The sequence below is a fragment of the Trachypithecus francoisi genome, unplaced genomic scaffold (assembly GCF_009764315.1).
Source record: "Trachypithecus francoisi isolate TF-2019V2 unplaced genomic scaffold, Tfra_2.0 Lachesis_group12, whole genome shotgun sequence".
Taxonomy (NCBI): Eukaryota; Metazoa; Chordata; class Mammalia; order Primates; family Cercopithecidae; genus Trachypithecus; species Trachypithecus francoisi.
In genome coordinates this window covers 1,819,014-1,889,593 of record NW_022681457.1, presented here as the reverse complement: position 1 = coordinate 1,889,593, position 70,580 = coordinate 1,819,014, and the positions used below count along the sequence as shown (strand labels likewise).

The window sequence follows — 70,580 nt, the reverse complement described above, 5'->3', positions numbered from 1 at the left end:
CAGAACTACGCAGTCAGCCCTCTGAATCCTAGTAAGTCATTGTTTGAAGCCACTAAACTCTAGAAGGTTGTGAACAGCAATATTTGGCTGAAGCAGACACCCCTCCCTTAAGCCCCCAGCCCAGAGAGGAACCCTGCTAACCTTTTGGTGCAGGTCCTGCCGAGTTTGTCTTTTCCTGGCCTCATACATATAATAATAATTTTAAAAATCCACAAAATAGACATCTTGGCTTATTTTTACATTTCAGGAAAGCTGTTTAGGATGATTTTATTAATAGTTCAGCTGCAGCAGGAAGAGGAAATATAGCAAAATTTGCCTCTTCACCACCAAGAGTCATGCTGAGCTCTTCATAGTTATGAAAATCAAAGACCCAAATTTACAGACTTTGCACATTTGTGCTGAGTTACTTTAGTACTTTGTCTACAAGTCTCCACAGGCCCAGTGGGGAGGAACAGTTATTTCTTAAGCACCTTCCAACATTTTTTGAGCTAGAAAAAAAGTATCGGTTTCAAAATACAGAAGAAACTGGCAAAATCACAGTTAACTAATGCGTCATTAAATATTTCATAGTAAATCAAGTCAAGTAATTGTTAAATATTTCTATCATGTCTTTTTTTTTTTTTGAGACAGGGTCTCACTCAAACACCCAGGCTGTAGTGCAGTGGTGCGATCACAGCTCACTGCAGCCTCAACCTCCTGGGCCCACGTGATCCTCCCACCTCAATATCCCAAGTAGCTGTGACCAAAGGCATGCACCACCACACCTGGCTAGTTTTTTTCATTTTTATAGAGATGGGTCTCCGTATGTTGCCCAGGCTGGTTTCAAACTCTTGGCCTCAGGCAATCCTCCCACCTTAGCCTGGGGATTACAGGCATGAGCCACCATGCCCAGCCTGCATGTTTTTACATTTGAGAACAGTTTGTAGATTAGCTTCGTCTTTGTTTTCTTTTTTAGAGGTGGGGTCTTGCTGTGTAGCCCAGGCTGGACTCCAGGGCTCAAGGCAGTCTCCAGAAGGCAGGAATTCTAGGAATTCCTAGGAATTCTCCAGAAGGCAGAATGAGTACAAAGAAAACACAGGCAAGTTTCTGTTAAAGAGTTATCTGTGGCCACAGTTCCTCTGGAAGTTTAACATAGAGCTACCATATACTATGCTATCACCATCCCCAAATTCATATGTTGAAGTCTTAACCCCCAGTACCTCTGAATGTGACTGTATTTGGAGATGGGGGTCTTTAAAGAGGTAATTAAGGTAAAATGAGGCCAGGTGCGGTGGTGGCTCACACCTGTAATCCCAGCACTTTGGGAGGCGGAGGCAGGCAGATCACCTGAGGTCAGGAGTTCGAGACCAGCCTGGCCAACATGGTGAAACCCCATCTCTACTAAAAATACAAAATTTGCCTGGTGTGGCAGTGCATGCCTGTGATCCCAGCTTCTTGGGAGGCTGAGGCAGGAGAACTGCTTGAACTTGGGAGGCAGAGGTTGCAGTGAGCCAAGATCATGCCATTGTACCCCAGCCTGGGCAACAAGAGCAAAACTTTGGCTAAAAAAAAAAAAAAAAAAAGGTAAAATGAGGTCCCATGGGTGGGCTCTTAATCCAGTCTGACTGGTGTCTTTTTGGCTCAAGCCTGTAATCCCAGCACTTTGGGAGGCTGAGATGGGCGGATCACGAGGTCAGGAGGTCGAGACCATCCTGGCGAACACGGTGAAACCCCGTCTCTACTAAAAAATACAAAAAAATTAGCCGGGCGAGGTGGCGGGCGCCTGTAATCCCAGCCACTTGGGAGGCTGAGGCAGGAGAATAGCGTGAACCCGGGAGGCAGAGCTTGCAGTGAGCTGAGATCCGGCCACTGCACTCCAGCCTGGGCGACAGAGCGAGACTCTGTCTCAAAAAAAAAAAAAAGGCCGGGCGCGGTGGCTCAAGCCTGTAATCCCAGCACTTTGGGAGGCCGAGACGGGCGGATCACGAGGTCAGGAGATCGAGACCATCCTGGCTAATACGGTGAAACCCCGTCTCTACTAAAAATACAAAAACTAGCCGGGCGAGGTGGCGGGCGCCTGTAGTCCCAGCTACTCGGGAGGCTGAGGCAGGAGAATGGCGGAAACCCAGGAGGCGGAGCTTGCAGTGAGCTGAGATCTGGCCACTGCACTCCAGTCCGGGCGACAGAGCGAGACTCCGCCTCAAAAAAAAAAAAAAAAAAAAAAAAAAAAAAAAAAAAAAGAAAAGAAAAGAAAAGGAGGCTGGGTGCAGTGACTCAAGCCTGTAATCCCAGCACTTTGGGAGTCCGAGACGGGCGGATCACGAGGTCAGGAGATCGAGACCATCCTGGCTAACACGGTGAAACCCCGTCTCTACTAAAAAAATACAAAAAATCTAGCCAGGCGAGGTGGCGGGTGCCTGTAGTCCCAGCTACTCGGGAGGCTGAGGCAGGAGAATGGCATAAACCCGGGAGGTGGAGCTTGCAGTGAGCCGAGATCTGGCCGCTGCACTCCAGCCTGAGCGACAGAGCGAGACTCCGTCTCAAAAAACAAAGGAGACCAGGACACAGCCCCAAGCAGAGGGAAGACCACGTGAGGACACAGGGAGAAGACGGCCGTCTGCACAGCCAAGGAGAGAGGCCTCAGGAGACACCAACCTAGCCAACACCTTGATTTTGGACTTCTGGCCTCCAGAATTGTGAAAAAGTTAATTTCTGTGGTTGAAGCCTCCCATTCTGTGATAGTTTGTTACAGTAGTCCTCAGCACGTAGAATACGATGCCATTTGTGTGGCAGACGGTCTCATAGTACACATGCGTGTTCATGTGCGACTATCCCTGTGGGGTGCAGAGATGGCTGGGGGAGTTCCCCACTGCCCTGCTCAAAAGGTGGAGCCTGCCTCGCCCTCCCCAACCCTTTCCTTGACCTTGGCTTAATCACTGTGGTCTTTATAAACTTTTCCTGCCAGTTCCCTCTGAGACTTCATTTCCTCCCAGGACTGGGTCCTGCGCTCCCATCTCACTTTAAACTAAGTAAGAACATTTATAGAAAATGCAAGGCCCAGCCGGGCGCGGTGGCTCACACCTGTAATCCCAGCACTTTGGGAGGCCAAGGCGGGCGGATCACCAGGTCAAGAATTTGAGACCAGCCTGGCTAACATGGTGAAACCCCGTCTCTACTAAAGACACAAAAAAATTAGCTGGGCGTGGTGCCGTGCTCCTGTAATCCCAGCTACTTGGGAGGCTGAGGCAGGAGAATTGCTTGAACCTGGGCGGCAGAGGTTGCAGTGAGCTGAGATTGTGCCTTTCCACTCCAGCCTGGGTGACAGGGCGAGACTCCATCTCAAAATAAAAAAAAAAGAAAAGAAAAGAAAAAAGAAAAAATGCAAGGCGCCAGGAGAGAGAACTTCAAACTTTATTTTGGTGCCACGAGAAGTGTTTTTGAAAACTTGTCTCCTCGTCATATCAAATATTTTCATCATATAAATTGAAAAAAGTTTATTATTATTATTTTCAAGATGAAGTCTTGCTCTGTCACCCAGGCTAGAGTGCAGTGGTGCATTCTTGGCTCACTGCAACCTCCGGCTCCCAGGTTCAAACAATTCTCCTGCCTCAGCCTCCTGAGTAGCTGGGATTACAGGACCCACCACCACACCTGGGTTTCACTATGTTGTCCAGGCTGGTCTCAAACTACTGACCTAAAGTGATCCGTCTGCCTTGCCTCCCAAAGAGCTGGGATTATAGGCCAAGCCACTGCACCCGGCCATGGCTACTAAGTTCTTAGGACATAAATACTTAGGTTGTTTAGACCTCACCCGATGAGGAATTGAACAGTTAGGTATTTATTTGGGGGTGCTATGGAAAAATGATGGCTGGTGCGTTGAGCAAGTTTGGGCGATCTGCACCAGGGCACAGGGGTTGAGAGCCTGGTGTAACCGAAATGGACTCATTCTATGTACGTATTTCTCCAGTGATTTTTTCTTCTTCACTTACTATTACCTGGATATTTTTTCCAGCCTCCCCAAAGGGACCTAGATTGTTTTTTCTAATAGGTGCACAATTAGACTGTTACTTCCCTTTTCCTCTGTCTGCACCCTTCAGTTTTGTTTTGTTGTGTTTTTGTTTTTTTGAGACAGAGTCTTGCTCTGTCACCCAGGCTGCAGTGCAATGGCGGGATCTCAGCTCACGGTAACCTCCGCCTCCCAGGTTCAGGAGATTCTCCTGTCTCAGCTTCCCCAGTAGTTGGGACTACAGGTGTGTGCCACCATGCCCAGCTAATTTTTGTATTTTTAGTAGGGATGGGGTTTTGCCGTGTTGGCCAGGCTGGTCTCAAACTCCTGATCTTAGGCAATCCACCTGCCTTGGCCTCCCAAAGTGCTGGGATTACAGGCGTAAGCCAGTGGTACCTGACCCTCAGGGTCTTTTTGAAATAAGAATTTCCAAGACCTTGAAGTTCCCTGGGCTCCCCTGAACCTGGGATACAGACCTACAAAAGCCTGCCGTTTCCTCATCAGAAAATGGGTCTTGTTCGCCCCTCCCAGATCCTCGCCGTGTAGTTACTTTCCCTTCTTCTGGGGAAGGAGTTCCATTTCCTCCTGGCATTTAAAGTCTCTGTGTCCTGCCCTGGCTAAGGCCCCTTGCAGGGTAAATCTCACTTCTGCCACCCCCATGCCTCGTGACCCAGGACAGCTCCCTCCGTTTTCCTGAGCTTCAGTTTCCTAATCTGTATCACAGGGATAAAATAATAGAACCCGCATCCCTGGGCTGCTGTGACACTTTGAGAGGTTTAGCCCCTAGAGCTATGAAGAACCTGCCCTAAAGCGTGCAGGCTCCCCGGGCAGTGGCAGTGGGGAGGGCTGCCTGGCTAGAGGCCCCCCTTTGCACGAGCTGCCCCCCTCCATCCTCATCAAGGGGTCTAACACCCAGTCACCACTCTCTGTTTCGAGAAACTTCGCCAAAAACAGGACAAAGAGCTGTGAAGCCACAGAGGCTTGAGCTGGAAGTTTACCTGCCGCTTGGATGCTGTGCGCCTTGTGAAAATTAAACACTCTCCCTGATCCTTGCTTTCCTCCTCCTCTACCTTGGCTAGGTCTCATCTAGCGGTTGATTTAGAGATCAGGTGTGTGGAGCACTTAGCAGGGCCCTGACAAGCAGTAGGGCTGACGTTAGCAGTTATTCACGTTGTTGTTATTCCTTTCTCCTTAGGGTGGAGGGGGCACGGTTTAGGACATGTGGCAGATGCATTGAATTCTAGATTTTTTCTGCCCTCTAGTGGGCATGAGGAGCCACAGCTCCAGGAAGAGGAAAAATATCCACCCTTTAAACAGTTACGTGAATTCATTCATTTTTTTAGTTTGTTTTGTTTTGTGAGACGGAGTCTCGCTCTGTCACCACCCAGGCTGGAGTGCAGTGGCTTGATCTTGGCTCACTGCAACCTCCACCTCCTGGGTTCAAGCGATTCTCCTGCCTCAGCTTCCCGAGTAGTTGGGACGACAGGTGTGTGCCACCACGCTCGGCTCATTTCTGTATTTTTAGTAGAGACAGAGTTTCACCGTGTTGGCCAGGCTGGTCTCAAACTCCTGACCTCAGGTAATCCACCAGCCTATGCCTCACAGAGTGCTGGGATTATAGGCGTGAGCCACGGCGCACGGCCCATTCTTTTGTTTAATAAACCTTCTCGAGCTCCTTCTCCATGCTGGAGACCCAGCAGTGACCATGACAATACTGGACCTGCCCTCTTGGGACTCAAAGTCCAGGGGGGCACCCGACCCAGTCCAGGTGCTTTAGGCTGGATGAAACCAGGGAGAAGGGTTGGCCAGAGCTTGCTTTCCAGATCTGGAGCACGTGGTGAAGGGCTGGGCGTTGTCTTGAGGGGACTGGGGAGCCATGGCAGGTTCCAGGCAGGGGGAAGAGCAGGGGCAAATTTGTGCTGCCATGGGCGAAATGCGTGGGATGGGGGAAGACTGGGGATGGGAGACCTGGGGCTGAGAGGGGGATAAGGAACTAATAAATGTCCATGAAATCTTCACAATTTATGTTCTTCTGCCGTGGCTTCAGCCGGTCCCTCTGTTCGGGGTCCCTGACTTCCCGTAACAATGATCGAGTGTGTGTTTTGTGAGTGTATTGGCTCTTGTGTAAGTCTGTGTAGGTTTGTGCATATTAGTGTGATTGTGACACTAGCTGACAGGAGCCCACGGCCACACCTTGAACCCGACAACCCTTGCCCTCAGGCTCTGCAAGGACCCATTCTCAGCATGCTCCCAAATTTTGGATGTCACCTTCAGTATAATCGTCACATACTGGGGACTTCCAAAGACAGGTTCGCCATCTTCTCATATAGCCAGAACCAAATAAATGCAAAATGAGTAAAAACAAACACAGAAATGAAACCAATGTAAAGAAAGGAAAACATAAAACCAAAGAAAGGGTGGGAGAGGATTGCAAACTAAAACGAGGATTTTAAATGGAAAACATGGCCAGGCATGGCAGCTCACGCCTGTAATCCCAGCACTTTGGGAGGCCAAGGTAGGCGGATCACTTGAGGTCGAGAGTTTGAGACCAGCCTGCCCAACATGGTGAAACCCCGTCTCTACTAAAAATACAAAAATCAGCTGAGCCTGTTGGCATCCGCCTGTAGTTCCAGTGGGGCAGGAGGCTGAGGTGGGAGGATGACTTGAGCCTGGGAGGCTGAGCTTGCAGTGAGCTGAGATCAGGCCACTGCACTCCAGCCTGGGCGACAGAGCCAGACTCCGTCTCTAGATACATACATAAATAAATAGAAAAGATTTACGTTTTTGTAAATCACACTTCCTCACTTAACTGTCCCCACTCTTGTTCAGGTTCTGGCCCTCTGGTGGAAGTCCGGCGGGCGCCTTCCCAGGGCTGACATTGGGGAGCAACATGAAGTCAAATTTTCGTCCCATTTCTCAAAGGAGGAAACTGAGGCTCAGAGGTGGGGAAGAGCTCGAACCCTGTCTGTCGGCCTCTCTGATCACCACCCTCTTGTCCCTCCGGTGGGTTAGACCCGATGTCGCGTTGGTCCCTACAACATCATCCCCAGGGGCTCAAGCCCCTCCGGCGGTTCAAGCAGGGAGAGGAACGCCCAAGACACCCAGCTAGGAGGGAGGAAGGAGAGTTCCGCAGACAACAGGCGACCTCCTCCCCGCCACCCCTAGCCGGGCAAGACCCGCGCGAGCCGCGGCGCTGGTGTTCTCCACCAGGGGGCGCTGCAGGGCCGCTAGCTAAAGCGCCAGCTCTGTGCTTTCCGGGTGAGAATCAAATCATCCCAGAACCGCCTGGCCCGGTGGCTTGGCCTAGTTGTCCCCAGCCTGGCTTGTATGTTAGAATCACCTGGGAGTGCTGAAAGACCCCAGTCTTCAGGCCACATCCCAAAACAACGGAATCAGAGTCCCTGGGAGTGGAGCTAGGGCATCAATGTTTTGCAAAGCTTCCCCTAAGTGATTCCAGAAGTGCAGCCAGATTGGGTTTTCATGACATGAAGTAAGAAAAGGTGCAGAAGGCCGGGCGCGGTGGCTCAAGCCTGTAATCCCAGCACTTTGGGAGGCCGAGACGGGCGGATCACGAGGTCAGGAGATCGAGACCATCCTGGCTAACACAGTGAAACCCTGTCTCTACTAAAAATACAAAAAACTAGCCGGGCGTGGTGGTGGGCGCCTGTAGTCCCAGCTGCTCGGGAGGCTGAGGCAGGAGAATGGCGTGAACCCGGGAGGTGGAGCTTGCAGTGAGCTGAGATCCGGCCACTGCACTCCAGCCTGGGCGACAGAGCGAGACTCCGTCTCAAAAAAAAAAAAAAAAAAAGAAAAGGTGCAGAAGAATACTTACAGTGTGACTGGACGCGGTGGTTCACATCTGTAATCCCAGCACATTGGGAGGCCAAAGGCGGGCAGATCACTCATCAGGAGTTGGAGGCCAGCCTGGCCAATATGGTGAAACCCGGGTTCTAGTAAAGGATTAGGTACTGAAGATACAAGAGATACCTTTTGTATCTACTAAAGATACAGAATACATTAAAATTGTCTACTAAAGATACAAAAGATACAAAGATACTTGGCTCAGGCGCGGTGGCTCACACCTGTAATTCCAGCACTTTGGGAGGCCGAGGCAGGCGGATCACGAGGTCAGGAGATTGAGACCATCCTGGCTAACACAGTGAAACCCCGTCTCTACTAAAAATACAGAAAAAAAAAAAAAAAAGCCGGGCGTGGTGGCGGGCGCCTGTAGTCCAGCTACTCGGGAGGCTGAGGCGGGAGAATGGCGTAAACCCAGGAGGCGGAGCTTGAAGTGAGCCGGGATGGCACCACTGCGCTCCAGCCAGAGCGAGACTGTCTCAAAAAAAAATAAAAAGTTTGCCCGTATTCGTTACAACAATAACTATTATTTTTATAGCTCTTACTATATTACAGGCACTGTTTGAAGTGCTGAGATGGCTTTAACACAAATTTAGGTGCTCTTACTGTGCACATTTTACAGGTGGGGGAAACTGAGGCCCAGAGATGGTGCATGCCTTGCTCAGGGTCTTATAGCGCTGAAATCTGAACACAGGCAGTCTGACTTGACTCAAACCCCATTCATGTGACTCTAGAGTCTGTACCTGGGCGACTGCCAATTGTTGCCCCCTCTCCCCCACCCTACAAGCCCCAGGCAGGGGGAAAGCGGGGTGTGGGGGAGCAAGGGCCAAGAGAACAACGGGAGTGAGTGGAACAGATCACTAGGGGCCCGAGGCGCTGGCCTGGGAGAGTGCACCGTCCTGAGGCTCGCAGTGGTCTCTACACCTCCCCTCTCCCACGAGGGGGTCACAGTCAGGTGCGAGGTGGGCTGGCGGTGACCAGCGCTGATTAATAAAGCGCGGTGACCAGCGCTGATTATTGGACTTGCTGAGGGCCGTAAGGGCCTTGCTGGGAGGCCTGCTCTAGGAGGGAACAAGCCTTCCATCTTGACGACGCTAAGAGAACGAGATCCCTATTTTCAGGTACATAAATGAAGGCACCAACTGGTAATTAACCAGCCAAAGGTTGTAAGTGACAGCAGGGGCTGGGGGTGGGGTGAGACCAGGCAACAGCACTGCAAATACCCCTCCCCCACCAAACCCCGACCCCAGCTCTTGTATGCCCCCACCCCACCCCACAGCTCTCCACTTCAGAACCAAGAATGTCCTCACTTGTCCTCTTCCTGGGATAGGTAAAGGCTACTTTGGAGTCAAAACTCCAGTTTTTTGGGGTGATTTCCTCGAAAATCCTGCTGTCCGGGCTGGGTGTGGTGGCTCATGCTTGTAATCCCAGTGCTTTGGGAAGCCGAGGTGGGTGGATCACTTGAGGTCAGAAGTTTGAGACCAGCCTGACCAACACGGCGAAACTCTACTAAAAATACAAAAATTAGTCGGGCATGGTGGCGTGCACCTGTAATCCCAGCTCCTTGGGAGGCTGAGTCAGGAGAATCACTTGAACCCGAGAGGCGGAGGTTGCAGTGAGCAGAGATCACACCACTATGCCCTCCAGGCTGGGTGACAGAGTAAGACTCTGCCAAAAAAAAAAAAAAAAACAGCAACAACAAAGAGAAAAGAAAAGAAAATCCTGCTGTCTGGCCGGGCGTGGTGGCTCCCGCCTGTAATCCCAGCTCTTTGGGAGACCGACGCAGGCGGATCACGAGGTCAGGAGATTGAGAACATCCTGGTTAACACGGTGAAACCCCATCTCTACTAAAAATATAAAAAATTAGCCGGGCATGGTGGCAGACGCCTGTAGTCCCAGCTACTCGGGAGGCTGAGGCAGGAGAATGGTGTGAACTCGGGAGGTGGAGGTTGCAGTGAGCCGAGATCGCGCCACTGCACTCCAGCCTGGGTGACAGAGCGAGACTCTGTCTCGAAAAAAAAAAAAAAAAATCTTGCTGTCTGAAACCATAACCATAAATTTGGGAACTGAATTTAATCCTCCTTGAGATAAAAATAGTGAACATTGTTGCTGCCATCTCTGGGTTACAAAAGTGCCCATCTCGTAGGTGAGTCCTTGGCTGACACTCTCGTGGTATCCGGGGCAGAAATGGTTGTGTCCATTCCAGAGAAACACAGATTTAGACTCTTCAGGTCTTTTCTCTGCCAGCTGTTGCCACAGGGCACACTGTGGGGCATGGTATCCAAGATGATTGCTATCAGTTCTCCTCCCCTTTGAGCCCACTACCTTTCCCAGCGAGATGGGATCTGTTTCTCCTCAGCTTGAATCTGGGCTAGCCTTAGGACTTGGTTGAACCAATAGAATTCAGCACAAATGATGCAATACAAGTTCCAAGAGTTTGAGGCTGTATTGAGCTATGACTGTGCCAGTGCACTCTAGCCTGGGCGACAGAGCAAAACCCTGTCTAGATTCTACCATTGACATTTTATCATGCCTGCTATATCACAGGTGTGGCTGTATCCCATATCCAAGAAGCCATCTTTTTTTATGCATTTCAAAATCAATTGCAGATTATCTGTCCACTGCCCTCTTAACGCGTCATATCATTAAAGTTTAATATGTGTTTGTTCTTTTGACAGAAGAATGTAAAATGCACACAATAAAATGCACAGCTCTCAGGTATAAATTCACTGAGTTTTGACAAATACATACCTCTGAAAAACCAAGTGCCTATCAAAATGCAGAACCCAGGCTGGGTGTGGTGGCTCACACCTGTAATCCCAGCACTTTGGGAGGCCGAGGTGGGAGGACTGCTTGAGTCCACGAGTTTGAGACTAGCTTGGGCAGCATGGTAAAAAGCTGTTTCTACAAAAAAATACCAAAATTAGCTGGGTGTGGCGGTGTGCCTGTCATCCCAGCTACTCGGGAGGCTGAGGTGGGAGAATTGCTTGATCCTGGGAGGCTGGGGTTGCAGTGTGAGCCAAGATCACGCCACTGCACTCCAGTCTGGGTGACAGAGTGAGACCCTGTCCCGGAAAAGGAAAAGATAGAGAACACCCCATCATTCCAGAAAGTTCCTGCATGTTCCTTTCCAGCCAGTCCCTGAACCGCAGAGGCAAGCACTGCTCTGATTTTTTTCCGCCATAGGTTATAGTTTTGCCTGTTCTAGAACTTCATACGAATGGAATCATAAAAAGATCTACACTTTTAGTCGGGCACAGTGGCTCATGCCTGTAATCCCAGCACTTTAGGAAGCTGAGGCAGGCGGATCACCTGAGGTCGGGAGTTCGATACCAGCCTGACCAATGTGGAGAAACCCCATCTCTACTAAAAATACAAAATTAGCTGGGCATAGAGGCGCATGTCTGTAATCCCAGCTACTTGCGAGGCTGAGGCGGGAGAATTGCTTGAACCTGGGAGGCAGAGGTCGCAGTGAGCCGAGATTGCGCCATTGCGCTCCAGCCTGGGCACCAAAAGCAAAAAAAAAAAAAAAAAAAAGGATGTACACTTTTGTGTCTTGCTTCTTTACTCATGAGGCTGATCTTGAACTTAAACCAAGGTCTTTTTCCAAGGAAAAGCTTTTTCTGGCATCAGCCATCTCTTGATTAATTCCTTCCTTCTCAGGCCAGTGTCCCGAGGGTCCAGTTATGCAAAATATTTTAAAAACAAAAGACTTTTTTATGTGGTCTCCTGGGATACTCTGGACTTTGGAGGTCTTTGGAGACCTCTTCATTCCTTGTCTTAAAGCAGACCCTGGTCAACTTGGGTCACTACCTGTTTCCTCCCAAGAGTGGGTTTTTGTGTTGTTGTTGTTGTTGTTTTTCTTTCTTGCTTGCTTGCTTGCTTGCTTTTTGATGGGGCTTCCCTCTTGTTGAGCAGGCTGGAGTGCAGCAGTGGCACGATCGTGGCTCACTACAATCTCCAACTCCTGGGTTCAAGTGATTCTCCTGCCTCAGCCTCCTGAGTAGCTGGGATTACAGGCGCCCGACACCATGCCCGGCTAATTTTTCTATTTTTACTAGAGACGGGGTTTCACCATGTTGGCCAGGCTGGTCTCGAACTCCTGACCTCAAGTGATCCTCCCTCCTCGGCCTCCCAAAGTGCTGGGATTACAGGCGTGAGCCGCGGCGCCCGGTCTCAGGAGCGGGTTTCATCCCTTGGGACCTCGACTTTGTTTCTCATGATCCTCCCGCCCCCCAGAGCCATTGCAGCGCCTCATATGGCTCCTCCTTGGTGCATGTCACATCTTACTGAATGCTTGCTTTTACTGGTTTTTGTTTGTTTGTTTGTTTTTGTTTTTGTTTTTTGAGACCAAGTCTCATTCTGTCTCCCAGGCTGGAGTGCAGTGGTGCAATCTTGGCTCACTGCAACCTCCACTTTCTGGGGTTTAAGTGATTCTCCTGCCTCAGCCTCCTGTGTAGCTGGGATTACAGGCACCCACCACCATGCCTGGCTAATTTTTGCTTTTTTAGTAGAGATGGGGTTTCGCCATGTTGGCCAGGCTGGTCTTGAACTCCCGACCCCAAGTGATCTGCCTGCCTCGGCCTCCCAAAGTGTTGGGATTACAGGTGTGAGCCACCTCACCCGGCCTGTATTTTTAATTTTCAGAAAATTATTCATTTTTTAAGTTACAAAACAATATATAGTTGTTGGAACAAGTCAAGCAATAAACGATAAAGAAAAAAATCCAAGCCAGGCCTGGCGGGGTGAAAGGATTGCTGGAGAACAGGAATTCAAGACCAGGCTGGGCAATATGGCAAGACACCTGTATTAGCCCATTCTCACACTGCTAGAAAGAAATGCCCAAGACTGGGTAATGTATGAAAGAAAGAGGTTTAATGAACTCACAGTTCTGAATGGCTGGGGAGGCCTCAGGAAACTTACAATCATGGTGGAAGGGGAAGCAGGCACCTCTTCACAAGGTGGCAGGAGAGAGAGAAGTGTGAGTGAAGTGGGAAGAGCCCCTTATAAAACCATCAGATCTCATGAGAACTCACTCACTATCACGAGAACAGCATGGGGGAACCACCCCCATGATCCAGTCACCTCCCTCCCTCCACATTTGGGGATTACAATTTGAGATGAGATTTCAGTGGGGACACAGAGCCAAACCATATCAACACTGATCTCTACAAAAAATAAAAATATTATCTGGGTGAGGTGACTCATGCCTGTGATCCCAACTACCCAGGGGGCTGAGGTGGGAAGATGACTTGAGCCCAGGAGTTTGAGGCTGTATTGAGCTATGACTGTGCCAGTGCACTCTAGCCTGGGCGACAGAGCAAAACCCTGTCAAAAAAAAAAAAAAAAGGAAAGAAAAATAAAACAATTGATATTATGTCTGGGTCTATTCTGTTGTCCCTGCATGAGTAACACAACGATGACAATTTAGGATGATTTAGAATGTATCCTTCTATACTTTTTTTCCTAAACTATGCAAACATACATGTATGTTGGTGGCATTTGTTCATTGATTCATTCTTTCATTCATTCATGCATGCATGCGTCATTCATTTAAAAGGCACAGCCCTATATCGTAGTGTTTAAGAGCATGAGTATCGGGTCAAGTAGGCGTCAGTCTCAGTTCCAGTTCTGTCAGTCCTGACTGTGTGACCTTGAACAAGTAAATTAGGTTCTGTGTGACTCTGTTTCCTCTTTTATAGAGTGATAATGATGCTAAAGGATTCTGCCTTGTAGGGCTTGAGTTAGGACTCATGAGTGTCCCAGAGTGGATGGGCCCCTCTCCCTGGGAGCCTGTCCTGAGTCACCCCAGGCCTGTCTGCCTCCATCTGTGGGGAGTTGGTTAAATAAGGTATGCTCCCATCAGTGGAGTTTGAAGCAGCTATGAGAAAGATTAAGGTGGTTCTAGATGTCCCCATGTGGAATCTTCTTGAAGATGAGGTGTTATAGGGAAAATGAGGTGTTATAGGGAGCAGGATCTTGAAGATGAGGTGTTATAGGGAGCAGAGTGGTGTGTAGAGGGGCTAACTGGGGAGATGCCTGTGATCCCCAGCTCAGAGCTTCAGCCCTAGGCTTCCCCTCCTCTTCCTAGATCCTCCCCTACTTTTCCACAAAGGGCTTTTCCACTCAGAGCCAACTAAGTCTTTAGTTCCAGGGCCATATCCTTTGCTCACCTAAAACTATCCACATAAAACACAACTCTTCAATCTCTCTTTTCTTTGTATTTCCTTTTTTTTTTTAGTTTTTACTTTTTTGAGACAGGATCTCACTGTGTTGCCCGGGCTGGAGTGCAGGGGCACAATCAAGGGTCACTACAGCCTCAACCTCCTGGGCTGTGATCCTTTCGTCTCAGCCTCCCAAGTGGCTGGGACAACAGGTGCGTGCCACCTCACCCAATTAATTTTTTTTTTTTTTTGTAGAGACAGAATCCCTTTATGTTGTTCGGGCTGGTTTCAAACTCCTCGCCTCCAGCAATCCTCCTGCCTCAGCCTCCCAAAGTGCTGGGATTACAGGCATGAGCCACTGAGCCCAGCTTTCAATCTTTTTTTTCTGTTGCTCCCTTCTCTTCCTCCTCCTCCTCTTCCTTCTCCTCCTCCTCTTCCTTCTCTTTCTCCTTTCTCTCCAGTTCCTTTCTGTTTTTCCTTTTCCTTCCTCATTTTCCTTGTGTCCTCTTTCTCCTTTCCCTCCTTCTTTTCTTGTTCCTTCTCCTTCTTCACTTTCTTCTTTCTATTTTTATTATTGAGACAGGGTCTTGCTCCATTGCCCAGGCTGGAGTGCAATGGCGCCATCTCAGCTCACTGCAGCCTCAATCCCCTGGCCTCAAGTGACTCTCCCACCTCAGCCTCTAGAGTAGCGGAGACCACAGGCACATGCCACCACATCCAGCTAATTTTTTAAAAAATTCATAGAGATGAGGTCTCCCTATGTTGCCCAGGTTGGTCTTGAACTCCTGGGTTCATGTGATCCTCCAACCTCGGCATCCCAATTTGCTGGGACTATAGCTGTGAGCCACCATGTCTGTTCTTCTTAAGTTTCATAACCCCTAAAAGTATTTTGAGAAATTATGTGCCCCCACCATCACCATATTTTAAGTTGACATTCACAACTTTTCATTATGTAAGTTGAAATAAGCTTTTTGTTTTCTTTCTTTCTTTCTTTCTTTCTTTTTTTTTTTTGACAGAATTTTGCTCTTGTTGCCCAGGCTGGAGTGCAATGGTGTGATCTCAGCTCACTGCAACCTCCGCTTCCTGGGTTCAAGCAATTCTGCCTCACCAAGCTAATTTTTTGTATCTTTAGTAGAGATGGAGTTTCACCATGTTGGCCAGGCTGGTCTCGAACTCCTGACCTCAGGTGATCCACCCGCCTTGGCCTCCCAAAGTGCTGGAATTACAGATGTGAGCCACTGTGCCCGTCCCAGCTTTCTGTTTTCTTTTGCAAATAGTAGGTTAACATTTTTCAGCGTGTTCTAAGGTGGAACATGATGAGGCTTGACTAAGGTTGAAATCAGTATTTCATGGTCTGCTGTAGTGTGAATGGAATCACTGATACGCTTCATCCTGTATCTTGCTTCCTTCTCTGCCACAATAGAAAGTGGCCACTTGCCAGGAAGTACATTGGGACCCAGCTCACTGTGTTTCATCATCACATGAAAATGCACAGAAAGGCTGTGAAGTAATTCACTCTTTTCATCATTATGAATTAGACAGTAGTGGTTCGTATCTGATCTCCCTATGATGTCAGCCAGGCCCTGGTCTGATGTGGTCACAGTCATCTCCCACAGGTGTGGGTTCTGTGTGTTTGCTAAATGATTAAATGAATGAATGAATGAGTGCTGAGGAGAGATGGTGCTGCTGACAGTCTGCGTGGTATCACTGTTAGAATCAGAGGTTTGGAGCTGGGCATGGTGGCTCGCGCCTGTAATCACCACACTTTGGGAGGCCAAAGCGGGCAGATGACGAGGTAAACAGATCGAGACCATCCCGGCCAACACGGTGAAACCCCATCTCTACTAAAAATACAAAAGTTAGCCAGACGTGGTGGCAGGTGCCGTTAATCCCAGCTACTTGGGAGACTGAGGGAGGAGAATCACTTGAACCCAGGAGGCAGAGGTTATAGTGAGCCGAGATCGCGCTACTACGCTCTAGCCTGGTGACAGAGTGAGACTCTATCTAAAAAAAAAAAAAAAAAAAAAAAATCAGAGGTTTGGAATCACAGAGACCTGAGGTCAAATTGATGTCTCACCACTTTCCAGTTGTAAAAGACCTTCCACCCTGCGTGTGTGTGCACAGACAGCCTCAGATTTCTCATGTGGAAAATAGTGATAATAATGGGGCTGGCTTTACATGACTGTGGTGAAGATTAAATGAAGCAATATATTAAAGGCTCTTCTAGCCAATGTCTGGCATAAGATGATCCCTTGGCATGGTGTGTGTGTGTGATGTTATAATTCCTTCTTTCCTTTCTTCCTCCATCTGTTCAATACAAGATTTACTGAGCACCATGCTATACTATCCTCTTTAGATTATAGAAATGTTATTCATATTTAACAATGTATTATTGGAGCAACAGAAAGAGCTAAAATACCTTTAGGAATTGCACTGGGCTCTGTTTAAAAAGTCAACAATTGTGGTAAAAGCACAAACAGCAATGAGAAAATGGGCAAAACATTATGAACAGGCTATTTAAAGAAGGGAATTTCCAAATAAACTAGAAAAGAGATGTGCACACTCATTTGTAGTTGGAGAACAATGAGCTACCACTTTATGCCCATGAGATGGGCAAATCTTAGAAACCCGGGCAATCTCCAGAGATGGGAGTGGGCATTGGGGGCACAGGAATCCTCATACGTGAGTAAATAGTGACATTCATTGCACCGAGTGACTTGCAGGACTTGGTAGAGTTAGGAACACACAGACCCTAGTCAGGCACAGTGGCCCATGCTGTAATCCAGCACTTTGAGAGGCTTAGGAAGGAGAATTGCTTGAGCCCAGGAGTTTGAGACCGGCCCAGACAACATAGTGAGGCCCTATCTCTACAAAAAAATTGTAAAAATAAGCAAGACGTGGTGGTACACACCTGGAGTCCCAGCTACTCAGGAGGCTAAGGTAAGAGGATCACTTGAGTGCAGGAAGTCGAGGCTGTTGTGAACCGTGATGGCTACTGCACTCCACAATGGCTACTGTCACTCGGTAACAACAACAGAAAGAGGAATATGCAGACCCAAGCAATTCTGCTCCTGGAACCTATGCCAAAGGCAGTCTCAGTGTCTCATTCTCATTCAACATCATAAGAAAATGTGTACAAGAACATTTATGGTAGAGTCTCGGTGCTGTGTGTATGTGGGAGCAGGAGATGGATATGGGTGTGCACTGGTTACTTCTGCTGTGTAACAAACCAACCCTGACTTACTGTCATAAAGCAGCAACATCTCATTATGCCCATAGATTCCATGGGTCAGTAGTTATGAAAGGAGATAGCTTATTTTGGCCCCACAATGTGTGGGGCCACAGCTAGGATGACCCCGATGGCTAGGGTCTGGAATCATCTGGAAGCCTCATCACTCATATGTCTGGTGCCTGGTTTGAGATTATTTGAAGATTGGGCTTAGTTGGAGCTGTTGACTTGAGCACCCACATGCAGAGCTCTCCATGTGAGTTGGGCTTCCTCACAGCATGGCAGCTAAGTTCCAAGCAGTAATTATTCCAAAAGAACCAGGCAAAAGCCTTTTATAACTAACCTTGGAAGTCACCTAGCATCCAGCTAACCTTGAAAGACACAGAGCAAGTGGACATACTCCACCTCTCAGTGGAGTTAAAGAACTTGTAACAATGTTTAACAACCGTGCAGCCCCATTCAGCAGGTGAAATTATAGGCAAGATACAGAACTGGGATCAATCTTTTTTTTTTTTTTGAGACGGAGTCTCGCTCTGTCGCTAAGGCTGGAGTGCAGTGGCCAGATCTCGGCTCACTGCAAGCTCCGCCTCCCAGGCTCACACCATTCTCCTGCCTCAGCCTCCCCAGCAGCTGGGACTACGGGAGCCTGCCACCACGCCCGGCTAATTTTTTTGTATTTTTAGTAGAGACGGGGTTTCACCATGTTCGCCAGGATGGTCTCGATCTCCTGACCTCGTGATCCGCCTGCCTCAGCCTCCCAAAGTGCTGGGATTACAGGCGTGAGCCACCGCGCTGGGCCAGAAGTGGGATCAATCTTAAGAAACCTTACTGCTGAGTGCAAAAATAAAAATAAATAAAAAAAACCATGAGAAACAAAAAGAGATAGATCATGGAAAACAAGTTATGGAAATTTAGCCTAGGTGCCCCCAAACAGCAATGCACATTTTGCAAGAACACATGAAAATAAAAGGACAGCCATCACAAAATGAAAAGTGGAAAGGAATGGGAGAGGGGATGAAGATAAAACAGCATTTTTAAGACGTGGAGGCAGGCGGAGTCGACAGCTCCTTGAATGTAAACATGTTGAAAGGCACAACTGCCATCACCCTCCAGACACACGGGAGATAAATTGATTTTGTGTTGAGGATGTGCTGATCTGGTTTCCCTGGCAACACTGCTGCTGAGGCTGAAAAGAGAGGAGCAGAAAGACAATGGAGGGGAGATGAGTCTGCAGTGCATTTAACTCCCATGATTCAATTTTAACTTGCTGGAGAAACACACGCACACACACACACATCCCCGGCTGAAAAACGTTTTTTCTATTTGGGGCCCTACGGAACATTGCGTTATATTCTCTAGTGTGTATATTCTCCAACTTTTTGGTCTCAGGACCTCTCAAATTATTAAGAATTATTGGCCGGGCACGATGGCTCAAGCCTGTAATCCCAGCACTTTGGGAGGCCGAGGCGGGCGGATCACGAGGTCAGGAGATCGAGACCATCCTGGCTAACACGGTGAAACCCCGTCTCTACTAAAAATACAAAAAACTAGCCGGGCGAGGTGGCGGCACCTGTAGTCCCAGCTACTCAGAGGCTGAGGCAGGAGAATGGCGTGAACCCGGGAGGCGGAGCTTGCAGTGAGCCAAGATCTGGCCACTGCTCTCCAGCCTGGGTGACAGAGCAAGACTCCGTCTCAAAAAAGAAAAAAAAAGAATTATCAAGGACCCTATAGAGTGTTTGTTTATGTGGGTTATATCTGTCAATATTTACTAGAAATCTCCCCTCATAAATTAAAAGAATATGGTATTTATTAACCCTTTCAAAAATAGTGAGCCATGATGACTGAGCCACTGTACTCCAGTCTGGGTGACAGAGTAAGACCCTGTCTCAAAAAAAAAGAAAAGAATAGACCTTGAGCCCCAGGCCCTGTGCACATAAGATCTAATGATGACCAGCTAAGTAGGGGCATCTGGAGCCCGAAAATGTCCTGCCTAGTAACATACATGTTACACACTCATGTAGATAACATATATATATATATGTGTGTGTGTGTATATATATATATATATTTAACTAGGATTTTTTTTTTTTTTTTTTTTTGAGACAGGGTCTCACTCTGTCTCCCAGGCTGGAGTGCGGTGGCACGATCATGGTTCACTGCAGCCTCGAACCTCCCAGGTTCAAGCAATCCTCCTACCTCAGCCTCCCCAGTAGCTAGTATTACAGGCATGGGCCACCACAACTGACTATTTTTTTGTAGAGATGGGGTCTCCTTATGTTGTCCAGGCTGGTCGCGAACTCCTGGGCTCAGGCAATCCTCCTGCCTTAGCCTGCCAAAGTACTGGGATTACAGGTGTGAACCACCTTGCCTGGCCCTAAAAATAGATATGTTTTCCAAAACAAAACAAAGTTAGTGAGAAGAGTGGCACTGTAGTATTTTGGTGTTTTTTCAACTCACTTTCATGTCTGGCTTAACAATCCTTGACCTGCTTCCTGGTTCAGCCAGCTGCAATATGGTACGCCATGTAGCCTCTGGAAAATTCCACTGAACACTGGTAAGAGAGTAAGAGTGAAAAGACAAATAATGATTTAGTATTTTGAAAATGGTTTTTATCTCATGGATACCCTGGAATGTCCTTGCAACCCTTGGAGGTCCTCAGACCACACTTTGAGAACCCTTGCTCCAATAGTGCCATTTTCAGTTAGGCAGATTCACTTGTATTTTTCTCAAACACAAAATGAGGGGGAGAAGAATTTCGAACAACTTTTTTTTTTTTTTGAGACAGAGTCTCTCACTCTGTCACCCAGGCTGGAGTGCACTGGCGCGATCTCAGCTTATTGCAACCTCCGCCTCCTGGGTTCAAGCGATCCTCCCACCTCAGTCTCCCAAGTTGCTGGGACTCCAAATGCATGCCATCAGGCCCAGCTAATTTTTGTATTTTTAGTAGAGACAGGGTTTCACCATGTTGTCCAGGCTGGTCTTGAACTCCTGGCCTCATGTGATCCACCCGCCTTGGTTTCCCAAAGTGCTGTGATTACAGGTGTGAGCCACCGTGCCCGGCCTTGAACATTTTATGCCCTTTCTTCCAGCTGTTTCCATTGGAACCTTAGAGACAGTGGCTTGGTGAGTCATAGGCTCATCTCTGCCTAAGAAGATATCATGATTCCAGGGGAAATGCCCAGGGTGGGACTGGGCAGGACATGTTGGGGCTCCTGATGTCCCTGCCTGATTGGTCCCTGTAAGATCTTCTGTGCACAGGGCTTGGGGCTCATGGTCTATCCTTTTTTTTTTTTTTTTTTGATACAGGGTCTTAATCTGTCATCCAGGCTGGAGTGCAAGGACTCAGTCATGGCTCCCTGCAGCCTCGACCTGGCAGGCTCAAGCAATCCTCCCACCTCGGCCTCCTGAGTAGCTGGGCTTACAAGCACCTGCCAACATAATCAGCTAATTTTTTTTTTTTTTTTTTGACAGAGTCTCGCTCACTCTGTTGCCCAGGCTGGAGTTCAGTGGCGTGATCTTGGCTCACTGCAAGCTCCGCCTCCCAGGTTCACACTATTCTCCTGCCTCAGCCTCCCAAGTAGCTGGGACTACAGGTGCCCGCCACCACACCTGACTAATTTTTTGTATTTTTAGTAGAAATGGGGTTTCACCGTGTTAGCCAGGATGGTCTCGATCTCCTGACCTTGTGATCCGCCCACCTCGGCCTCCCAAAGTGCTGGGATTGCAGGCGTGAGTCACCGCACCCGGCCATGACCAGCTAATTTTGGTATTTTTGGTAGAGATGGGGTTTCACCATGTTAGGCAGGCTGGTCTTGAACTCCTGGCCTCAAGTGATCTGCCTGCCTCAGCCTCCCAAAGTGCTGGGATTACAGGTGTGAGCCACCATACACAGCCCAACATATGAATTTTATTTTATTTTAGTTTAGTTTAGTTTGGTTTGGTTTGAGACAGAGTCTTGCTCTGTCACCCAGGCTGGAGTTCAGTGGTGCAATCTCAGCTCACTGCAACCTCCACCTTTCAGGTTCAAGCGATTCTCCCACCCCAGCCTCCTAAATAGCTGGAATTGCAGCCACGCACCATCACACCTGGCTAATTTTTGTATTTTTAGTACAGACAGGGTTTCACCACGTTGGCCAGGCTGATCTCAAACTCCTGACCTCAAGCAATCCACCTGCCTCAGCCTCGCGGAGTGATGGGATTACACGTGTGAGCCACCACATCCAGGCTCCAATATACGAACTTTAAAGAGATAATTCAGCCCCTGTACATTTGAGTCCTTCTGTAAACCAGACGCTTTCCTGGGGAGTCCCCTCCGCATTCCAGCGTGCCACCCCATCCTGTCCCATGTGAGAATGAAATCTTCATCCCAGTAACACTCAGGGCCAGGCACTGTTCCAACACACACACACACACACACACACACACACACACACACACCTCTTAAATCACCACAACCTCACAATAGACTGGGGCCATGGAGCCATGAAGAGACAAAGTGACCTGCCTGGTTATTGGGCAAGTGTAAAAACTAACCCAGATGGCACTTTGATCTTGGACTTCCAGATTCTGGAACTGGGAGAAAATAGATTTCTGTTTTCTAAGCCACCCAGCCTGTGACACTGTTGAAAAATCAGTCTACAATGATCTGGGTCCAGAACCTAACTCCATTTTAGCACTTACAGCGCCTTTGTGGCAAGTTGGAAAGACTCCTGCTCTGCATTGACCATTGCTAAAAGCATCCTTTCAGCCCCTCAAATGACTAAACATAGAATTACCATATGCCGGCTGGGCATGGTGGCTCATGCCTGTAATTCCAGCACTTTGGGAGGCCCAGGCGGGTGGATCACCTGAGATCAGGAGTTTGAGACCAGCCTGGCCAACATGGCGAAAACCCTGTCTCTACTGAAAATATAAAAAAAGGCCTGGCGCGGTGGCTCACGCCTGTAATCCCAGCACTTTGGGAGGCCGAGATGGGCGGATCACGAGGTCAGGAGATCGAGACCATCCTGGCTAACACCTTGAAACTCTGTCTCTACTAAAAAATACAAAAAACTAGCGGGGCGAGGTGGCAGGCACCTGTAGTCCCAGCTACTCAGGAGGCTGAGGCAGAATGGCATAAACCCAGGAGGCGGAGCTTGCAGTGAGCTGAGATCCGGCCACTGCACTCCAGCCTGGGCGACAGAGCGAGACTCCGTCTCAAAAAAAAAAGAAAAAAAAAAAAAAAAGAATTACCATATGCCCCGGGATTCCTCTCCTAAACATGTCTACCCAAAAGAAATGAAAACATATGTCTACATAGAAATTTGCACACAGCATATTCATCATGTTTTTATGTTCATAGCATATTCATGATAGCCAAAAAGTACAAACAACCCAAATGTCCATCAACTGATGAATGGATAAAGAAAATGTATCCATTCCATGAAACATTGCTCAGCCATAAAAAGAATGGAGGCAGGGGGCTGAGGCAGGAGAATGGCGTGAACCCGGGAGGCAGAGCTTGCAGTGAGCCAAGATCCAGCCACTGCGCTCCAGTCTGGGCGACAGAGCGAGACTCCGTCTAAAAAAAAAAAAAGAATGGAGGCTGGGCACAGTGGCTCACGCCTGAAATCCCAACACTTTAGGAGACAAAGATGGGCAGATCACCTGAGGTCAGGAGTCTGAGACCAGCCCGGCCAACATGGTGAAACCCTGTCTCTACTAAAAATACAAAATTAGCTGGGTGTGTTGGTGGGTGCCTGTAATCCTAGCTACTCGGGAGGCTGAGGCAGGAGAACTTGGAGAACTTGAACTCAGGAGGTGGAGGTCGCAGTGAGCTGAGATGGTGCCACTGCACTCCAGTCTGGGTGACAGAGCGAGACTCTGTCTCTAAATAAATGGAGCAGAGCATTGGATGATACATGCCACACAACACTGAACACAGGATGCTGAGTGGAACAAGCCGGACACAAAGGAGCACGTATTGTATGACTCCATTGATATGAAATGTCCAGAACCGGGAAGTCCATAGAGACAGAAAGCAGATTAGTGGTTGCCAGGGGCTAGGGTTGGAGGGTGATGGCTAAGCAGTGTGGGGTTTCTTTTTGAGGTGATGAAAATGTTTTAAAATCAATCATGGTGTTGGTCACACAACTCTGTGAATGAACTAACAGCCATTGAGTTGTACACTTTAAATGGGTGGGTATATGAATCTTCATTTTTACAAGAATTTCACCTGTGGTTATCCACAATGACTTAGAAAAGTGTCAGCTTTGTCGTGCATGATGGCTCACACCTGCAATCCCTGCACTTTGGGAGGCCAAGGAAGGAGGATCACTTGAGCCCACGAGTTTGAGACCAGCCTGGGCAACATAGCAAGACCCTCTCTCTACAAAAAATAAAATTAGCCAGGCATGGTGGTGTGCTGTAGTTCCAGCTACTCTGGAGGCTGAGGTGGGAGGAGTGCTTGAAGCCAGGAGTTCAAGACTGCAGTGAGCTATGGTCATGCCACTGAACTCTAGCCTGGGTGACAGAGCAAGGCTCTGACTCTAAAATACACACAGAGACACACACACACACACACACGAAAAGTGCAAGCTTCCTGTTTCTCTTTTTGTTGTGTTTTCCAATCTTGCAGTTATAACGGTTGTGCTGAGTGTATTCACACACACACACACACGCATACACACACACGCACACATTCCTCTAATTAATTCTTGCAAACAGATTCCTGATGGCCCTGTGTGACTGCCAAGCCCTTGAAATACAGCTACTCCAAAGAGACTCATTATGAAAAGAGAGTGTCTGATAGCTCATTAATAATTGTTTTATATTGACAACTGTACAAATGACAACACTTTGTATATTTTGGGATAAATAATATATTCTTTCCTTTCTTTTCCTTTTTCCCTTTTCCTTTTTTTTTTTTTTTTTTTTTGAGACAGGGTCACCCTCTTGCCTAAGCTGGAGTGCAGTGTAGCATGATCATCACTCACTTCAGCCTTCATCTCCTGGGCTGAAGCGATCCTCTTACCTCAGCTTCCTGAGTATCGGGGACTACAGATGTGTGTCACTAAGCCTGGCTTTGTATTTTTTTGTAGAGATGAGGTTTTGCCATGTTGGCCAGGCTGGTCTCAAACTCCTGGGCTCGGCCGGGCGCGGTGGCTCAAGCCTGTAATCCCAGCACTTTGGGAGGCCGAGACGGGCGGATCACGAGGTCAGGAGATCGAGACCATCCTGGCTAATACGGTGAAACCCCGTCTCTACTAAAAAAATACAAAAAACTAGCCGGGCGCGTTGGCGGGCGCCTGTAGTCCCAGCTACTTGGGAGGCTGAGGCAGGAGAATGGCGGGAACCCGGGAGGCAGAGCTTGCAGTGAGCTGAGATCCGGCCACTGCACTCCAGTCCGGGCGACAGAGCGAGACTCCGCCTCAAAAAAAAAAAAAAAAAAACTCCTGGGCTCAAGTGATCCACCTGCCTCGGCTTCCCAAAGTGCTGGGATTACAGGTGTGAGCCACTGTGCCCAGCCAAAATCTATTTTTAAAATTCACTTTTCTTGCTTCTTTTTTATTTATTGAAGATAGCCACCTAGAAAACTGTTTTTCTTCCTCTCTCTCTCTCTCTCTCTCTCTTTCTTTCTTTCTTTTTAATCAATAGATGTAGAAAAAGCAACTCTTTTTTTTTTTTTTGAGACAGCGTCTCCCTCTGTCTCCCAGGCTGGAGTGCAGTGGCACAATCTCAGCTCTCTGCAACCTCTGCCTCCCAGGTTCATGCGATTCTCCTGCCTCAGCCTCCCAAGTAGCTGGGATTACAGGCGTGCGCTACCATGCCCAGCCTAGATTGGAGATTCACATGTCAAAAATGACACTTTGGGCTGGGCGTGATGGCTCATGCCTGTAATCCCAGCACTTTGGGAGGCTGAGGTGGGTGGATCACCTAAGGTCAGTGTTGGCTGGCCGCAATTAGAAATTTTCACATTACACATGCAGTTCGAATTTGGGGCTGGCATTCCATTCCTGCTGAACAATGCTGCTCTGGAGACAACAGTCACATCACATCCATCTGTAGATCAGGAAGATCAGAGGAGGAACAAGTGGTGGAAAATGGGAGTAAGTAAGCAGTTTGCCCAGTTGCCATGGTAACCTTGCAATTAAACCGTCCTTAAACATAAAAAAAATCCAAACACAACAGTAGGGGGGTGGGTCTGGTGGCAAACAAACAAACAAACAAAAAACTCAAGGTGTTTTGGTTTCCTGTTTATTTGTTTATTAACAGATACTTTGGGCTGAGCACGGTGGCTCATGCCTGTAATCCCAGCACTTTGGGAGGCCGATGCTGGCGGATCACCCGAGGTCAGGAGTTCAAGACCAGCCTGGCCAACATGGTGAAAATCCGTCTACTAAAAATACAAAAGTAGACCAGGCGCGGTGGCTCACACCTGTACCCCAGCACTTTGGGAGGCAGAGGCGGGCGGATTACGAGGTCAGGAGTTGAGACCAGCTTGCCCAACATAGCGAAACCCTGTCTCTACTAAAAATACAAAAAATTAGCTGGGCGTGGTGGTGGTCACCTGTAATCCCAGCTACTTGGGAGGCTGAGGCTGGAGAATGGCTTGAAGCCAGGAGGCAGAGGTTGCAGTGAGCCAAGATCACACCACTGCACTCCAGCCTGGGTGACAGTGCGAGACTCTGTCTCAAAACAAACAAAAAAAAACTCAAGGTGTTTTGGTTTCCTGTTTATTTGTTTATTAACAGATACTTTGGGCTGAGCACGGTGGCTCATGCCTGTAATCCCAGCACTTTGGGAGGCCGATGCTGGCGGATCACCCGAGGTCAGGAGTTCAAGACCAGCCTGGCCAACATGGTGAAAATCCGTCTACTAAAAATACAAAAGTAGACCAGGCGCGGTGGCTCACACCTGTAACCCCAGCACTTTGGGAGGCAGAGGCGGGCGGATTACGAGGTCAGGAGTTTGAGACCAGCTTGCCCAACATAGCGAAACCCTGTCTCTACTAAAAATACAAAAAATTAGCTGGGCGTGGTGGTGGTCACCTGTAATCCCAGCTACTTGGGAGGCTGAGGCTGGAGAATGGCTTGAAGCCAGGAGGCAGAGGTTGCAGTGAGCCAAGATCACACCACTGCACTCCAGCCTGGGTGACAGTGCGAGACTCTGTCTCAAAACAAACAAAAAACAAAACTAGCCGGGCATGGTGGTGCATGCCTGTAGTCCCAGCTACTCGGGAGGCTGAGGCAGAAGAATGACTTGAACCCGGGTGGTGGAGGTTGCAGTGAGCCGAGATTGCTCCATTGCACTCCAGCCTGGGTGACAGAGCAAGACTCCATCTCAAAAACAAACCAACAGAACAGATGCTTTTCTAGTGGTAAGTTCTCAATAAATACTTCTCTTAGTCATCTTTCACGGAGCACCAGCTGTGGGCCAGCCTCTCTTCCAAATGCTTTCCTGGATTATTCCCTTTAATCCTCATGAGAACCTTTTGAGGCCAGGCATAGTGGCTCACCATGTAATCCTGTAATCCCAGCACTTTCAGAGGCTGAGGCGGGCGGATCACTTGAGGTTAGGAGTTCGAGACCAGCCTGGACAACATGGTGAAAACCTATCTCTACAAAAAATACAAACATTTGCCAGATGTGATGGTGTATGCTTGTAATCCCAGCTACTTGGGAGGCCTGTCATCCTTGCTACTTAGGAGGCTGAGGCAGGAGAATCGCTTGAACCTGGGAGGTGGAAGTTGAAGTGAACCATGATTGTGCCATTGCACTCCAGCCTGGATGATAGAGCAAGACTCCATCTCAAAAACCAAAACACCACAAAAACAAAACAAAAAAACCCTTTGAGGTAGGGACGATGGTTGAGATATAAACCTACCAGCTGGGCTACAAAGCCAGATTCATATAGAGTAGGGGGCAGCCTCATGGCCAACAAGGGACAGAGAAGCAAATGCATGTTTACAGTAGCTATGACTGACGTTCACAGGCCCCAGTCTGCAGTCCCAGTCAAGGGAAATGCTTTCTTGCAAAATTCATGGCAGGTCTAACAATCATACATATGCTCAAAGCGTGTGCAAAACCACAGGATTTACTGTGCATGCATAGTTCAGAATACAGGAACGTGTACAGGAGTGAGGGCTGGTCCCATTGAATGGCGCCTGTACCCTCCAAGTGAGGCCCATATACCCTGAATGGTGTCTTCCTCACAGATGGCGCCTGGCCCCCCATTTTATACTGAGACCCGTATACTGTGAATGAGGCCAGTATCCCGAGTAAGTCCTCGTCCCATGCTGCAAGGGCAGTGCCCCTTGATTTAGGCCTATATAATCCTGAATTCCACATGGCCACTGGAAGGGGGAGTTGTACCCCCTGGAAGGAGGCCTCATATCCCCTGAATGAGGTCGGGTCTCCTCGAATGATTTCTGGCCCTCTATGGTTTCGGCGTTTTTTGCTGGTTAATGAAAATGGTGCTTCCAGGCCCCAAGTCCTTCTCATCGGGACCTTTAAGAGAAGCGTCTCAGGCCACAGCGACGCAGACCCCAGCTCAAGGCTGCACCGTTGCCATGGAGACGGTTGGCCGGGGGACAGGGAAGGGCGTGCGGCTCCGTCTGCGCAGGCGCAGGCCGGAGCAGCCGCGTCGCAGCGGAACTGCTGAGATTCCGGCCCAGGGTGCGCGCTCAGACGCCGCGCGAGCGCCAGGCAAGCGGCGGCTGCCACCTCCCACGCCCCTCCAGGTGCGCTCGGCGCCGCCCCCCTGCACCTGGTCGCGGTGCCGAGTCACTCAGGCCTGTGTCAGAGAGGGAGGGAGCTGCCCTGGAAAGCAGACACGTAAGCCCCCTGCGGATCCTCAGACAGCTCTGGAGAGGGGTCCCGGGGGGAAGGTCACTGCGTCCAGCCGGCCAGCAGGCAGCTAGAGCCCCCGAGGCCCGAGCCCCACTCCAGCCTTGCCACATTCACCGGAACCGGGACTCTAAGCCCTGCAGGTGGCTTTCCAGGGTTGCATTGATACCGTGCGCTGCAGCCCACCCCTATCTCGGGCTCCCTGCTGCTCCAAGATCAGCGCCGAGGGGGCGGCACCATGGCCATGAGCATTTTGCAGGACTGGTGCCGGAGCCTGGACGTGGACGCGCACAGGGCCCTGCTGGTCACCGGCATCCCGGAGGGCCTGGAGCAGACGGATGTTGAAGCCGTCCTGCAGCCGACCCTCCTGCCCCTGGGCACGTTCAGGTTGCGACACATGAAGGGCTTGATGAATGAGAAGGCCCAGGCCGCCCTGGTGGAGTTTGTGGAGGACGTCAATCACGCTGCCATTCCCAGGGAGATCCCAGGCAAGGACGGGGTCTGGAGGGTTCTGTGGAAGGACTGTGCTCAGGACACGAGGGTCCTGAGGCAGATGAGACGCCTGCTGCTGGATGACGGACCCACGCAGGCCGCGGAGGCTGGGACCCCCGGGGAGGCGCCCACCCCTCCAGCTTCGGAGACCCCGGCCCAGGATTCTGGGGAAGTGACAGGGCAGGCTGGCTCGCCTCTTGGGGCAGCCAGGAATGCAAGGAGGGGCCGTCGGGGTCGTAGAAACAGAACCAGACGCAACAGGTTGACCCAGAAGGGCAAGAAGAGAAGCCGACGAGGGCGGCCGTCTGCTTCCGCGAGGAGTGAGGCTGAGGACTCTTCCGATGAGAGCCTGGGCATCGTGATCGAGGAGATCGACCAGGGTGACCTGAGCGGAGACGAGGACCAGAGTGCGCTGTACGCCACGCTCCAGACGGCTGCCAGGGAGCTAGTTAGGCAGTGGGCGCCCTGCAGCTCGGAGGGGGAAGATGGTCCCCGCGAGTTCTTGGCTCTGGTCACTGTCACCGACAAAGCGAAGAAACAAGAGGCAGAGAAGGAGCCAGCTGGGGCCGAATCCATCCGCTTGAACACCAAAGAAGACAAGAATGGCGTCCCCGACTTAGTGGCCCTGCTGGCTGTGAGAGACACCCCGGACGAGGAGCCGCTGGACAGCGACGCTTCGGAGAGCGACTCGCAGGACAGTGGGGACCAAGAAACAGAGGGGTTGGATAATCCTGAGTTCGTGGCCATTGTGGCCTATACCGACCCGTCGGACCCCTGGGCCCGGGAGGAGATGTTGAAAATCGCCTCTGTTATCGAGTCGCTAGGCTGGAGCGACGAGAAAGACGAGCGAGACGCCCTCCGACAGGTCTTGTCCGTTATGTCCAAGGACACTAACGGGACCCGCGTGAAGGTGGAGGAGGCAGGCCGCGAGGTGGACGCCGTGGTCCTGCGCAAGGCCGGGGACGACGGGGACCTCCGGGAGTGCATTTCCACCTTGGCGCAGCCAGATCTCCCTCCCCAGGCGAAGAAGGCTGGGTGTGGCCTCTTCGGGGGCTGGAGCGAGCACGGTGAGGACGAGGGGGGCCTTCTGGAGCTGGTGGCGCTCCTGGCTGCCCAGGACATGGCGGAAGTGATGAAGGAGGAAAAAGAAAACGCCTGGGAAGGCGGGAAGTACAAATACCCCAAAGGCAAACTGGGGGAGGTATTGGCGCTCCTGGCTGCCCGGGAGAACATGGGGTCCAACGAGGGGTCAGAGGAGGCTTCGGACGAACAGTCCGAGGAGGAGTCGGAGGACACCGAGAGCGAGGCGTCGGAGCCCGAGGACAGGGCGTCAAAGAAGCCCCGAGCCAAGAGGGCGCGCACCGCCCCCAGGGGCCTGACTCCGGGCGGCGCGCCCCCCACCGCGTCCGGGGCCCGCAAAACCCGCGGGGGCGGCCGAGGCCGAGGCCGGGGCGTCACTCCCGAGAAGAAAGCCGGGAGCCGGGGCTCGGCCCAGGAAGACGCCGCGGGAAGCCGGAAGAAGAAGGGGAGCGCGGGCGCCGGGGCCAGTGCCAGGGCAGGCGAGGCCAAGGGCCAGGCGCCCACTGGATCCAAGGCCGCACGTGGGAAGAAGGCCCGTCGGGGCCGGAGGCTGCCCCCCAAATGCCGCTAGTGGCCCCCCAGGAAGCCGCCCAGGCTGCGAGCAGGCCCCGCAGGGCGCCTGCCCGAGTGTGGCCCCCGCCCTCCCCTTCCCTTTTCCTGCCCTCCGCAGACGTGATCTCCTCGCTTCACCGCGCGCCCGGGCCGCGTTTTGCCGGCGTCACGTTCCCCTCTCGGGCCCTCGTGGGCTCGGGTGCCAGCGATCCCGACGGAGGAAGCCCGGATGGGAGGAGGAAAGAGAAGTGGGTGCCCGAGGCAGCAGCCCAGGGCCGACCGAGATGGGGACGCGCTAAGTGGACCAGGGTTGGGGGGCCCGGGTCGCCCCCGTAGGGTGTGTGTGTGGACGCCGGGCACCTGCAGAGGCGAGCAGGCTCTTCGTGGCGCTCTCGGGGCCTGCGCCTGGCAGGGACTGTGGGCCGCTGTCGCCCCTACCCCAGTCTGACCCAGTCCCTGGGTCTGTGGTGGAGGCTTGGTCACCAGCCGCGCAGCAAGTGTCAGGGCGCAACTCTCAGCCAGGGGAGGCCCCAGCTCCCAGCCAGGGGAAGAGATGATTCCAGAAAGGACAGTCTGAGAGATAGAAGGCGGTTGGGAAGGGGAGGAGGAGGAAGGGGGAGAGGAACCGTGGGGGAAGGGAAGGAGGAGGAGGAGTGGGAGGAGGAAGAGCAGAGGGAAGACACATGCCAGCCCTGCCCACCGGGAAGCCCCTGATACACAGGAACCAGCTCCAGACCAAGGCCACCTGCCCCTGACCACAAGTTGAATTTGTCACTCAAACTGCAGTGTTTCCCAACATTCTAATTATTTGCGGAAGTGCTCCATTTGGGGTAATTCACATAAAATCCAGAGTTTTGGCTCTTCTGGGCTAAGTGGGCCCTTGCCCCTCCCATAGGTTGTGGCTCCCCTGGTCCTCCCTATCCTCTGGAGCTGGCCCACCGCTCAGCGCTGGCCTTGCAGCCCTTACTAAAGGCCTTGAAAATGCCTGGGTTCACCCCCTGAGTGAATTAAAGGCCAGAGGGGCCTCTGAAGGGCATTGTGAGGGACAGAGGCTTGCCCGGGCAGTGCAGAAGCCAGCCACGTGTCCCTCCTTGCAGGGGATGAAATGACCTGGGGAGGAAACTCCAGCCCTTCCCCGGAGTTCCAGAGTAGGCAGCCAGTGCTCCCACGCTTCACCACCTGCTGTCCCAAGCAAGCTTGAGTTGTGTGTGAGTCCGCGCGGTGCCCTGCTGTACCGTAGGCTTCAGCTCCCCACCCCCTGCTGAGCTTGATTTCTCCCATAATATCAGTCTCCACGGGACCCCACATTCGTTCATGCCTTCTTGTCCCTGGGGCAATGTGTGTGTTTCCTCGTCCCAATTTCCATCCCTTGGCAGTGAGGAGCCCATCGTGCCAGGGGGCCCTGCCCTGCTTGTCCCTGGGAAGGAATAAGGGGTCCTGGGTGTGACCTCAGAGCCCAGACCAGACTGTCCCAGTCCCATGTCGGGGACACCCAGATGCAGATGCTGTCTGAGACCTGCTGCAGGGCATGGGTGCTCCTCCCTGCTTGGAGGCTGTTCCTGGACAGCGACCCACCCACTGAGGACCAGGCCAGGTGCACCTAGAGCTGGGCACAGCAGCCTGTGGTGTTGCCTGTGGGTGGGGAGGGCCCAGGTGTGCTTCTCCCGTAGCGGTCCTAAACTTCTGTCCCTGTGCACTGTGTCACTTGGATCATCCAGTAAAGTGAAATTCAGCACTGTGCTCTCTCTGTGCTCTGGGTGATGGGACAAGGGGAGTGTGGGAGCGTGGGCCACAGATGTCCAGTCTTGACTGTGGTTTGCCCAGAACACCTGGGAACTGTCCTGTCACTAGTTTACATACACTGTCCTTTGCTGCTTCAGGCTCCCTGCCTGACTCTCCCTACCCAGCAGCATCATTTCACCCCTTGCAGATCTGAGCCAGCTTCCACTCCCACCCTTGACGCCTCCCCACTTCCAGCCTCAGGCCTCAGCCTCAGCTCAGAAGCCCCTGGACATCCATGGAGACCCTGCCCAGCCAATCGCCACCATAGCTTCCACCCAGATACACTCTGTGAGGCCACAGCTGCATGTACCCACCCCCCAGCCTCCACCCCTAGCCTGCGCCCTGGACCTCAGCCTCAGTCTTCCATTCTATCTGAGTTTTCTGCCTCCTTCCATCCTGTGTCGCCCCACCACACATGGCCGCCAGAGGCGTCCTCTCAGAAGTCACACCTGGGGTCTGTTCAACTGGGGTCTGTTCAACAACATGCTTTGTTCAACTAGGTAATCACACGGGGCAAATTGGATTTAAATGTAATTAAGATTAAATAAAATTACACATCCATGTCCTCAGTCTTCCCAGCCACATCACAAGTGCTCAAGAGCCACACGTGGCCAGTGGGTACCACATTGCACAGCGCTGGTGCGGGACATTGCCACCATTGCACACAGCTCTCCTGCACAGCTCAGGTCTACACACTCTACCCCCATCTCACCCTCTGCCTCATTTCTCAGTGCCCTCTCTTTGTCTCCTGTGGCTTCAGCCACCCAGGTCTCCAGGGCACACCAGGCATATTCCTGCCTCAGGGCCTTTGCACTGCGCTTCCTGCAGCCTGGAGTGCCTTTTCTCGGGCTATAGGCGTGGCTCCCACCTTCGAGACATTCAGACCTTTCTTCAAATGTCACATTCCCAGGGAGGGCTTCCCTGACCACCTATAAAAATGTAACCTTTTCTGGCAGGCCAGGCACGGTGGCTCACACCTGTAATCCCAGCGCTTTGGGAGGCCGAGGTGGGTGGATCACGAGGCCAGGAGTTCAAGACCAGCCTGGCCAAGATGGTGAAATCCTGTCTCTACTAAAAATACAAAAATTAGTCTGATGTGGTGGTACACACCTGTAATCCCAGCTACTTGGGAGGCTGAGGCAGAAGAATTGCTTGAACCTGGGAGGCAGAAGTTGCAGTGAGCCGAGATTGCGCTGCTATGCTCCAGCCTGGGTGACAGAGCAAGACTCCAGGAAAAAAAAAAAAAAAAGTAACCCTTTCTGCACTTCCTCCCTTTATTTGTCAGAGCTATGACTGCCCCCGGCCCACTCATTTGTTTCTCAGTAACGCACCAACTGTACTTGTCAGGGAGGTTAATAGAGGAAATTGGTGACTGGGGTATTGCAATCACGAAGTGCAAAAATAGAGAGGTCGGTTTGTCTCAATATTAGCAACGCAGGGAGCTGCTCCCTGCCGAGGGCTGGAGGAGCCACGTGGGAAATGCTGCTGGTCAGAGCCCGGGTGTAGGACTGCCAAGTTCCACGCACGGGGCCGGCTTGCTTGAGGCGGGACCCGGGAGCCCCTGGTTCACCGCAGTGACCGCCAGGTGCTGCTGCCACCGCAGCCCTAACATTCCCCCAAATGGCGTCCCTTTCCTCCTGCTTTCCAACTCCCCCCAGCGCCCCGTGGTCTCGCAGCAGCAGCAGCCCCTGCAGAGGACCTTGAGCTGTGACTGTGGGGACCTACGCGGCATGGGGGCAGGTGGGCGTGGCGGGGAGAGGCGCCGCAGAGCCGTTCAGGGCCAGCTCCGTAGGGAGAAAGTGGGTCTTGGCCTGTCCCCTTCGTGTCCACAGCCCCAGCACCGTGCCTGCTGCGGTGCTGCTGTTACGCAGCACCGCATGCAGCGGCTGCTGTTACTTGTTGAATGACTGACTGTCGGAATGAACCACGCGGACTGGGGAAGTCAGACCCCAGACATGCCTGGTGGGGAATGTGCTGGAAAGAAACATTGTTTTCATTCCCTCATTCGCGGAGGGAGTGTTCGCGAGGGGATGGGGAGGAGCGTTTGCGGTCAAAGAAGCAGCCGCGTAAAGGCCTTGAGGTCCCGCAGGGAAGGGTCCCGGCGCACAGAGACCAGCACAGGCGGCAGCAGCCGGTCTCTCCCGCGCGTGGAGCCTCTGGCGGCGGGTGGAGCGGAGCGCGGCTGCCCCCTCCTGGGAGAGAAGGCGACAGTCCGGGAGGAGCCCGCAGCGCCATCCGCGCAATCCCTGAGATTTATCCAGGGCAGGTGCGTCCCAGGCCCTGTTCTAGGTGCAGGAAACAGGACCCTCCCGCAGGGAGCATGCAGTGGGGAGGCTGGGGTTATGCTCCCTAGATGAGGACGAAATCCATGCATTAGGGGATGAGACCTGACGGGGACAAAAGTCCAGCGAGCAGGGGCCCGAGGAGGGCCGGGACAGGAGAGGGTTTACAGTCGTCATAAACGAGGCGGCCTGGGAAACCCTCACTGAGAAGATGACAAGTGTGGCGCGATCACGGCTCACTGCAGCCTCGAACTGCTGGGCTCAGGCGATCCTACCACTTCAGCCTCCCTCTGGAGTAGCTGGGACCACAGGCACACGCCACCAAGCCTCGCTACTTTTTGTGTTTTTTGTAGAGACGGGGTCTTTCAATGTTGCAAAGACCCGAAGGAGGTGCGGCCGGCGGATGCCTGGGGGAAGTGCATGACGGGGTGTAGGAAGAGCCAGGGCAAAAGCCCCAAGCCAAGGATATGACTATAGGGGGTTATTAGCGTGTAACTACTGCCCCTCCCGTGCCAGGCTAAGTGCTGCTGGAGCGGAGGCAGTGACGCCAAAGACGGCCGCCTGCCTCCATGGTGGTCGCTGTCTGGCTGGATTTTCACCTGAGGCAGCAAATGAGCATGAAGAGGTCGCTGGAGTAGGGCGTGCAGACTGGCAGGGCCTTAGGGCCTCGTTAAGCGCTGGGGAGCCATGGGAGGGATTTGAGCAGGAGAGGGAGAGGTTTGTGCTTTAGGTCTGCCGTGTACATGGTGCAAGGCTGGAGCAGGAGGAGGCTGGGGCAGGAACCTGGCGGTCAGGCCTAAGCCGGGACCGGCTCAGGGTAGTGGGGATGGCAGGAAGTGGGTGAAGAGTTTTCAGGAGCGTGATTTCAGCTGACCAGGTGACTGGCAGGCTGAGGTTGTGTGTGTGTGTGTGTGTGTGTGTGTGTGTGTGTGTGGATCTGGGGGTGGACACATTCGAGTGTATATGTCTGTGCGCCTTTATTTGGCTCTGTAGAGAGGAGGGCAGGATGAAGGAGGGAAGAGGATGAAGGCAGGTTTTCCCCCATTTCCCAGATAGAGAAACCGAGGCTCAGAGAGGCAAGGCAGGGAGCTCCAGCCCACGTTTGTCTTACTCTACGGCCCCTCGGAAAACCGGCCCTCCTGGTCCCAGGGGAGGGACGGAATGGTCCTCCCCCGAGGGTGAAGCCAAGGTATCCTGGGGTCCAGACCCCAGACCCTCCCTCACTCCTTCCCTTTTTCCCCTTCCCCCGCCCCCTCCCCACCGCGAAGCATCCTGGGGTCCAGATCATTTCCTCTAGAGGCTGAACGTGTCTTGGCCCCTCCGCCTGCTTAAGCTGCAGATGAGCGATCCCCAGACTCCTGGGAATGTGGCCACGTCCTAGAACTGCCAGGAGGGAAGAGGGGCCGCAGACGACGATCCTTCCCGTTGCCCCCACAACCTACGACTCCAGAGCGGGCGAAGAATCCGCGCGAGTTGCGGTGCCCGCTGATTCCACCAGGGGGCACCCTAGCCCCGCCGTTTAAAATCGTGCTGGCCATGGCGCTTCCCCAGCGCTCGGGGTGCTCTGGGCACTGGCACAGCGCCTTAAAGGGACAGCCCTCCCTGGTCTTTGAACGCCAGGCTGGGGAAAGCGGACTTTCCTGCAGGACAGCGGTTCTCAAAGTCAGGTCCTGGTTCAGCTGCGTCAACGTCTCCTGGGAACTAGATACACATTCTCGGGCGCACCCTAGACCTACAGAACCCCTTTGGGGGTGGCGCCCAGCAAGCTGCATTTTCTTTTTTTTTTTGAGGCGGAGTCTCGCTCTGTCGCCCGGACTGGAGTGCAGTGGCCAGATCTCAGCTCACTGCAAGCTCCGCCTCCTGGGTTTCCGCCATTCTCCTGCCTCAGCCTCCCAAGTAGCTGGGACTACAGGCGCCCGCCACCTCGCCCGGCTAGTTTTTGTATTTTTAGTAGAGACGGGGTTTCACCGTGTTAGCCAGGATGGTCTCGATCTCCTGACCTCGTGATCCGCCCGTCTCGGCCTCCCAAAGTGCTGGGATTACAGGCTTGAGCCACCGCACCCGGCCGCAAGCTGCATTTTCAAAGGACCCCTAGGTGCCTGCGATGCGGGACCAGTTTGAGAACCACGGCTGTGGGGTCTGATGGTCTCTAGGACCCCTAGGGTCATGGTTGTCAGCCCCAGCTGCCTATTGCTTGGAATCACCCGAAAAGCTTTAGGGACTGTTGCTGCCCCAGCCGTGCCCTGCACCATTCAGAGATTCCCAGAGCGGCTCCCGTGTGCAGGCTGGATATGGGCTCTGGGTCTTTCCAGGGGCAGCCGGGGTGGGGACCGCTGCCTTGGGGTCCCTGTCAGGGCTGAGGTGTGCCGTGAAGAGCTGGTCGCCGCTGATATGTAGCAGAAATAAGACGAGATGACCTCACAAACACATCACACCCTCTTCAGTCCCCTGGGCAGTGCTGGGAGGAAAGTTCTGCTATGATCCCCATTTCCCATGAGGATGTGGAGGCACTGAGAGGTCAAGTAATCAGCCCAAGGTCACACAGCTTGCAAGGGTCAGTGCTGGGGGAGTCAGGCAGTGGGGTTCCAAATCCGTCCTCCCATCTCGAACCATTTCCTCTTCTCTTGTCACACCCTGTGAGCCTGGAAGAGCCAGAAAGCACCCCCCATCCCTATCTCAGGGTAGCATCTCTTCATGTCTGTGTTCTGGAATCACCTGTGGCCTCTCATTTTTCTCTTTAGTGACAGTGAGGGGTGACTGGACTGGTCCAGATGAAGGCTGATTTGGAGTCAAATCTCTGGTTTTCTGGGGCATTTGAAACCATACCCCAGAGGCATCAACTGGCTACCTCGGGGGAACTGGACCTGCAGACTCCATTTGAAACCCCCTTGATTTGAAAATATTGGCGCCTCTGTTAGCATCTCACCTCAAGTTACCCAAGGGCTCCTTGCACCCCTGGGGCCTCGCCGGATGTCACACTGAAGATGCTGGGAATGGAGTGCAGAAAATGTTATGTCCACTCAAGGGGAAAACAGAGACTCTAGTGGGAGACAGATTTGCCCAAAGTGTCGGGGATACTCAGAGGGGGTGGGAGGATCAAAACCTTGTGTGTGATTGATGCACGTGTCTCTGAGTGTATGTGTGTGTGTACACTTAGGAGTGTGTGTGTGAATCCATGTCTGAGGGTCCCAGTGTGCATACAGGTGTGTGCTCGCCCCTCAGCCATTAGGGTGTATATGGGTGTCTGTGTCTGTGTGAGTGAATGTGTGTGTGCATGAGTAGGTGTATATGTGTGCACACAGCGTGGGTGTCTGTATTGATCTGTGTTTGTACATAGGCTTATATGCATATGTGTGTCTAGACTGATGAGTCTTGGAGCATAGTGTTTAAAATTGTGGGTTTAGGAGTTTGTGGACACTTTTTCTGAGACAGAATTTTGCTCCTGTCGCCCAGGCTGGAGTGCAATGGTGCAATCTCAGCTCACTGCAACCTCTGCCTCCCAGGTTCAAGCAATTCTCCTACCTCAGCCTCCTGAGTGGCTGGGATTACAATCGCCCACCACCATGCCTGGCTAAGTTTTGTATTTTTAGTAGACACAGGGTTTTGCCATGTTGGCTAGACTGGTCTCGAACTGCTGACCTCAGGTGATCCACCCGCCTCGGCCTCCCAAACTGCTGGGATTACAGGCATGAGCCTTGGCACCCGGCCTGTGAAAACTTTTCTGTGTGCTGCTGTGTGTCTGTGTATCTGTGACTTTGTGAATATATGTGTCTGTGGCATGGCAGCACGTGTATGTTTGTGATTGATTGGGAGGGGTCTCTGGCCATAATGTGTGTGCAGGTCTGTGTCTGTGAATATGTGCATCTGTGAGCCCTTGTACGGGCCATAGCTTGTGCGTGTGTGTGTGTCACTGAGGGAGAGAGAACAGTCCTCTCACGGAGTAGGCAGATATGCATTAAATCCATACCCCTCACTTTGAATCTGATTTGGTTCCGTCATTCAGGGCCCAGCCCTACCTGCACTGTCTTCCTTCCCACCCAAGTCACCCTGGTTCCAGGACCAAGAGACAGAGAGATACGCTCAGCTGGTTTGGGGCAGGATTTATTGGAAAAGGCCATAGCATGCCTCCTAACTGAGCCCGTGAGACAGGGCTCCCCTGTCCCAGCTGTCTGAACCTCTCCGAATGTCTCTCATCATCTCTGCTTCTCCCATATCCTCCTACCTTGCAGATCCCTAGCAAGATGAGGCCTCCCTGGTCTATGGGAAGCAGTCCTCCCACCCTCAGCCTGGCACCCAGAGCCTCCTCCACAGACGGCTCCAGAGATGTTCCTTGCTGTATTAGTCCGTTCTCGCACTGCTGTAAAGAACTACCTGAGATTGGGTAATTTATAAAGAAGAGAGGTTTAATTGGCTCATGGTTCTGCACGGCTGCATGGGGAGCATGCCGGGGAGGCCTCAGGAAATTTACAATCATGGAGGAAGGCAAGGGGAAGCAGGCACCTCCTATATGGGCTTAACAAGGGGAGGGGAGGGAGGTGCTGCACACTTTTTAACAACCAGATTCATTATCAGGAGAACAGCAAGGGGGAAATCCTCCCCCATGATCTCATCACCTCCCACCAGGCTCCTCTTCTAACAATGGAGATTACAATTTGACATGAGATCTGGGTGGGAACACAAATGCAAGCCGTATCATCTGTGCAGTCAAGGCTTCACTCAGAAGATCTGGGGCCGGGGGCAGTGGCTCACACCTGTAATTCCAGCACTTTGGGAGACCGAAGCGGGCAGATCACGAGGTCAGGAGATAGAGACCATCCTGGCTAACACGGTGAAACCCCGTCTCTACTAAAAAAAAACCCAAAAAATTAGCCGGGCGTGGTGGCACAAGTCTGTAGTCCCAGCTACTTGGGAGGCTGAGGTCGGAGAATTGCTTGAACCTGGGAGGCAGAGGTTGCAGTGAGCCAGAATTGCACCACTGCACTCTCCAGCCTGAGCAACAGAGCGAGACTCCATCTCAAAAAAAACGACTTGGACTGATCAAACCCTGCACAGTCTAAAAAAAAAAAAAAAAGTGGGGGTGGAGGGATACTAACCCTTTGCCCAGATCCAGGATATTCTAGTCCCTAGAATATCCTGCCTGATAAGATAAGAGTATCTTTACCTGGGACCCTGGGCCACACCAGGTAGTTTGTGCTAATGTTACTTTTTAATTTATTTATTTAGAGATAGAGTCTTGCTTTGTTGCCCAGGCTGGAGTGCAATGGCGTGATCTCGGTTCACTGCAAACTTCACCTGCCGGGTGCAAGCGATTCTCCTGCCTCAGTCTCCCAAGTAGCTGGGATTACAGGCACCCACCACCATGCCCGGCTAGTTTTTGTATTTTTAGTAGAGACGGGGTTTTGCCATGTTGGTCAGGCTGGTCCTGAACTCTTGACCTCAGATGATCCTGCCTCGTCCTCCCCAATTGCTGGGATTACAGATGTGAACCACCACACCTGTCCTAATGATTTTATTTATGCTGAATGCCTGTTTTTGTTTGCCTGGGTGCCTTGGGCCATGTGATGCCAGTTTGACCTCCAGAGGGGCTGGAGACTGCATACCTAAGGTCAGCCCCCAGGTGTTCCATGCCTATGTGATCTACCCCCAATAAAAGCCAAGGCTTGGGTGAGCCTCCCTGACTGGCAATAGCCCAAGTGTGTTGTCACACGTCATTGCTGGGAGAAGTAAGCACTGTCCACACAACTCCACCGAAAAAAGACAACTGGAAGCTCGCGCTGGATCTCTCCTGGATCCTGCCCTATGCGTCTCTTCCCTTCTCTACTCTTCACTGTAAGAGACTGTAACCATGAGCACAGCTGCTTTTCTGAGTTCTGTGAATCTTGAATTCAAGCCTGTGTCTCTTTAATCCCTTGTTGGTTCTAAGAGGAAAACGCAGGTAGGATTTCAGATCTGGGCAGATGAAGGAGGTGAAGGAGGGGAAGAAACCCTTATTCAGTCTTTGTTCCCTCGGTTCCATGACCACAAAGAGGTGCTGTCTGAAACCCTTCCATCTTACAGTTTTCACAGAGAACATTTTCCCTTGTGGGCCTGTAGCCTTCTCTCTGTACAGAGGATCCCTGTTCCCTGAGATAATTCAGAATCACGTCTGCTTTTTTTTTTTTTTTTGAGACGGAATCTCGCTCTGTCACCCAGGCTGGAGGGCACTGGAGCAATCTCAGCTCACTGCAAGCTCCATCTCCCAGGTTCACGCCATTTTCCTGCCTCCCAAGTAGCTGGGACTACAGGCGCCCGCCACCATGCCTGGCTAATTTTTTGTATTCTTAGTAGAGACGGGGTTTCACCATGTGAGCCAGGATGGTCTGGATCTCCTGACCTCGTGATCCACCCGCCTCGGCCTCCCAAAGAGCTGGAATTACAGGTGTGAGCTCCCGCGCCCGGCCCAGTCTGCTTTCTAGAAAAGTCTCCTGGTTCATTAAAAAAATGAAGATGTGTTGGCCAGGCACAGTAGCTCAAGCCTGTAATCCCAGAACTTTGGGAGGCCGAGACGGGCGGATCACGAGGTCAGGAGATTGAGACCATCCTGGCTAACACGGTGAAACCCCGTCTCTACTAAAAAAAAAAAAATACAAAAAATTATCCGGGCGAGGTGGCAGGCGCCTGTAGTCCCAGCTACTCAGGAGGCTGAGGCAGGAGAATGGCCTAAACTTGGGAGGCGGAGCTTGCAGTGAGCTGAGATCCGGCCACTGCACTCCAGCCTGGGCGACAGAGGGAGACTCTGTCTCAAAAAAAAAAAAGAGCGAGGATTTCTAGGACACCACAGGCTGGCACGGGCTCAAGTTTTAAGCTTCAGGGTGGCTTCACTGTGTTGGCGAAACAGCCTGGGCCCTGCAAATGCCCACGGACAGGAGAGTGGCTAAGTGAACCAAAGTCCAACCACACAAGGGATCTTCTGCAGTCTTGAAAGGATGGACTGGAGAGTTTCCACTGAGACATTTGAGTGAACACAGTGAGATGCAAGAAAAGCTCATACACTATGACCCTTTCCCCTTTATTTGATAAAAAATAAAATATTCCCAATAACCTATGTAAGTATCTGCATAGGTGTCTATATTAGGATTTATTATTATTATTATTATTTTTGAGACAGAGCCTCACTCTGTTGCCCAGGCTGCAGTAGAGTGGCACAGTCTCAGCTCACTGCAACCTCCGCCTCCGGAGTTCAAGGGATTCTCCTGCCTCTGCCCCGAGTAGCTGGGATTACAGGCGCACCCGCCACCACGCCCAGCTAATTTTTGTGTTTTTAGTAGAGACGGAGTTTCACCATGTTGGCCAGACTGGCCTCAAACTCCTGACCTCAGGTGATTCGCCCGTCTCAGCCTCCCAAAGTGCTGGGATTACAGGTGTGACCCACTGCACCTGGTTGTACCTTTTCTCTTACTAGGACCCAGTCATTGGATCTACAGCCCAACCCAATGCAGCATGATCCCATCTTCACTGAGGTTCTGAGTGGATATGAACTTTAAGAGACACAATTCAACGCAATTCAACACAGCACAGCCCTGTTCTAGAAGCTGGGGGCACACCAGGGAGCAGAACAGATAGAAAGTCCCCACCCACAGAGCTGATGGTCTATTGAGAAGACACGGACAATAAATGGGGTAAAGAAATAAGCTATCTATTGTGTCAACCTGAGAAAAAGACATCAGAGAAAAATATCTTCTGATAGCAGGAATGTATTCAAGAGTAAGCACAAAGGATTGTAATCCAGGATGCAGGGCTATGGCAAGCCACAGATGCGTCTGAGGAGGGGTGACAAAGGGAGGTTTTTCTTGGGCAAAAAGAGAAGCTCACATAAGCTGCTTGAAAGCAGAGTTTATTGATTTCAGAGGCTCAAAACCAGAGTTGGCGTGATTGGTGGAGATGCTGTTACCGGGCAGATGTTGTTTCTTTTCTTTTTTTTTTGAGATGGAGTCTCGCTCTGACATCCAGGCTGGAGTGCAGTGGTGCGATCTTGGCTCACTGCAACCTCCACCTCCCAGGTCCAAGCGATTTTCCTGCCTCATCCTCCTGAAGAGCTAGGATTACCAGCACCCACCACCATGTCCGGCTGGTTTTTTTGTGTGTATTTTTGTTTTTGTTTTTGTTTTGTTTTGTTTTGTTGAGACGGAGTCTCGCCCTGTTCCCCAGGCAGGAATGCAATGGTGCAATCTCGGCTCACTGCAACCTCCACCTCCTGGGTTCTAGCGATTCTCCTGCCTCAGCCTCCCCCGTAGTTGGGATTACAGGCACACGCCACCATGCCTGGCTAATTTTTATATTTCTAGTAGAGACGGTGTTTCACCATATTGGTCAGGCTGGTCTTGAACTCCTTACCTCAAGTGGTCCACCCACCTCGGCCTCCCAAAGTGCTGGGATTATAGGCGTGAGTCACTGCACCCAGCCACTTCCAGGTATTTTTAATGCATGTAAAGTATATATGAATATATACATTTTTTCCTTAGTTTCTACACAAATAGTAGCATCCTATACATAATGATCCTTACGTTGCCTTTTTCACTTAACATTATAGTTTGGACATCTTTATCAGCACATTGAGACCTTCCTCATGCCTTTTTTTTTTAAATTACAATTGTGTAGTATTACACTGTGTGAATCAACCATATTTGAAATCAGTCCCCTGTTATTGAATATTCAGGTTCTTCTCTATCTTTTCTCTTGTTTTTTGTTTTGTTTTGTTTTGAGATGGAGTCTTGCTCTGTCGCCAGGCTAGAGTGCAGTGGTGTGATCTTGGCTCACTGCAACCTGTGCCTCCCAGGTTCTAGCCATTATCCTGCCTCAGCGTCCTGAGTAGCTGGAATTAACAACGTGCCACCATGCCCAGCTAAGTTTTGTATTTTTAGTAGAGATAGTGTTTCATCATGTTGGCCAGGCTGGTCTTGAACTCCTGACCTCAAGTGATCCTCCTGCCTCAGCCTCCCAAAGTGCTGGGATTACAGGCATGAGCCACTGCATCTGGCCTGAGTTGCTGTGTTTAAAAGAAAGCAAGGAGGCCAATGGGGCTGGCAACTCATCATGGTTTTAATCATATCTCTGATGATGAATGATGTTGAGCATCTTTTTATGTGCTTTGAATGAACAGACATATTTTTAGAATCTAGCCTTACTTTAAGTTTGTAACTATATGAAATAAAGCTATGAAATGCATGCATCCCCCAATTAAAACATTTTCCTTAATTTTAATAGTGAATCTTTACAGAGAGCCAACAAAGTGTCCCATTTTATAGGGTCCGTTCCAAACACTTTATATGAATGAACTCATTTCATCCTTACAGCATCCTCACATGGATGATAATTATAGTTCACATTTATTCAGTACTTGCGATGCGCTGTTCTAAGACCTTTACTCGAATTAACTGCTTTAATCCTCACCGCCTTACGAGTTTGGTGCTAGTCTACTAACGACCATTTTATAGATGAGGAAACTGAGGCACAGAGAAGTTAATTAATTACTTGTCCAAAGCCACACCACCAGGAAGTGTTGACACTCAGGGAGTCTGACTGCTGATATGACATTCCTTTTTGTGTGTGTGCAACTCAGTGTCTTACTCTGTCATGCAGGCTGGATTGCAGTGGTGCAATCATGGCTCACTGCAGCTTTGAATTTTTTAAACCAATATTCTAACTTTAATAAGCAAAACGTTTTATAGTGAAATGGTAATGATGCATGTGCAGCAAAATGATGGGTGATTTCCCCCCGTATTTATCAAGTTTTTCTACAGTAATCATACATCACTTTTGTGGTCAGATAAAGAATGCCTATGGCTGGGCTCGGTGGCTCACACCTGTAATCCCACCACTCTGGGAGACTGAGGCAGGCGGATCACCTGATGTCAGGAGTTCAAGACCAGCCTGGCTGACATGGTGAAACCAAGTCTCTACTGAAAATACAAAAATCAGCCAGGTGTAGTGGCACGTGCCTGTAACCCCAGCTACTCAGGAGGCTGAGGCAGGAGAATTATTTGAACCTGGGAGGAGGAGGTTGCAGTGAGCCGAGATCATGCCATTGCACTCCAGCCTAGGTGACAAAGTGAGGTTCTGTCTCAAAAAAAAAAAAAGAATGTCTATATAAATGGTGCTAGGGGAAAAAAACAAAACAAAACAAAACAAAAGCAAGTAGACTAAGTAGGGTGGGATGGATGTGGAGCATTGTAATGGAAATACCAGCTCTGGCCAAAGGCAGGGAAAAAGAAACAATGTCCAAATGATTCATTTTTCTCCTCAAACTCTAAGCTAAAAACCTCTCCCCAGGGTGAGTGGGTGGGCCTGAAAGATGGCCTTATTCCTGCAGAACTCTTGTTTCAGTTGGAAAGAAATCCTCTATTCTTGAATCATATGTTTCTGTTCCTAATGAGGGTGACCCCTCGGTCCTAATGTCCTACCTAACCTATTTCCTTGCATTTAGGGTTTAAATTTATGTGATTCTTTTCTTGTTTTGTTTTGTTTTTGTTTCTTTGAGACAGAGTCTCGCTCTGTCTCTCAGGCTGGAGTGCAGTGGTATAATCTTGGCTCACTGCAATCTCCACCTTCTGGGTTCAAGCATTTCTCCTGCCTCAGCCTCCCAAGTAGCTGGAATTACAAGGGCCCGCCACCACGCCCAGCTAATTTTGTATTTTCAGTAGAGACGGGGTTTCATCACGTTGGTCAGGCCTGTCTGTAAATGTATGTGATTCTTATTTCCTTTGTGTGACATCCTCCAAGCCCACAAGACAATATGATTCCCCCCATAACAAGAGAATATGATCTCCTCCCACATAACGCAATGTAAACTCTTCATTACGTTTATTAAATTTGGCTTGCCAGCTGTTTTTCCCCTGTGTTACCTCTTTAAGTAGATATTTATCACTTTTGTCAAACATAAATGTACATTTAGAATTCGAGAAATATGATACAAACCTTCTTTTAAAAAAAATAAAGAGACTCATTCGTTTTCTTTCTTTTCTTTGGCTAAGGATTTCAGACAAAAATCAGGAATCGTCACCAGCCAAGACTGTGTTCTGACCATGTGACGTCTTCCAGGCACCAGGAAGAAATATGACCAACCTCCGTAACAAATGAGAGAAGCTTCACCTGACTGTGTTCTGTGTATTTGGTTTATTAGTCTTTTTAAAAACGTGTACTTGTACTGCTGGGTTCAGGTTTTCAACCATAGACTATTCTAGAAAAAATAGTGATAACGTTTATTTCACCGCCCTAACCCTGAATGTGCAGCTGTGTTTTTTCAAAAAACCTTTTTTTTTTTTTACAATTGTAGATTATGTAACATGCATCCAGAAATGTGCCCTAAACACAAACATATGATTTGGCAAATAATTACATAGCAAGTCCCACGTTACTGTCATCTCATCTAGAAATCATTGTCCTTCCAGAAGCCCCTCACGTGCTCTGGCCATCCCAAATCCCTCCCTGCCCCAGGGATAAATAATATTCTGTTTTGTTTATTAACCAACTATGAATTTCTCAACACAGTAGATTTGATTATGTTTGAATCTTATATGAATGCAATCCTATTGGTGGATTGTTCTCGCTGTGTGTGTGTGTGTGTGTGTGTGTTTAGAAAAAATACATTAAAAAAAGAGAAAGGACATGGGGCCTCTCGGTTTCCTGGCCACAATTCCTCACTTGGAATGCTGTTCCCTCACTGCGGAGAGTGGAGACAGCTGCCAGTGTTTTTTCTGTCAGAAAGAAATTCAAGGCCTGCAGCTGTGGCTGTAACCCGAATCCCCCCCAGCTCATACGAGAACACATCTCCTCTCCTGTGGCATAATCCTAAGGTTTTACTGGTTATTTCCAGAGAGAGAGAGAACAAACTCAGAATGGCCCAGGATAGAGTTGCAGGATTGTGGTATAAAAACACTGGCCTTTATTTGTTTGTTTTTGGAGACAGAGTCTCACTCTGTCACCAAGCTGGAGTACAGTGGCATGATCTCGGCTCATTGCAACCTCCATCTCCCGGGTTCAAGCGGTTCTCCTTCCTCAGCCTCCTGAGTAGCTGGGACTATAGGCGCCCGCCACCACGCCCAGCTAATTTTTGTATTTTTAGTAGAGACTGGGTTTCACCATGTTGGCCAGGATGGTCTTGATCTCTTGACCTTGTGATCCGCCTGCCTCAGCCCCACAAAGTGCTGGGATCACAGGCGTAAGCCACTGCACCCGGCCGTTCTTAATTTTTTATCTTACAAATAGACACAGGGTTGGTGGGAGGGGGGGTGTCTCCCTATGTTGCCTAGCCTTGAACTCCTGGGCTCAAGCAATCCTCCCGTCTCGGGCTTATTTTATATATTATTTTATTTTATTGTATTGTATTTTTATTTTTTGAGACAGAGTCTTGCTCTGTCGCCCAGGCTGGAGTATCGTGGTATGATCTCCGCTCACTGCAACCTCCACCTCCTGGGCTCCAGCGATTCTCCTGCCTGAGTCTCCCGAGTAGCTGGGACTACAGGCGTGGCTAATTTTTGTATTTTTAGTAGAGACGGGGGAGGGGGAGTTTCATCGTGTTAGCCAGGATGGTCTCGATCTCCTGACCTTGTGATCCGCCCACCTCGGCCTCCCAAAGTGCAGGGATTCCAAGGGTGAGCCACCGCGCCCGGTCATATTTTCAAACAAATTAACAAGTCACACCTGAATTCAAGCAACATAGCTGCCTTATATGGCATCAGCCACCAGCCCTTTTCATCTCTTCATTTGAAATACCGGAAAATAGAAAACAACCTGCATAGCCATCCATAGGGGACTAGGTAATTAACCTATGGCAGTGGCTGTCATGCATGATCCATGACAAGAAATACATTTTGCTGTGACCTAGGAGACACACACACGTATATATAATAGAAAATAAAGCCAGGTGCGGTAGTTCACACCTGGAATCCCAGCACTTTGGGAGGCCGAGGCAGGTGGATCACCTGAGGTCAGGAGTTCGAGACCAGCCTGGTCAACATGGTGAAACCCCCCCCCATCTCTGCTAAAAATACAAAAATCAGCTGGGCGTGGTGGCGCGCACCTGTAATCCCAGCCGAGATCACACCACTGCACTCCAGCCTGAGTGACAGAGCAAGATTCTGCCTCAATTAAAAAGAAAAGAAAAAAATAATTTAAAAAAGGAAACCCTGGAGCAAGAAGGGGCTCTCACAGAACAAATGGGACAGAGCCAGCCAGGGTGAGCCACAGAACCCATGGTGGGTTGTTACAACTGACTAAGGAGGAAACATCTAGGCGGGATCCCAGAGCCCCCTGGACTTTCTTTGGATTCAGTGTTTATGGAAACTCTGTGGGTTCTCATTGAACATACACAGCAGGGCAAAATAAAAACCTAAAGGTGAAACACAGCAGAAGAGGATGGAAGGAGAACCCTAAACTGGAAGTGAAGAGATGGAGGGGAGGGTTGGGGCTGCAGGGATGCTCTGTCATGGAAACCACAGTGCCACCTGTTGCCTTGGAAACCACAGCACCTCACGTTGTCATGGAAACCACTGTAATGATTCCTCTTAAGAGTGATTCAACTATTTTTAAATCAGCTAGCAATCATGGTGGCTCTTTAACGGGAAAGCAGGCAGGCAGCTGACTCCACTTCACACACACACACACACACACACACACACACACACAATTGTACCTTTATAATATTTAGGCTGATGCAAAATTAATAGCAGTTTTTGCCATTGAAACTAATGGCTGATGCCTGTCATCCCAGCACTTTGGGAGGCCAAGGTGGGCAGATCACTTGAGCTCAGAAGTTTGAGACCAGCCTGGCCAACATGGAGAAACCCCGTCTCTACTAAAAATACAAAATTAGCTGGGCGTGGTGGTGCACGCCTGTAGTCCCAGCTACTTGGGAGGCTGAGTCCAGAGGATCGCTTGAGCCCAGGAGATGAAGGCTGCAGTGAGCTATGATTGAGCCACTGCACTCCAGCCTGGGTGACAGAGTGAGACCTCATCTCATAAAATAAAATAATATAAAATAAAATACAAATTGTGGAATATTCCAAACTCAAAGTCAAGAATAGAGAATTGACTGGGCACAGTGGCTCATGCCTGTAATTCCAGAACTTTGGGAGGCTGAGACAGGAGGATCACTTGAGCCAGGAGTTGGAGACCATCTTACCCAACATAGTGAGACCCTGTCCCTACGAAAAAATTTTAAAAATTAGCTGGGCATGGTGGTACATGCCTGTGGTCCCAACTCCTCAGGAGGCTGAGGCAGGAGGCTTGCTTGTGCCCAGGAGGTTGAGGCTGCAGTGAGCCGTGATCCTGTCACTGCACTGTAGCCTGGGAGGCAGAGCAAGATCCTGTCTCAAGAAGAAAAAAAGCTGGGTGTGGTGGCTCACGCCTGTAATCCCAACACTTTGGGAGGCTGAGACGGGCAGATCACGAGGTCAGGAGATCGAGACCATCCTGGCTAACACGGTGAAATCCCATCTCTACTAAAAATACAAAAAATTAGCCGGGAGTGGTGGCGGGTGCCTGTAGTCCCAGCTACTTGGGAGGCTGAGGCAGGAGAATGGCGTGGACCCGGGAGGCGGAGCTTACAGTGAGCCAAGATCGCGTTACTGCACTCCAGCCTGGGCGACAGAGTGAGACTCTGTCTCAAAAAAAAAAAAAAGTACAAAAATTAGCCAGGCATGGTAGCGGGTCCCTGTAATTCCAGCTACTTGAGAGGTTGAGGCAGGAGAATTGCTTAAACCTGGACGCAGAGGCTACAGTGAGCCAACGTCACGCCACTGCACTCCAGCCTGGGTGACAGAGTGAGATTCAGTCTCAAAAAAAAAAAAAAGATATTTATATAACTAACCCTCATGCATCCCCTGCCATTCTTTATCAAATCTTAATACTATAATACTATGCTAAGTTTATTTACACTTTTTTTTTTTTTTTTTTTTTTTTTTTTTTTAGCATTATTGGCTGGGCTCAGTGGCTCATGTCTATAATCCCAGCACTTTGGGAGGTCAAGGCAGGTGGATCACTTGAGGTCAGGAGTTTGAGACCAACCTGGGCAACATGGGGAAACCCCGTCTCTACTAAAAATACAAAAATTAGCTTGGTGTGGTGGTGCGTGCCTGTAATCCCAGCTACTCAGGAGGCTAAGGTAGGAGAATCTCTTGAACCTGGGAGTGGAGGCCGAGTGCACCACTGCACTCTAGCCTGGGGGACAGAGTGAGACTCTGTCTCAGAAAAAAAAAAAAAAAATAGAGATTTATATAATTAACCCTTATGTATCCCTTGCCATTCTTTATCAAATCTTAATACTATGCTAAATTTATTTACACGTCTTTAAACAAAATTATTGTTTAAACAGGCTGTGTCCTACCTCCCATATGATTTGCCCTCTTCTTCTCCCCAGAGGTAGTCACTTTGAGGATCATTGCATTTAAAAATCCAATATTTACCAAAACTCTGTCTATCATTCCCTTGCATGCCGAAATAAATAAATGAAAAAGAGATAAGAAAAAACGGAGAGTGTCTAATTTCCCTGTACCTGAGGGTCACATTCCTCCTCCAACACCCCACTGTGTGACTCAGTTTCCACTGCAGCAACTTTGTCTGCAGCCTGCATCACAAACAAGCTCCCGCATTTGTAAAACCACTTGGCAAACATAGCAAACACCTCTGAGATTCAGCAAACATCCATTCCATTTCATTTTAGTTACGACGTTTTACAATCCACTGCTAGTACAAATTTACTTTTTATCCTGTCCAGATTGACAATTTTCTTCTTCTTTTGTTTATTTATTTATTTTTTATTGGTCTGACCACTCCTTAGCAGAATTTTCAAACACACTGAGATGTTTTGTTTTCTCCTTGAAGAGAAAGTTCCAGAACTTTGATTCTGTGTACACGCACTGGGGTTGGGTGGCATTCCTCAAGGGGCAGCCAGGACTGTTAGGAATATTGGCTCTGCAGGAAGCTGACACCTGGCTTTTGAGGCAAAGCTGAAGGTGTTTCTCTCCCTACCTTGCCCCCATCTCTCCATTCTGTAACACATTATTTGTTCACTTTTGTAGTAAAATATACGTAACATAAAATTCACTATTTTAACCTACATTTATTTATTTTTTTAAAATAATGTACTTTTTTGTTTGTTTGTTTGTGAGATGGAGTTTCGCTCTTGTCGCCCAGGCTGGAGTGCAATGGCACAATCTCGGCTCACCGCAACCTCTGCCTCCTGGGTTCAAGTGATTCTCCTGCCTCAGCCTCACAAGTAGCTGGGATTACAAGCATGCGCCACCATGCCTGGCTAATTCTTGTATTTGTAGTAGAGACGGGGTTTCTGCATGTTGGCCAGGCTGGTCTTGAATCCCTGATCTCAGGTGAGTTGCCTGCCTCAGCCTCCCACAGTGCTGGGATTACAGGTGTGAGCCCCCATGCCCGGCCCGTCTTCATTTTCCTACCTTCACTCCTACTAGCATTCCTGGACCCAGATGTCCCGGATGCAGAGGTTCCTCCTGTTACAGTGGTAGACACATCCCATTCCCATGGGGGTCCCAACTACTTCTCTAGAATAATTTTTTTTTTTTTTTTTGAGACTGAGTCTCACTCTGTTGCCCAGGCTGGAGTGCAGTGGCGCCATCTCCGCTCACCGCAAGCTCCGCCTCCCGGGTTCACGCCATTCTCCTACCTCAGCCTCCCGAGCAGCTGCCGCTACAGGTGCCCGCCACCACACCCGGCTAATTTTTTTATTTTTATTTTTAGTAGAGAGACGGGGTTTCACCGCGTTAGCCAGGATGGTCTCGATCTCCTGACCTCGTGACCGCCCGCCTCGGCCTCCCAAAGTGCTGGGATTACAGGCGTGAGCACCGCGCCCAGCCCTCTATAGTAACTCTTATCCAAGTCACCGATGGTCTACATCTTTCCAAAGTGAATAGTACATCTTTGACCTCATTTTGCTCTTTCTCTTGGTAGCATTTAACATGGCTGACCCCTTTATCCCTCTGGACAAACTTTCTCCGGCCACACTGTCCTGGGTCACCTCCCAACTCCTTGTTCACTCCTTCCCAGTCTCCTTCGCTGCCTCCTTCTCTTCTTCACCACAGAGCTTCCCAGGGCACTGTCCGTGACCTCCTTCTCTAAGCCTTTCCCTAGGTGGCTACATGGAGTCCCACCACTTTGAATACTTACTGCTCATACGCTGAAGCTCTCAAATAAATATCTGCACCTGACTAATTTTTTGCGTTTTTGGTAGAGACAGGCTTTTGCCATGTTGCCCAGGCTGGTCTCAAACTCCCAAGCTCAAGTGATCTGCCCTCCTCAGCCTCCCAAAGTGTTGGGATTACATGTGTGAGCCACAGCCCCCGGCGTTAATATACCATTAACAAAGTTCTTGCTCATGGGCAGCAAGGTTGAGGTAGGAGGCCCAGGGGACGCCACTGAGGACCACACTGAAGACTGACCAAAACCTTGAAAAGGCACCGAAAGCCCCTCTCCATAAGGCAAGCCCGCCAGCACCATGACAGTTTACCATTGCCATGGCAACACCCATAAGTTACCGCCAATCTGCTAGTTAATTCTGAAAACCCACCCCTTAATTAGCATGTCATTAAAAGTGGGTATAAATGTGACTGCAGCCTTGCCCCTGAGCTGCTATTCTCAGCACACTGCCTAGAGGGTAGCCCTCCGCGTTAGATTTTGGAGGGAAGGTGAGGGTTAAAGACACAGACAGAAGGCGACTCAACAGCAACCCAGGTATACTGCAGACACCTGTGGGAGTGGGGAACCAGCCTAGTGCCAGAGCCCACCCCTCCTTATAGGCTGGGGGTACTTATAGTTATGGGTTGCAGGGGTCTGGGCAGTATGGCTTGCTGCCCAGCAGGATATTGATAAGGTGGTTCCATGATGGGGAGGTTCTGGCACTTGTTCTGATGGAACCTGGTATTCTCTGCACTTTCTCCCGGACGAATATGATCGGGATGTTTATTTAGTTGGGCCTTTGTCCACCTTGTGGTCAGGTGGTTAGGCAGGATGTTTCTCACGGCCGGCACCCTCGTGGAATATTTCACTTTGACAAAGATCTGCAAAATAGTGGGGGACTTACAAAATGGTTGCAGTTTGGATTAACACTTATCTGTAGGGGCAGTCACTGAGCTGTAACATTGCCCCCTGCCTGGAGGACGCCAAGAACCTGCCCTGCATCACGTTGAGGAAACAAGAAAAAGAGAGGCATTATTCTCATGCTAGAAGGGGTCAGAGAGTGAAACTTCTAGAAGTTTCTGGAAATTCCTGGAAGAACTCAGGAGCTTGTAGCAGAGAAGGCTACAAGCCCAACAGGAGCTGTGGCTTTTTTTTTTTTTTAGAGGAACCCAAGAAGATTAAAGCCTCGTTTTCCTCCTTCCTTGATTTCTAGTGTCTCCCAAGAGTTGCGTTAGGTGAATCCAACAGTGGAGCAGAGGATAATAGAGTCAGTGGGTGCACCCACAGATGTTAGCGCTTCTCAGCGACCTAATCCCCGTTCCCGAGGCCCAGTTGGGTGGAAAGAGTGGGCCTCCGTGGAGATGCCACCGGAGTGTATCCAGACCCCCTTGCTCTGCAACCTGAAACGTACACTGTTGCACCCGGCTGCCTAGGCCCAATTGCAGCGCCGGCGCGCAGGCCAGGCTGAGGGGTAGCAACCCACGCCCGGTTGCCATGGAGACGTCGGCACCTGCGCAGCCCAAGACCCCCGAGCGGCGGTGCGGGAGCCAGTGCGCAGGCGCGCGCTGCGACGCCAACCTTGGCTCCGCGCAGCTAACTGGATCGAGGCTGGACGTCGCGTGACCCGCCCGGGCCGGAGTGGGGGCGGACGGCGCCTTCCTGGCCCTTTCTGCCTCTAGCAGCGGCGCTGGGGTGGCCGGAGCCCGCGACTGGGAAACAGCTGCATCTCGGCTGCCCCTCCTTGGCCTGGCTGGGCAGTCAGAGGCTGGGCTGCCAAGTAAGTCCCGGCCGGGCAGGCGGAGCGTCAGGCCCGGGGGAGGGACCGAGGGCCTTTTGCCGCAGATTCTGGGACACGTGTGAGCACCGGGGTCTGGGTTGGGGTGGAGGGTGTTGGGAAAGCGCGAGGCCTCCTGCAGGCCAGCCGCGGAGGGGGCAGCTAGGACCTGTGAGCTTGGCCATCTTTCCGGAAACCTGACCTCGCTCCCTTTTCACCTTGCAGGATTACTGTTTTTGGGGACCGCTGCAGCCCACGTCCACCTAATAGACTCTTTACTACACGTAGAAGGGTCAGAGCCACTAAATGTCCAAGACCATGGCGATGAACCTTCTGGAGGATTGGTGCAGGGGAATGGAAGTGGACATCCACAGGTCCTTATTGGTCACAGGCATCCCAGAGGACTGTGGCCAAGCAGAAATTGAGGAGACCTTGAATGGGGTCCTCTCCCCACTAGGCCCATACCGCGTGCTCAACAAGATATTTGTGAGGGAAGAGAATGTTAAAGCTGCCCTCATTGAGGTGGGTGAAGGTGTGAATCTGAGCACCATCCCCCGTGAATTCCCAGGAAGGGGTGGTGTCTGGAGAGTGGTCTGTAGAGACCCTACCCAGGATGCTGAGTTTTTAAAAAACCTGAATGAATTCCTGGATGCCGAGGGGCGCACCTGGGAGGATGTGGTCCGCCTGCTGCAGCTCAACCACCCCACACTGTCCCAGAACCAGCATCAGCCGCCAGAGAACTGGGCAGAAGCTTTGGGGGTGCTTCTGGGAGCAGTGGTACAGATCATCTTCTGCATGGATGCCGAGATCCGCAGCCGGGAGGAAGCCAGGGCCCACGAGGCCGCTGAGTTCGAGGAGATGGCAGCCTGGGCTTTAGCAGCAGGGAGGAAGGTCAAGAAGGAACCGGGGCTTGCAGCAGAGGTGGGTTCTGCCTTAAAGACGGAGAACCCCAGCAACTGGGATGCCACGGAAGACCAGCATGACCCTCCCAAACCTTTGGTTCGCAAGGCTGGAGCTAAGACTCGCTCCAGGAGAAAGAAGCAGAAGAAGAACCCCAAGCAGGAAGCAGTGCCCTGGAAAAAACCCAAAGGCATCGATTCCAACAGCACAGCCAACTTGGAGGATCCTGAGGCGGGTGATGCTGAAAGCATGGCAATCTCGGAGCCTATCAAGGGCAGCAGAAAGCCCTGTGTGAAGCAGGAGGAGTTGGCTTTGAAGAAGCCCATGGTGAAATGTGCCTGGAAGGGTCCCAGAGAGCCACCTCAGGATGCCCGGGCAGAAGCCGAGAGCGCAGGAGGCGCCTCTGAGTCAGACCAAGATGGTGGCCATGAAAGCCCACCAAAGAAGAAGGCCATGGCCTGGGTCTCCGCCAAGAACCCCATGAGGAAGAAGAAGAAGGTGAGCCTGGGCCCTGTCTCTTACGTCTTGGTCGACTCAGAAGATGGCAGGAAGAAGCCGGTGATGCCAAAGAAAGGGCCGGGCTCAAGAAGGGAGGCATCAGTTCAGAAGGCCCCTGGAGGCCAGCAGCCTGCCGAGGCAACGGCCTCAACTTCTGGAGATCTGAAGGCCAAGCCAGAAGGCTCTCCTCGGTGTGCCACCAATGGTGAGAATGACAGCAGAAGTGATGGGCTCATGCCAGCAAGTGGATGAGGCAGGACTAGCAGGAGTGGCAGGTGGGGGCAGAGGAACCTGAGGAGGTGGTGGGTCAAGCGGGTGATGAGGAGGACCCTGGTGCATGGCAGGAGGTGGATGACACACCAGTTGAGGAGGGTAAGAGCCCAGACTGCCCTCCCAGGAGCCCCTAAAGGCCGATGCTGGGGACATCTGGTGGGCAGGAGATGACAGAGCAAACCCACTGACCAGTTGTTTATCAATGAGTGTCACTGCGGTCGTTTGCCACTCCGTCTGACCCATCTTCCTTGATGAGAATTTAATGGTTTAGGCCCAGGCTTGGTGGCTCACACCTGTAATCCCAGCACTTTGGGAAGCCAAGGTGGGCAGATCGCTTGAGGTCAGGAGTTGAAGACCAGTCTGGCCAACACGGTGAAACCCCGTCGCTACTAAAAATACAAAAAATTAGCTGGGCATGGTGGCATATGCCTGTACCAGCTACTCGGGAGGCTGAGGCAGGAGAATCTCGAACCCGGGGAGGCAGAGGTTGCAGTGAGCCTAGATTGTGCCACTGCCCTCCAGTCTGGGTGACAGAGTGAGACTCTGTCTCCAAAAAAGAAAAAAAAAGAATTTAATGATTTGGGAGGCCAACGTGGGGAGATCACCTGGGTCAGAAGTTCGAGACTAGCCTGGCCAACATGGTGAAGCCCCATCTCTACTAAAAATACAAACATAGCTGGGCATGGTGGTGGGCACCTGTAATTCCAGCTGCTGGGGAGGCCGAGGCGTGAGAATTGCTCGAACCTGGGAGGTGGAGGTTGCAGGGAGCCAAGATCACACCACTGCACCCCAGCCTGGGCGATAAGAGTGAGACCCTTTCCCAAAAAAAAAAAAAAAAAAAATCCTTTGGAGTTAATGGTGTTTGCAGGTATGTGGCTTTAAGGGTGGAATTTTCTAGAGGCCTGGCTGGGGAATAGAAATGTTCAGGGACCCAGAAGTTTCTTGGAAGTAATGCATTTCCTAATGATACCTCTCTGCTTCCCTTCTTGAGCTGTTCTCTCATTTATTTGCAGAATCCAGAAAGGTTTGATCTGGGGGACCACCCATACTGAGGAGTTGAAAGAACAAGGAAGAAGTTCCAAGTCAACCAAGTTTTCTTTTGTCACTGAATAAAATAAGACTTTGGACTCCCTTAGGGACCCTGTTGATAGAGATCTGGCTCTGAGGTAAATAATAGGTGAGGTCTTGGGTGGGAGGGAGTTGGGGAAGGGAGGTGGACCTCTATGCCCTTTTCTCTACCAGGCCTGCCATTTCACCACCTCCTCTACTCACCTTCCCTTCGGAGTCAGGAGAGTTGGTAAGAGGATTGGGAAAGTTCTAGAACATTCATTCCCCTTTATGCATGAGCAGGGTCACTGTTACACTCATCCATGTTCAGCCTTTCTCCCCCACGCCTCGCTCCCTCCTCGGAATGGTCAGCGACCTCTGCAGGCCCTGGCGTTTGGAAGAGCTGGGTGGCCCCGCCGTGTTCTCCCTCCCGCCTTTCTCTCGTGTAACCAGCGGGGTAAGTTAAGCCAGGACCTTCACTGCAAACCTGGCTTCATTGCCCCTTCAGTCTCCAGCTTCCATCCTCCAGTTATCTAGCCAGGAGGTCCCAAGAGTTAGTTTTAGGGAAAAAGAATGTCTGCCTAGACCTTGAAGTCTTTGAGTTTTAGAGTCTGTTAGTAAAAATGGCACTTTGATTCCCATTTGGGATGAGCCCTCTCAGGAATCCTGTGGGGAAGCAGGGTGATTGTAGGGAAGGATGCAGGCATTCGTAGGTCCCCAGCTGTAATTCCATCCATCTACCAAACTGTCACCATCTTTGCACCAAACTGTCACCATCTTTGTAGCAGAAGGTCAATACTCACGTTATATATAAGTAAGAGGGGAAAAAATATTTTAAAACTTGGCTGTTGGCTGGGCGTGGTGGCTCACGCCTGTAATCCCAGCACTTTGGGAGGCCGAGGCGGGTGGATCACGAGGTCAGGAGTTTGAGACCAGCCTGACCAACATGGTGAAACCCCATGTCTACTGAAAATACAAAAATTAGCCGGGCGTAGTGGCATGTGCCTGTAATCCCAGCTACTCAGGGGGCTAAGGCAGAAGAATTGTTTGAATCCGGGAGGCGGAGGTTGCAGTGAGCCGAGATTGCGCCACAGCACTCCAGCCTGGCGGCAGAGTGAGACTCTGTCTCAAAAAACAAACAAACAAGACAAAACCAGGTCAAGAGATCAGAGATCGAGGCTGTTAATGTCTGCCCTCTGAATTTAGACACACTATATTAGACTAGACCACCACGTGTCATTTGTGTGTGTGTGTGTGTGCGTGTGTGTGTTTGCATGCCCATGCGTAGGGGAGAGGGCAGGGTTCCTGAGGTAATGGTTTCCAGACTGTATCCTAGATGTCCACAAAGATGTAATCTGAATCTATTTTTTTCACGTGTTTAAAAAACTCAAAAGTGACTACTCAGATATGTTGGAAACTAGTCACATTGAAGACTATCAGAATATTACCTTGTGTTTATAGGTTAACTTGTTTTTGTACACCTCTTGAGTTAGTTATTTCTGGCATCTCTTTGCTTAAAATTGAGTTTCTTGTAAATGAGACTGACGAGCGAGGTTAGAAGCGGAAGAAATTCAGTCCTGTGCATGTCCTATAATCTGACGCCCTGAAAGCAAGTTTCCTTTCGTCATTCACATGCTCTTGTTCTGCCGTGCTGCTTCAGTTGTATGGTAGCGAGTAAATGTGTTAACATGGTGAACAGTAGTAATATTCTATCATAGAGTATTAGCCCTTGCAAGTTTTCAGGGCATCTTTTCCGACTTCAGTTTTTGTGCTCACGAATGTGAACAGTTGTTAGATGTTCTCAGTGATTCAACTTTAAAACACATTTCTCGTGGTGATTCATTTCAACATCCTGAATGAGTCTGACTGAAAAATACAAGAGAAAAGAGAGCAGCTACGCAGCTGTGTGCATCGAGGTTCTCCTGGGGTGTGTGCCAAACCAAACCCAGGGGCGAACTGCACTCTTGAAGAGACCAGAGCCTGCAACTGTCCAACTTCTACTTTCAAAACGGGTCCATTACGGCTTCATTGTGTTAACAGGCTGACACCATGACTAGTAAATGTAAACGTGTATGTATAAAATAAAGTCTAACAAATTGTGTCCTGTGAAGTTTTACTCTTTTGTAGGTGGGGATTGCATGGACTATTAAATTTGAGGAAAGAGTTCCCCCTTCAAACAGTGCCCCCCGCCAGACATGACTGGTTATCAGATATGGGTTCAAGCTTTGAGAATTGTTCATGATCCATGAGAGGAGAAGCCGTTTGTCCTCTTTGCAAATGGCTTTCCACCGATGTGGAAGGACGTCCCACAGATCTTGGGGTTTCTAGAATAGGTATTTGGTGATGCAAATTACCTCAAAGTGCCAGTTTATATTTTTATAAACAGCTGGAAGATGAAAACCTTTCCCTCCCCTCCTGTTCCCTCACACAGAAGCCAAGAGTTCAGTGGCACGATCTCAGCTCACTGCAACCTCTACCTCCTGGGCTCAAGTGATCTGCCCGCCTCGGCCTCCCAAACTGTTGGAATTACAGGCGTGAGCCACCGCGCCAGGCCAGAAGCTGAGGTCTTTTAGCTAAAAATTTAGTTTTCTTCTGGCTCTCCCTTGCCCCTCTCCAAGAACTCCTGAACCAGGGTGGCCACTACATCAGTTGCTTGGAATCTGTTCAAGGTACCGTTTCGTGTTCCCACCTGCTGATTCAGGATCTCTTGGGGGTTGTACCTGGAATCTCCATCTTAAATAGTTTCTCCTGAGAATTTTTTTTTTTTTTTTTTTTTTTCAATTGAGATGGAGTCTAGCTTTCGCCAGGCTGGAGTATAATGGCATGATCTCGGCTCACTGCAACCTCTGCCTCCCAGGTTCAAGCGATTCTCCTGCCTCAGCCTCCCGAGTAGCTGGGACTACAGGCGTGCACCACCACACCCAGTTAATATTTTTGTATTTTTTTTTAGTAGAGATGGGGTTTCACCATGTTGGCCAGGATGGTCTCGGTCTCTTAACCTTGTGATCTGCCTGCCCCAGCCTCCCAAAGTGCTGGGATTACAGGAGTGAGCCACCGCGCCCGGCCAAGAATTCTGTTAATAATACAGGTTGGAGAACTTCAGGTGGAATACTTCAGGCCTGGGGAAAGGGAAGTGTCCTTCGGGGTCCAGGTTGAGGTTTTGTGAAAGTGAATGGAGATTGTGAGGAAAGATGCGAAAGAGATCAAAAGAGAAGCTGGGATTTGAGGTCAGGTTGCTCGTTAGGAACTGCCGTGTACTCAGAAGCATCTGGATGAAGGTTTATTTATTGGGTGCCCCCACACCTCACAATTGGAAAAGCCCTGTTTGGCCAAGATATGTGAGTACCTCCCACAATAATAGTCACTCACTGGTTACACCCAGGCCGCCAGTAAAGTATGACAGGCCTATGTGCCCTAAAAATGGGGGGAATCCAAGGTTGGGGCACATGAAAGCTGTCTTCAAGGAAACCTCATCACCCCGGGTGGAGGTGTTCTGTTCAGGGGTGTGTCTCGGAAGAGGCTGGCCTGGAGTGTTTGCAGGGAGATGGAGAGCTGTGGATGCAACCAGCAGGGCTCGAAAGCAAAGTGTCCTGGTCACCCATGCTGTCATTCAAGCTAGGTTCATTGAGAATCTGCTGTATGACAGCCAGGAGCAAGACCAAGTGCTGGTCTGGAACCTGATGTTCAAGTGAGGACAGACCTTATGTAGATCAGGCGGAGGGGCCGGAGAGCTGTGCCACGAAAAATAAAGCAGGAAGAGAGGCAGGCAAGGTGAGTGTGCAGGAGCGGCTGGCTGTCGCCTACAGCGGTTGGGGGAGCCTCTCTGGGAACTCGGTGTCTGAACAGACCTGAAGCGGGTGAGGGGTGAGACAAGCAGTAGGCCAAGGACAGCCTCCTGGGCAGAGGGAGCAGTCATCATGGAGGGAGGCTCTGATCTGTTTGAGAAAGTGAGTAAGGCCAGGCACGGTGGCTCATGCCTGTAATCCCAGCACTTTGGGAGGCCGAGGCATGCAGATCACCTGAGGTCAGGAGTTCACGACCAGCCTGGCCAACATGGTAAAACCCCATCTCTACTAAAAATACAAAATAATTAGCCAGATGTGATGGTGTGTGCCTGTGGTCCCAGCTACTTGGGAGGCTGAGGCCGGAGAATCGCTTGAACCCGAGAGGTTGAGGCTGCAGTGAGCTGAGATTGCACCACTGCACTCCGACCTGGGCGACAGAGTAAGACTCTGTCTCCAAAAAAAAAAAAAACAAAACAAAAAAAACAATAAATAAGAAAGCAAGGAGGGGGTGAGGAGCAGAGGCCAGGGGGCTTTGCAGGCTGGTGTGCAAGGCCCCACAGGTACAGCCAGGATGTATTCTGGCTTTAATTTGAGAGATGGGAGCTGTGGAGGGTGTTGAGCACAGTGTCACGATCCTACGTAGGTTGGTTCCAGTCTCCCTCTGGAAGCCTGGTGGGGAACAGACTGCAGAGGGTGAGGTGGCAGCTGGGAGCCTAGTGGGGAGGTGACTGTGGCTGGACCCGGGAGGCCCTGGAGGCCCACGAAAAAGCTGCCCATTTGGGGTTAGCAGAGCTGCCAAGGAGAAAGACCTGGTTTGTGTTGATTTACTTATTCATTTATTCCTTTTTTTTACATTTTCATTTTTTAGGTAAAATAAAACATTTACATACAGTGAAATGGACAGATCTTAAGTGAACGGTCTGATAAGTTTGGACATAGGCACCTGTGTAACCCACCCCTGCAACAAGATACAGAACAATATCATCACCCTAGAAAGCCTCCCTGTGCCCCTTCCCAGTCGGTCCCCGCCCCAGCTCTCAGAGGTGAGCCCTGTAATCACTTTTCCAGCCAAAGCTCAGTGTGTCTGTCCCAGGACTGCATATCAGTGGAGTCCTACAGCATATGGTTTTTTTGGTGTCTGGCTTCTTTTCCTCAGCGTAGTGGTTTTGTTTGTTTGTTTGCTTTGTTTTTGTTTTTGTTTTTTAGGGAGTTTCGTTCTTTTTGCCCAGGCTGTAGTGCAATGGCCCGATCTCAGCTCACTGCAACCTCCGCCTCCCGGGTTCAAGTGATTCTCCTGCCTCAGCCTCCCGAGTAGCTGGGATTACAGGCGCCTGCCACCACGTCTGGCTAATTTTGTAGTTTTAGCAGAGACAGGGTTTCTCCATGTTAGCCAGGCTGGTCTCGAACTCCTGATCTCAGGTGATCCGCCCACCTCAGCCTCCCAAAGTGCTGGGATTACAGGCATGAGTCACCACGCCCCAGCCTTCTTTTTTTGAGACGGCATCTCGCTCTGTTGCCCAGGCTGGAGGGCAATGGCACAGTCTCAGCTCACTGCAAGCTCCGCCTGTCAGATTCAAGCGATTCTCCTGCCTCAGCCTCCCAAGTAGCTGGGACTACAGGTGTGCACCACCACACCTGGATAATTTTGTATTTTTAGTAGAGATGGGATTTCACCATGTTAGCCAGGATGATCTCGATCTCCTGACCTTGTGATCTGCCTGCCTCGGCCTCCCAAAGTGCTGGGATTACAGGTGTGAGCCACCGCGCCCAGCCAGCATAGTGCTTTTGAGATTCATGTGTGTTTGAGTAGTATTTTCAATTATTTAAAAACAAAATGTTTTTAAGAGTCAGGCTCCTGCTCCGCCACGCAGGCTGGAGTGCAATTGTGTGGTCACAGCTCGATGCAGCCTCAGACTCCTGGGCTTAAACAATCTTCCCGAGTAGCTAGGACTACAGATGTGCACCACCATGCCCAGCTAACTTTTTTTTTTGGGGGGGGGTAGAGATGAGTTCTCACTATGTTGCCCAGGCTGGTCTTGAATGCCTGGTCTCAAACAATCCTCCTGCCTCAGTCTTTTGAAATGCTGGGATTACAGGCATGAGCCACTGTGCCCCACCATGACCCATATATTTTTTAATTTACTTTTTTTTTTGAGATGGAGTCACCCTGTGGCCCAGGCTGGAGTGGTGCAGTCTCAGCTCACTGCAAACTCCGCCTCCTGGGTTCACGCCATTCTCCTGCCTCAGCCTCCTGAGTAGCTGGGACTACAGGCACCTGCCACCACGCCTGCTAATTTTTTTTTTTTTTTTTTTTTTTTTGTATTTTTAGTAGAGACGGGGTTTCACTGTGTTAGCCAGGATGGTCTTGATCTCCTGACCTCATGATCTGCATTGCCTAGGCCTCCCAAAGTGCTGGCATTACAGGCGTGAACCACTGCACCCAGCCAATGTACTTTTTAATATTTTCTCACATTAAAAAATAAAATATCACAGACTTTTTTTTTTTTTTTTTTTTTTTGAGACAGGGTTTCTCGCTCTGTCACCCAGGCTGAAGTGCAGTGGCGCAATCTTGGTTCACGGCAGCCTTGAATTTCCAGGCTCAAACCATCCTCTCATGTCAGCCACCCTGCATGTAGCTGGGACTACAGGTGCAAACTGCCATGCCCAGCTAATTTTTGTATTTTTTGGTAGGAACAGGGTTTTGCCATGTTGCCTAGGCTGACTGCAGACTTTTAAAAGCACCCAAATGCATTATTCAAGCAACATTAGCCACTGTGGTCAGACTAACGATAATGCAATAATTTTTTCGGTTCATCTCTGTTTTTAGATTTGCACTTTTTGTGATGGTATCAACAATTAAGAGGATTAGGGGACTGTGCTTGTCTATGCTGAAGTTCATCACAGGCAGGGCATGTCTGCGCCTTTAAATTGCTCCCAGGTGTCCTGGTTCTAAATAGTACATCTGTCCCACTTAATTAAACTCAGGCATGACTCTTGCAAACCCCTTGGGTCCTGGCTCTTGTTCAGGCCTGATGGCCACATAATAGCAAGAGAATGTGTGGCAGGTCTCAGCTTGGCAACATGACATGAGGCATCATCTGAGTGCTCAGGGTAAGATTTGCTGTTTCTCTCCCAGCACTGTGGGAGGCCGAGGTGGGCGGATCACGAGGTCAGGAGATCGAGACCATCCTAGCCAACACAGTGAAACCCCGTCTCTACTAAAAAAAAATACAAAAAATTAGCTGGGCATTGTGGCAGGCTCCTGTAATCCCAGCTACTTCAGAGGCTGAGTCTGGAGAATCACTGGAACCTGGGAGGTGGAGGTTGTGGTGAGCCGCGATCACGCCACTGCACTTGAGCCTGGGTGACAAAGTGAGACTCTGTCTCAAAAAAAAAAAAAAGTTAGATATACCCTTATCATACGACCCAGCCTTTCCACTCCTAAGTATTTACCTAAGATAAATGAAAATATATATCCACCAAAGATGTGTACACAAATGTTCATAATAGCATACTTATTCATAATAGCCGAAATCTGGAAGCAGTCCAAATGTTGTACCACATGTTATATATCCATTCATTGGTTGACGCACGTTTGGGTTGCCTCCACTTTTTGACTATTTTGAATAATACCACCATGAACACGGGTGTACCAGTTTTTGTGTGGGCATAGATTTCTCTTGTATATAACTAGGAGTGGTACTGCGGTAGGAGGTGCGGCTCGTCTCTAGAGGCAGGGCTTAGACACCGGACCAAATTAACAGGTCTGGAGTGGAAGCAGCTTTCTAGAAGACAGGGCCACCACTGTACCATGCCAGTTTACCATTGCCATGGTAACACCTGGAAGTTACTGCCCCTTTCCATGGCAATGCTCTTGACAACCCTGAAGTTGCCACTTTTTTCCTGGAAATTTCTGCAGAAACCACCCCTTAATTTGCATATAATTAAACGTGTGTATAAATAGGACAGCAGCACTGCCTCTGAGCTGCTCCTCTGGGCACACTGCCTATGGGGTAGCCCTGCTTTGCAAGGGGCAGTCCCTCTGCTGTGGCTGTGCACCGCGGCCTCAAGAAAAGTTGCTACCACCACCAGCTTGCCCTTGAATTACTTCAAGGGTGAAGCCAAGAACCCTCCTGGACTAAGCCTCAATTTGGGGGCTTGCCCATCCTGCATCAGTGCAACCCTTCAGTGGACCCTTACCGAACAATAAACAGGAATGCAGTACTGATACAATATCGATGTGGCCGGGCGCCGTGGCTCACGCCTGTAATCCCAGCACTTTGGGAGGTCGAGGTGGGTAGATCATCTGAGGTCAGGAGTTTGAGACCAGCCTGGCCAACATGGTGAAACCCCCTCTCTACAAAAAATACAAAAAGTATCCGGGCATGATGGCGGGTGCCTGTAATCCCAGCTACTGGGGAGGCTGAGGGAGAAGAATCGTTTGAACCCCAGAGGCGGAGGTTGCAGTGAGCCAGGATTGCACCATTGCACTCTAGCCTGGGTGATAGAGAGAGACTCTGTCTCAAAAAAAAAGTAGGCAGTGAAAGAAAGAGTTCCAGACTAACAGAGTCCAGTCCAAATATACAACTCTAGATTCCTTACATAATCTCCAGGCAGAAGCTAATTCTCTGGTTTTAGCAGTGCTCACCACCACGTAATTCTAGATGTACTAACCATACAACAAGGAGGCCTCTGTGTGCAGGTTAATACCTCTTGTTTTCTATGTAAGTTTACCAAGCCAAATAGGACAGAGCCTATACTATATAAAGGCACAATTCAGAGACCACATGAAACAGCCACCACTGAATCTGTGTACTAATATAAATGATATACAGACATTATTGATCATTGGGATTGGGAATATATGCCACAAATTAAGCTCCAAAACCAAAACAAACAAACAAAAAAACCCACCAATACCGATGGATCTCAAAGGCTTTATGCTAAGGGGAAGAAGCCAGGAGCAAAAGATGCCCACATACTGTATGATTTCATTTTTAAGAAGTTCTAGAATAGGAAAAACTAATTCATGATGGCAAAAAATAGAACAGCGGTTGTCTCAGTAAGAAGGACTTTGAGAAGGAAATTTTTGGAGTGGTGGAATGATCTGTGTCTGGGTTGGTGGTTGCACAGGTGTCAAAATGAATTTCTGTCAAAAATCATCAAATTGTACATATACTTTAAATGTGTGCATTTCGCCACATGCAAATTATACTTGAAGGGAAACTATTTTTAAAAAGTAACTGGGGGCCGGGCACAGTGGCTAAAGCCTGTAATCCCAGCACTTTGGGAGGCTGAGATGGGCGGATCACGAGGTCAGGAGATCCAGACCATCCTGGCTAACACGGTGAAATCCCGTCTCTACTAAAAATACAAAAAAAAAAAAAAAAAAACCTAGCTGGGCGAGGTGGCGAGCGCCTGTAGTCCCAGCTACTCGGAAGGCTGAGGTAAGAGAATGGCGTAAACCCGGGAGGCGGAGCTTGCAGTGAGCTAAGATCCGGCCACTGCACTCCAGCCTGGGCCATACAGTGAGACTCCATCTCAAAAAAAAAAAAAAAAAGGAACTGGGCCGGGTATAGAGGTTCATGCCTGTAATCCCAGCACTTATGGAGGCCGAGGTGGGAGGATCGCTTGAGCCCAGGAGTTCAGGATCAGCCTGGTCAACATGGCGAGACCCCCATCTCTATTAAAAAAATAATAAAATGGCGGGGCATGGTGGCTCACGCCTGTAATCCTGGAACTTTGGGAGGCCAAGGCAGGCAGATCACCTGAGATCAGGAGTTCAAGACCAGCCTGGCCAACATGGTGAAACCCCATCTCTACTAAAAACAGAAAAATTAGCCAGGCATAGTGCTGCACACCTGTAATGCTAGCTACTCGGGAGACTGAGGCAGGAAAATGGTTTAAATCCAGGAGGCGGAGGTTGCAGTGAGCTGAGATGGCACCATTGCACTCTATCCTGGGCGACAAGAATGAAACTCTGTCTCAAATTAATTAATTAATTAATTTAAAAAATAATAAAATAAAAAGCAATGGGGTGGCTATTTTATTTTCATCTTTACAATCCTGTGCACTGAGCCAAAGCCATAGCAATGCTGCACACCAAAGCCAGTCACTGATGGGCCCAGTTTAACACTTCTTGTGTGTGATTATAGATCTTGTAATAACTGTGCTCCTGCCTTCCATGTGTGTCTCATTACACTTCTGATGAGCACGCTGTGGTGTAAAACTGTTTGCAGCCTAGCCTGGCTCTGTGTTTAAAATTCAGGCCCCACACATTCGTTCTCATAAAATTGAACCTTTGATTCATGTCTCTAGCATGAATCTAGACATTACACTGAGCTCAAGGTCTGGGGCTGACTTTTAGGGGCCACGTGGTCCAGAGGGAGGGAGCAACAAGCCACCGCAGAGGAGCCATTGGAGAAGGTTTTCCTGTTGCGTCCCGTGACCCTGACATTTATGAGGGAAAGTGTTCAACTCTTAGGGAATGTTGGTGATGCCAGGTGACCCAAGTTTTTCATCCTTGACTTACAAGCATCTGGGTTGGTTTCACCAAAGCACATCCTGATATTATAAAGCAAATTACTGCATTTAAAATCATGGTGGCACGCCGCTGTAATCCCAGCTACTAGGGAGTCTAAGATGGGAGGCTCGCTTGAGCCCAGGCGTTCAAGGTTACACAGTCAGCTATGATCCTGCCACTGCACTCTAGCCTAGGCGGCAGAATGAGACCCTGTCTCAAACAAACAAAATAAAAAATAAAAATCGACTACCCTCTGTTAATGGCCAGAATATTCCGGAAAATGAAAATTCATGTCGGCGGATTAGCCCTACTGATAGATCAAGGAATGGATTGTGAGGATGCGATGTCACTGTAGTTTACTTGTGTTGAGGAACTAGGCCAACAAAATGGTGGGACAGAATCATGAATCCAGAAATAGAGCTTCATACATCTGAGAATTTAGACTATGACCAGCCATGGTGCTATTTATTCTAAATCAGCAGGAGAGAAAAGAGATTTTCTAAACTTAGCTAATGCTCTGAAAACTGGCTAGCCATTTGGACAGAACAAAAAGAATAAAGTTGGTTTCCCTAGCTCCTTCTTTGAGTCCTCAGATACCTTCCAGATGAATCAAAGATGTAAATGTGAAAAATGAAATCAGGGAGGCTGAGGCAGGAGAATGGCGTGAACCCGGGAGGCGGAGCTTGCAGTGAGCCGAGATTGCGCCACTGCACTCCAGTCTGGGCGACAGAGCGAGACTCTGCCTCAAAAAAAAAAAAAAAAAAAAAGAAAAATGAAATCATAAACATTTAAATAAAAATAGGAATGAGTTTACTTATAATTTTGGAAGCAGAAGAATTTTTGTTTCTTGGAGACAGGGTCTTGCTGTGTTGCCCAGGCTGGAGTGCAGTGGCATGATCATGGCTTACTGCAGCCTCGACCACCTGGACTCAAGTGATCCTCCTACCTCAGCCTCCCTAGTAGCTGGGAGTACAGGCACACACAGCCATACTGAGTTAACTTTTTTTTCTTGAGATGGAGTTTTGCTCTTGTTGCACAGGCTGCAGGGCAATGACCCAATCTCGGTTCATCACAACCTCCGTCTCCCAGGTTCAAGCTATTCTCCTACCTCAGCCTCCCAAGTAGCTGGGATTACAGGCATGTACCACCATGCCCGGCTAAGTTTTGTATTTTTAATAGAGACAGGGTTTCTCCATGTTGGTCAGGCTGGTCTCAAACTCCCAACCTCAGTGATCCGCCCGCCTTGGCCTCCCAAAGTGCTGGGATTACAGGCGTGAGCCACCGCGCCCGGCCTCCAACCAAATCTCTTTTTATTTTCTCTAGAGAGTTTCATCTTCCTATGGTTGTAGCACAATCTGTTTAACCAGCTCCATACTGATAGAGGCTAGAAACCCTTAGATGGTTTTCATTTTTCACTCTTACACTCACTCACTGTCAATGTTTCTCAAACATGCACCATGGCATACATCCAAGAGCATATCGTTAGAGAAAACTGCTAGTAGCAGGATGCCAGGGATCAAAATCAAAAGTCATTTAAAATATTTCACAGCTGTCCGGGCGCGGTGGCTCAGCCTGTAATCCCAGCACTTTGGGAGGCTGAGGTGGGCGGATCACGAGGTCAGGAGATCGAGACCATCCTGACCAACACGGTGAAACCCTGTCTGTACTAAAAATATAAAAAATTAGCCAGACGTGATGGTGGGCACCTATAGTCCCAGCTACTCGGGAGGCTAAGGCAGGAGAATGGCATGAACCTGGGAGGTGGAGCTTGCAGTGAGCCAAGATCATGCCAGTGCATTCCAACCAGGTGAGAGAGCAAGACTCTGTCTCAAAAAAAAAAACTTCACCGCTGCTGCCAAATTGCCCATAAACCAGTTCACATTCCCGGTAACAGTGCGTGAGATTGTTTCACCACACCCGCATCAGAACAGTTTTTGTTGTTGTTGTTGTTGTTTCTGAGACGGAGTCTCGCTCTGTCGCCCAGGCTGGAGTGCAGTGGCGCGATCTTGACTCACTGCATGCTCCGCCTCCTGGGTTCATGCCATTGTCCTGCCTCAGCCTCCAGAGTAGTTGGAATTACAGGTATGTGCCACTAAGACCAGCTAATTTTTGTATTTTTTAGTAGAGATGGGGTTTCACTATGTCGGCCAGGCTGGTGTCGAACTCTTGACCTCGTGATCCGCCCACCTCCGGCTCCCAAAGCGCTGGGATTACAGGCCTGAGCCACTGCACCCGACCTGGAACAGGGTTTTATACAAAGCTTAGAACTTTTGCCAGCAATGTGGAAAATGGTATCACATGATTGTTTTCTAGACTATCAACTCCATTGCACTCATCTATATGTCCATCCTTATTTCATGCTTGGTGGGGTGTTTGGTTAGTTTTGTTTTGTTTGTTTTAGAGACAGGGTCTCGCTCTGTCACCCACACCTGTAATCCCAGCTCTTTGGGTTGCTGAGGCAGGTGGATCACTTGAGCCCAGGAGCTCGAAACCAGCCTGAGCAACATAGTGAGATCGTGTCTCTACAAAAAATAAAAATTGGCCAGGCGCGGTGGCTCAAGCCTGTAATCCCAGCAGTTTGGGAGGCCAAGACGGGCGGATCACGAGGTCAGGAGATCACGACCATCCTGGCTAACACGGTGAAACCCCGTCTCTACTAAAAAATCCAAAAAACTAGCTAGGTGAGGTGGCAGGCGCCTGTAGTCCCAACTACTCGGGAGGCTGAGGCAGGAGAATGGCATAAACCCGGGAGGCGGAGCTTGCAGTGAGCTGAGATCCAGCCACTGCACTCCAGCCTGGGCAACAGAGCAAGACTCTGTCTCAAAAAAATAAATAAAAAATAAAAATAAAATTAGCTGGGTGTGGTGGTGCACACCTGTAGTCCTAGCTACTCAGGGGGCAGAGGTGGGAGGATTGCTTGAGCCCAGGGAGGTTGAGGCTGTAGTGAGCCATGTTCATGCCACTGCCTGGGTGACAAGGTAAGACTCTGTCATTTAAAAAAAAAAAAAAAGAAAGAAGGAAGGAAGGAGGGAGGCGGGGAGGAAGGGAAGGGAGGATAGAGAAAAAGAGAGAGAGAAGAATAAAAGAAGAGAGAAAGAAAGAAAGAGAGGGAAGGGGAGGGCAGGAGAGGGGAGGGGAAGGGGAAGGGGAAGGGGAAGGGGAAGGGAGATTTAGGCCGAGCACATGCCTGTATTTTCAGCTACTTAGGGGGCTGAAATGGGAGAACTGCTGGAACCCAGGAGTTTGAAGCTGCAGTAAGATATGATCACAGCACTGCGCTCCAGAGGAGCAGCAGACGGAGACCCTGTCGAGAGAGAAAGAGAGGGGGGGGGGGGGGGGATGGGGGGGGAGAGGAGAGAGAGAGAGAGAGAGAGAGAGAGGGGCGGGGGGGAAGAGAAGAGAGAGAGAGAGAGGGGAGGGAGAAGAGAGAGAGAGGAGAGAGAAAGAAGAGAGAGAGAAGAGAGAGAGAGGAGAGAGAGAGAGAGAAGAAATATTTTAGTATTTTACGAAGTGAAAAGTACCAAGGTGCACTGGGGCGCATATGATCACCCCTTTATCAATGGAAAACATTATATTATTATATATGGTAGTATATGTATCAATCTTTTTCCTTTTTATGGAAGGAAAAACAACAAATGGAAAACAGATTGCTTCTGAGGTGGGGAACTGAGGGGAATGGAGGGAAGGACTGTATTATGTCCCCAACTGTAACTCTCACACTTGGTAACACATTCTATTTTAGAATGCTGATGTGGACAGGAGACATAGTAGGTCATTCTTTAGTTTCTTTATACTTCTTTACATTAAAGCAACAACATTATACTTAAACACAAAATTTAAAAAGTTACATTACCCCAAACAACATTCACCTATATTGCTAAATTAACCAGATTTTTCTGCAGTTCTTGGAAGCGTTTCTTGCCATTTCTGGACAAATATTTGCACGTTATACAAAGCGTCCTTGTTTGGGAAGGTGGATTGCTGCCTGTGCTGGTTTGTTTGAAATTTTTTCTGCCATGGGCACGTCTGTGACTGAAAAACTCTACCATTGATTTTTGCAAAATGCATGCCTTGTCACGCTCAGGTCCAATGACAAGTAAACTTCAGGCATGGCTGCTTTGGAAAAGCTCCAATCCCTGCATAATAGTTCTAGAAAAACAAGTGAATGTAGCCAGGCGCAGTGGCTCATGCCTATAATCCCAGCACTTTCGGAGACTGAGGCGGGTGGATCACCTTAGGTCAGGAGTTGGAGACCAGCCTGGCCAACATGGTGAAACTCCATCTCTACAAAAAATACAAAAATCAGCTGGGCGTGATGTCATGTGCCTTTAATGCCAGCTACTCGGGAGGCT

At 50.1% G+C, this 70,580-nt stretch overlaps 2 protein-coding genes and 1 pseudogene across 5 annotated transcripts; all 3 read left to right on the top strand.

The window, feature by feature from the left end:
• Positions 1 to 27,851: 27,851 nt before the first annotated feature.
• Positions 27,852 to 31,925, top strand: PNMA8B (PNMA family member 8B). The gene has a single exon (XM_033223764.1). The coding sequence runs from the start codon at positions 28,301 to 28,303 to the stop codon at positions 30,203 to 30,205; it is 1,905 nt and encodes a 634-aa protein (XP_033079655.1). The 5' UTR covers positions 27,852 to 28,300; the 3' UTR covers positions 30,206 to 31,925.
• On the top strand, positions 30,311 to 32,533 carry LOC117091445 (annotated as a pseudogene). Its single transcript, XR_004440427.1, has one exon. The product of XR_004440427.1 is annotated as an uncharacterized LOC117091445 (transcript).
• A 20,444-nt stretch (positions 32,534 to 52,977) lies between these two features.
• On the top strand, positions 52,978 to 58,021 carry PNMA8A (PNMA family member 8A). 3 transcript variants are annotated; one of them, XM_033223760.1, is made up of 3 exons: positions 52,978 to 53,205; positions 53,428 to 54,805; positions 55,887 to 58,021. In XM_033223760.1, exons 2-3 carry the CDS (start codon positions 53,509 to 53,511, stop codon positions 55,901 to 55,903), a joined length of 1,314 nt encoding a protein of 437 aa, XP_033079651.1. In that variant the 5' UTR covers positions 52,978 to 53,205; positions 53,428 to 53,508; the 3' UTR covers positions 55,904 to 58,021. The 3 variants fall into 3 exon arrangements, with proteins under 3 accessions (XP_033079651.1, XP_033079652.1, XP_033079654.1); XM_033223761.1 differs by having other exon boundaries at positions 52,994 to 53,187; positions 53,425 to 54,805; XM_033223763.1 differs by having other exon boundaries at positions 52,994 to 53,284.
• The last annotated feature ends 12,559 nt before the right edge of the window (positions 58,022 to 70,580 follow it).

Coding starts and splice junctions, on each gene's coding strand:
- PNMA8B (XM_033223764.1), top strand. CDS start 28,301: ATGGCCATGAGCATTTTGCAGGACTGGTGCCGGAGCCTGGACGTGGAC.
- PNMA8A (XM_033223760.1), top strand. CDS start 53,509: ATGTCCAAGACCATGGCGATGAACCTTCTGGAGGATTGGTGCAGGGGA.